Raw genomic sequence first — 72,089 nt, 5'->3', positions numbered from 1 at the left:
CATTTGGGGACAATATATACCTTCAAGTCAGCGGCACTGCTATGGGTACCCGCATGGCCCCACAATATGCCAACATTTTTATGGCATATGTCCCCTAACGCCCCTACTCTACTTGCGCTACATTGATGACATCTTCATCATCTGGACCCATGGAAAAGAAGCCCTTGAGGAATTTCACCATGATTTCAATAATTTCCATCCCACCATCAACCTCAGCCTAGATCAATCCACACAAGCGGTCCATTTCCTGGACACTACTGTGCTAATAAGCGATGGTCACATCAATACCACCCTATACCGGAAACCTACTGACCGCTACACTTACCTACATGCCTCCAGCTTCCATCCAGGACACACCACACGATCCATTGTCTACAGCCAAGCTCTAAGATATAACCGCATTTGCTCCAATCCCTCGGATAGAGACAAGCACCTACAAGATCTCTATCAAGCATTCTTAAAACTACAATACCCACCTGCTGAAGTGAAAAAACAGATTGACAGAGCCAGACGAGTACCCAGAAGTCACCTCCTACAAGACAGGCCCAACAAAGAAAATAACAGAACACCACTAGCTGTCACCTTCAGCCCCCAACTAAAACCTCTCCAGCGCATCATCAGAGATCTACAACCTATCCTGAAAGATGATCCTTTACTCTCACAGATCTTGGGAGACAGACCTGTCCTCGCTTACAGACAACCCCCCAACCTAAAGCAAATACTCACCAGCAACCACACATCACTGAACAAAACCACTAACCCAGGAACCTATCCTTGTAACAAACCCCGATGCCAACTCTGTCCACATATCTATTCAAGTGACATCATCATAGGACCTAATCACATCAGCCATACCATCAGGGGCTCGTTCACCTGCACATCTACCAATGTGATATATGCCATCATGTGCCAGCAATGCCCCTCTGCCATGTACATTGGCCAAACCGGACAGTCTCTACGCAAAAGAATTAATGGACACAAATCTGACATCAGGAATCAAAATACTCAAAAACCAGTGGGAGAACACTTTAACCTGTCTGGTCATTCAGTGACAGACCTGCGGGTGGCTATATTACAACAGAAAAACTTCAAAAACAGACTCCAAAGAGAGACTGCAGAGCTAGAATTGATATGCAAACTAGACACAATCAACTCCGGTTTGAATAAGGACTGGGAATGGCTGAGCCATTACAAATATTGACTCTATCTCCCCTTGTAAGTACTCTCACACCTATTATCAAACTGTCTGTACTGGCCTAGCTTGATTATCACTTCAAAAGTTTTTTTTCTCTTAATTAATTGGCCTCTCAGAGTTGGTAAGACAACTCCCACCTGTTTATGCTCTCTGTATGTGTGTATATATATCTCCTCAATATATGTTCCATTCTATATGCATCCGAAGAAGTGGGCTGTAGTCCACGAAAGCTTATGCTCTAATAAATTTGTTAGTCTCTAAGGTGCCACAAGTACTCCTGTTCTTCTTTTTGCGGATACAGACTAACACGGCTGTTTCTCTGAAACCACACACATTAAGTCGGCAGTCTTGTGCATTGTTTTTGCAGCCTCTAAACTAGTGTTTAAAAAGTTATTTCCCCTAAAATACAAGTGGTAAGTGATCAGCAATGTTTAATAGTCCTTAAACTTGGAGATCATTGTTCATAGAACATAGAATAACTAACATTTCTCCAACAAAATTGCTTTCATTTATATAATTGCAATAAGACCAGATCTGTGCCAAATACTAGGGGGTATTTGCTGAGTTTTTAAAATGCTTTAATTTAGTTTATAACTTGTCAAGTTCTGTTGATATCATTGCTTAATGTACTCTATTCAAAATTAAATAGAAGAAAATGATTTGTTGGGCTTTTTAGGAAAAAAACATATTTGTTAACCATTCAAATAGTGACTATTCAGACCACTTATTTTCCTTATCAGCCTCAAGCAAGATGAGCATTCCCTAATAAGATGTTTTTCCCTTTTTGTATTTACAAACTGTTCACAAGGATGAAACATATGGGGCCAGTCTCTCTCTCTCTCTCTCTCTAAACAAACATACCGGTACTGTATGTAGCACTTCTAGCAGGCTTTAGTGAAACTGCCTAAAATCTGATGCCTCTCCCATTGCAAAGAAGCCACAGTATGACCTAATACTGATAGGTATGGTTTACTTGCCTCAAACAATTAAAAAACTAAACCCAATCTTTTTGAGGATCAAGAGTTCACCTTGTCTCTGCTTTTTTTCCTCATCAGTTCTGGTCAGATCTTTACTTCCAGGGTTCATTTGAAGCTGGAAGTGTTAGTTCTGCAGCCTTGCTTTTTCCCAGCCCAACTCCAACATCAGCACATTAGACCACTTCTTCATCCTTCTGCATCCATTACCTCAGCTTAGTTTTGCTTTTATCACTGTTCACTTAATAACGTGTATAGGAATAACATAGTATGTCTTTAAATAATTTGTGAGCCCTCCAAAGACCTGCACAGTGTTCTGTGTTGTGGAAGCCACCAAAACCCACCAGAGCACATGAATGTAAGTAGCTAGGCACAGCATGTTTGTGTATATTTACTACACTGATTACTGGGAACTCAGGTGTACCTGGGTGATTTACTTATATAGTTTTTATTGTATAAGGAACGATATAACACTTAATATGTAACACAGGGCTTTCCACTACATACTGCAATTTACATTTATGAGGTTTCTTTTGCCTTTCTTCTTTTTTGTGGGTTTGCTTCCTGCTCAAACTTATTTTTCAGTAATATTTTTTTCAGCCATTCTTCCTCCCCCATTGTATTACTTCCCCTTTCTCTGATCTCCTGGGTTATTTCAGTCACTCCTCCCCTTCAATCTCTTCTTCCCCGTCAATCCTACCCTCCTCCTTTTTTTACTCAACCCCCTCTCCCCAGCCCTATCACTGTTACTGTCTTCTCTACCCCCTAAACGCACACAATGTTGCTAATTCTCACTTTTTAAAAAAATCATGCATCTTACCATATCTAGTGTTTATCATAAAGTCTCAGCTTCTGGAATCATGTGAACACATCCGATTCTCAGCTTTCATTTTTAAAAAGTTTTCAGACCTCATGATTGTAAAATAATTGAAAATGTGAACCTTAACGGCTCACAAACTAGAAGGAAAATAACTTTTATTTTTTTGAAGCTAAATCTCTTTTGGGGGGGTACAGGAAGGGTTGACTCATGGGGTGAGAGATTCTCTTCTCTGATCCAGCCCCTTTACACCAGGTAAAAAAAGCTGAAGAAGTGGAAAAGGTATCTAAAAGTCCCAGATCTAGCCAGAGATTTAATCCTCCCTGCCCAATGCAGGAAATGACGGAGACATTGCAGGCTTTCCAACAAGTTTCCCTTTAAAAGTCCTACCATACTAGGTGTGCTATGTTGGAGGTGTGGCAGGATGGGGCTGCAGAATGCAGTGCTGCAGATATTCTGGGCAGTGCTGTGATCCACAGGGAAGTCCAGAGAGGCTGCTTTAACTTAGGTCTGGTCTACACTACAGACTTATGTCGGTATAACTGCATTGCTCAGCGATATGAAAAATTCTACCTCCCTGAGCAATGTAGTTATACCAACCTCTCAAGGATTAACTATGCTGATGGGACAGCTCTCTCCCCTCAGCATAGAGAGTCTTCATTAAAGTGCTACAGCAGCGCCGTTGAGCTGTTGCAGCATTTTAAGTGTAGACATGCCCTTAGATAGCCCACTTGGTTGTCTAAATAACACTGGAGGTGACAAAACCGCACCATTTAGAGGTGCAGCACAGAATCTCATCCATTATTATTGAACACTTGGGATTGGCATTGACAATATTAAACATAGCCCTCTCCAGTCCATACATTTACCTTCCCAAGACTCTGTACAGCTAGAACACCAGAACACCTACTGGGAATGATGTTGCAGCTGGAGTGAGGTAGGGGGAATGGTAATTCACTGGGCAGTAGCTGCAGAAGGAGAAGGATGGGAAACAGAATAAGAAGCACTGCAGTGAGCTGGGGGGAGGAGGTGCATCTGCATGACAACAAGCACAATGTAGCACCATGTGCTGTCTGACAGAAGTTGGTGGTAGTGGGGTAGGGGTGATGTGAACAGGAGCTGCAAAGCTATTTCAAGAAAAGGCCTGTGTGGAAAATAAAGGGCAGTATACCAATGAGCCCTCTATTGCTTTCTCAGCTGTTCCCTGTCCATTGCTTTAATAGTTAAGAATACTTTGGGGAGGAAAGAGCACAAAATGTAAGGCCTGTTAGATTGATCAAGTTCTGTAGGTGGAGAACTGAGACCAGGGCATTGTATTGAGAATGGGAAGGCAATCTGAGAGGCAATGTTCGGGAGAACTGATACATGTACATTCACGCTAACTTTACACTAAAACAAATGTAAAAACCAATTTTCAAACACAAGGATGGCCTTCAGCATACAACACTTGCATTTAGTCTCAATATTTTGCAGAACTCTATACAGCTTTGATTTTTACCCTCGGGAGGTATGTGCTGCAAAATTTTGCTTTGTGCAATTTATTGTGCCAATTTCCAATATTTTCACATCATTGATATGCATCTCACAAATGGTTTAAAGATCAGCAGCCCAGCTGCGAATAGCAAAACATACGGACGTGTGATATTTATAGAGAAAACTGTCAAATTTCAGTAATCCAAAGTAGTCTTTTGAAATAGAGTTAAATATGAAAACTTAGGTGCAAACACACCCCATGCTTTACAAACCTTACATGATGGAGTTTTTCTTCTTAGTATAAATCCCTGGCTCTAGTTCCAAAATATGGATGATATTGAAGAGCTCTATCACAAGGCCTCACATTGTCTGATATTTCTAATGTCAACATGTCATCTGCTGTTGCCAAAGGAGCCAATGGAGAACCGTATTTTTAGCCATTTTAAATTGCACACATGTTGTTAGGAGTAGCAAACTGCCCAGTCTATTTGCAGATTGGCAGGGACCCAGCACCTGCCACTTTCCAAATTATAATTGATTCTTTTGGCAAACCTCTAGCTGTGCTGTCCATAAAATAAGGACACATACCCTGCTTCTTTTATTCATCTTAAACAATATTTCACAACTAAAGCTACTGGATGAATGACAAAATAAGCTTCAAATTGTACTCTGCAAGTTGCTCCATGATGAACAGTCAAAACGAAATGAAAGGATACCGTAGAGTGCAATCCAAATGTATGCATGGCTACATGATAGGGAGTGAGGGCATAGAGGGTTTTTCTCAGGCCCCTGATACTCGTGCTTACCAATTATCAAACTGATCCCTTACACAAAGTCAGAGTATCTCAAGGCTACTCTAATTTAAACAAATGGATACATCCTTAAAGGGGAAGCTTTGGAATGAAAGATAAATACATATCCAAGCCCCATTTTACGGCCCTAAAATGCAGCATTTTCACCCAGCAGACAGATGCTAAAGGGATGCATTCTAAGGGTATTTTCATCTTCTGCTTTAACCAATGAGAAGAGGGAAGAGAGGAGAGTAGACATGGCTGCTAGGGAGGAATCTCCGGCATCAAAACTGGTGGCAGATAGGATGACCAGATGAGAGATATCGGGATGTGGGGGTGGAGGGGAGGGAGGAAGGAAGGGGGAATGTTGGCGGAGGGAAAAAAAACAGGAGCCAGCGGCAGAGGAAAAAACAAAAACAAAAGCAAAAAAAGCAAGAGCCGCTGGAGCATAGGAAAAATTGGTGGGGGCTGAGCACCCACCGGCAGCTCCATGCCCTGCCCCCTGCACCAGCTCGCCTTCGCTCTGCTTCCATCTCCCCTGGGCTGGGTGCCACGTCCTGCTTCTCCCCCCTCCCTCCAGCGTTTGCACCACCATACAGCTGATTAGCACAATCCTGGGAGGGAGGGAGGGGTGAGTAGGAGGAATGTGGTGTGCTTGGGGAAGAGGCGGGGCCAGGGTGGGGATTTGGGGAGGGATCCAATGGGCCAGTGAGGGGGCGGGGCTGGGGGCGGGGCAAGGGCGGGAATCTGGAGAGGGATCCAATGGGAGAGGGAAGGGGCTGAGTCGGGATGGAGTTGGAGCAGGGGGGCACAAGCCCCCTCCGCCTGTGCGCCGGAGGGCAAAATATCGGGACAATTCATGTCCCGACCAATGTTCTGTCAGGACGCGGGACAAACAAGTAAATATCGGGACAGTCCCGATAAAATCGGGATGTCTGGTCATCCTAGCCCTGCTGGCAGATGCTCCCAAATGATTCAAAAGAAGCCAGGCTGGTCTTGCTTTACAGCTGCTCCCCATTGGAAGTGAGGATATTGCCTTTCATAGCTACCATCTGCTTTCAATGCCTCCTATAGAAAATGAAGGGAGGTCATGTAATTACTCAGGATGGCAAGGGGAGGAGGAAGGCAGGATTATTTTTGCAGGTAGATCCTCTAATCTCAAAGTGAACTTTTGAGTGAAAGAGAATATATCACTTGGTATCAGTTTGCATATGCCTTACTCCCATTGCTGAGCACTTACTCACATGAGTAAGGACCTTAATGGGATTACTTAATAACTCAACAGCAATATTACCAACACTAAGAATTTCAAAATGAAGAATCAGGCCCAAAATAAACAGAAGATTCTCTTACAATTCATGAAATCATGAGATTTTAAAAATAATAAAAAAATTGTTCTGTTTTCTTGAGACTTTAGGGTTCATGTTTTCCAGAATCCCGGGGGCTAGAAATTGACTTTGTTCAAAATAAGGACTGAGAATCTCACAATCATATAATTCCAGGAGCTAGGTTTTTTTAAAAAAATAATCAATATCATGAGACTCGTGATTAAATTGGAAGAATGTCTCTAGTGGATTATCACAGGGTTGCATCCTGGATTCTGTACTTTTCACTATTTTCATTAATGACTTGAGTAACAGAGTACACTTATAGAATTTGTCAATGACACCAAGCTGGGAGGATCTTCAAGTATTCTGGAGGACAGGATTAGAATTCAAACTTACCTTGACAGTTTAGAGAACTGGTCTGAAATCAACAAGATTAAATTAAATAATGACAAATGAAAACTACTACGCTTAAAAAAAAATCAGTTGTACAGCTACAAAATGGAGAATAACTGGTTGGACAGTAGTACTGCTGAAAAAGATCTGGGGAGGGCGTGGCTACAGTGGATCACAAATTGATTAAAAGTCAACAATGTGATGCAGTTGCAAAACAGCCTAATATAATTCTTGGGTATAATAACAGGAATGTCATCTGAGACACAGGAGGTAATTGCCGGCTCTACGTGGGACTGGTGAGGTCTCAGATGGAGTTGGGTGTCCAGTTCTGGGCACCACACTTTAGGAAACATTTTAACAAAATGGAGAGAGCCAAAGTACAGCAACAAAAATGATAAAGTTTTGAAAACCTGACCTATGAAGAAAGGTTAAAAAAAAATGGGCAAGTTTAGCCGTGAGAAAAGAAGGCCGAGCAGGGACCTGGTAATCTTCAAATATGTTAAGGGCCATTATAGAGAGGACTGCGATCAATTTTTCCCCATGTACACAGAATTGTACATGGTAGGACAAGAAGTAATGGGTTTAATCTTCAGAAATGGAGATTTATGTTATATATTAGGAAAAGCGTTCTAACTATAAGGATAGTTGAGCTCTGGAATAGGCTTCCAGGAGAGGTTGTGGAATCCCCATCATTGGAGGTTTTTAAGTACATGTTTCACAAATACCTGTCAGGAATTGTCTAGGTATATTTGGTGCTGCCTCAATGCAGGGTGATGGACTAGATGACCTGTCAAGGTCCCTTCCACCCCTGCATTTCTATCATTTTATAAATTCTGAGAGTTGGCAACACTGTATACCCATCAGTAAAGGTTTCATAATCTGCCCTTTTAACAGCTTTCACATTTCATTAGGTACTTTGGTGTATATAACAATTATGTAAAACAAAACTTCACTGAAACTTGAAGGAATTAATTCAAATGTTCTGTGAGGTTCAAACTGAGCCAAGGATTTTTTAAAGATACCTTTCTAATTTCTTGGTAATAAATTTCTCAAATTTGCATCCATTTATTACAAGGGAAACAACAAAGTATTTTGGGTATTTTGTTCTCCCTTCACACAATTATCTCCTCTGAAGATGTAACTCTCTAAATTATTCAGAACATTTAACTCTTCCTCACCCCAACAAAAAAGAACAGAAATAGTTATTATATAGTATAAGATATTAAATTGTATTAATAGATATGGCAATGCTTCTAATACACCTATATGTGTAACTGTGCATTTTAGGGAAACACATTACATTATGTTGCCTCTTTGTCTTGCTATGTGTCCTTTAATAAATACCATCTTTTAATAAAACCTTTGTATAAATAGATATTGCTCTTTCTTTGCAACAAAAATACGGCTTACGGGATTTATAAGACCCCTAGTGGTACTTTCTTTGATTTACGCCACATGCACAAGCAGCATTAGAAAACACTTCGTGAAATCTAATATGGTATTAGAAAAGAACGAGAACGTACATTGGACCAGATCTTCAGCTGATGTATATCCATGTAAAGCCTTGTGACTTATCAGCTGAGGATCTGGCCCACTGACTCATCAAAAGCTTGTGATATAATTACTGTGGTACTTTTAAAAAAGCTACAATGCTATTTAGAATATATTAATAATGCTGTCCAGAGCTAAATGGATTTGGCAGCCAAAGTAATGCATAACAGAACTCTTAAAAAGAAAACATACTACATGATTCAAAAGGAAACTCTTAGATATAGCAACAGAGAATTAGGACAAATATTTTCACTTATAAACCATAAAGCAGACTGCTTCTAGCCCACTAAATTTCAACAAAAAGCACACTGTGAACTTACTATCAAACCTAGAATATGTATATGTTGTTTTGCGAATGCCGAATCAACATCTTATATGGCGCACATTGGCACTGGTGCCACTTGAGAATTTGGTCCATCATTCCAACAGCTCTTTTCTGACAGTGATTATATGAAAAAAGTTATTCTACAAATATGAAACACCTGATATGTAAGCAATCTACCCAGATCCTGTGATTGAATGGTAAAAAACATTGCTGCTAAGGCCATGGGGAAAAAACAAGTGCACAAATGACGTCGGGGCTTATCCATTCAAGCCTCTGATATGTTGGATTTCACTTCTTTTTTTCTCCTGTTAAACAACACTGAATCTTAATTTCTTCTATGGATCATTCTGCATCAATATTTGTGCAATTAATTCTACCGAGACAAGACAACAGTCCAAATCCATAAATATTTACTTCCCACCACAATGGGAATAAATAGAAAGTTGATGTTACCATGAGAAAATTTTAATATGTTTTCATGTTTTTTTACCAGCACAGCTTTGCTGGTCATCCCAAGGTTGTAAGAGCAGTTTAATGTAATTGAGGGTATCATCCAAAGGATCATAAGAGGCTTTCTATTGACTTCAATGGACTTTGGATCAGACCCTGAGTGAAAACAAGCCTATATCTCCGCCTCAGCTGGTAACCTTAACAGTTGGTCATTGAAGGAATAACAAAGATCTTAGGGACCGATTTTTAAAAGATATTTATGTGCTTAACTACCATTGATTTATATGGGAGTTAAGCAAAATAAGCATAAAAATCTTGCCCTTGATCCCTTGGATCCCTTAAGATCTAATGAAAGCTAATAGGTCTCAGGTCCTAAAATCTGTAAATTGCATTCACTGTGCATGTTAGAAATTGGAATCAATTGTTATTTAATCACATAATGGGGGCGTGTCAGTGCTGGTAAGGTATCCTCTGTAAAAAATGCAAGCAGTAACTGTCACTCTGCTTTTTAAGATGAATGACTTTGGTTCTCAGTGAAATGGATACAAAAACATGAAGCCATAAAATGCAATGAAAGTTCATCAGTTGTACAATAGTGTTTTAGTCAGGTTGTTTCACCTCTAGGGGGCAGGAATTCACTGACTTGCATTCAAGCACTAGAGGTAGATAAAAAAGGGGTAGATATCTTTGGGTGACCCATACTAACCAACAATCACATTAAGATGGTACAAACAATTACTCTATTAAAAATACATGGAATAACTAAATACATAAACATAAAAGCCACATAATAAAAGATAACATTGATCTTTGCTCAGTTAGCTATATACATATCAATCAAATATTGAACTCTTCCTGGCATCATCATTAATTATTGTTACAATTATTTAAAAAAATTACGAACAGGAGGTGGATGTAATTTTCTATGCAGTCCAGCTTTCACAGCACAAAGGTAGCTGACATTTCAAAAGAAAAACACACACACAAAAAAAACATGATAATAAAATAAAACAACCTGCATCCATTTCACAACAGGAAACTTTGGTGATTCCAAGATCACTCAAGCTGTGCAAGAAACTCAATGCCTCAGAATAAAGCTTTGGCCTTCTTAGACAGTACTGCAGAATGGTAATAGTCAAGCCAAGAGTACTGAGGCCATCTTGTCAAGCTGAGAAGAGATTCGGGGCAATTTACTCAACAGTGCTTCTTACTGCTGCTCCAATGCATGACCCCTAACTCCTACAGCTGACCACAGCAACATACCCATAAATCTGGAGACCGCAGAATGCAGACCATGTCTCATAGGGGCTACACAACAACACTGATCTTATTAACCAGGTCACCTGCCTAATGCTCAAGGGAGTAATTGGTTAGAAGCTTGCCAAACTGCTTTTCTACTGAAGCAAGACAATATTCTCCTCTTTCTCACTCCATCAGTGGAAAACTGAATGTACTGAGCCACTTCAAAATGATCCTTTTTGTTCTTAAAAATGAACAGTTCATGATTATTTAAAACATGTCTGGGTCATATACCTAGAGTTTGTCAACAGCTGTTGGCTTCGTCTCCAGTTCCTCCCCAGAATCTGACCCCAGGCCCAAAAGGTTTAATCATGATAAATATCCACTTCTGGTTAATCAAATTGGTATTTCTTCCACATAAATATGTTCTATAACCTCTTAGGGCCCAGATTTTTGAAATAGTCCCTAGAATGTTGCATGCACTTAAAACTGCATTTTACATATAAATAGAAACTTGCAGGCACAAAACAACTAATTCCCATTGGGTCATTTTCTCCATTTGCATTCATAATTTTGCAGGTCACTTTTGAAAATGCAGGCTTGAAGGGCTTTATGGATTTCTGTTTAGTATAAATCAGTGGTGTTTCTTTCCTGTCTATATCGTAAGAAGTTATTTCTTTACAGTATGAAATGCCTGTATTTGTTTCATCGTGTATTTTAGAAAACAAAAAATGTATTTTAAAATTGACAAGTTACTTAAACAAAGAACCTGATTTATTAATAGTTTTGCTTAACCAGTTTTTGAAGTGTAATAGATAACCACTGAGTTACAGGCTTAGGTTCCCTATAGTGCTGAGGGGAAGGATTTGTGCCCCCCTCACCCCTCCACCCCCACCCCCTAGGCAACTACACAGCTGCTCCATAACCACTACTTCTGCCCTGAAGAGATAGCGGCTACCACATTCCCTCTGTACTGCTCCTCTCTGAGTCACGGTTAATTCTGTGGATTTGCACAGGGGCAAATCTACTGCCATACTCCCATTCTTCCATGAGCTTAGCTCTTTCACCTCCCTTGAGTAGTGTGTGTGGCTCTCCTCACCTGCAGAAGAGGTCATGAACAGCAGAGACAGGATTTTCCCATATATACCTGGAGTGTATACACACGCTGGCTATCACCCCATCTAGCCCCAGTAATCTTCCTTTCTTCAGGGAAATCTGTGGAGATGTGAGAGACAGAATTTCACCTACCCCAATCTGCAGGCAAGCCATAGGATTGACACAGAGCCTTTACTACAACACGTAGGCAGCTCATGCCTCACTGCAATCCTTATACAGAGCTTTGCTTTGCTTGATGCTTCTCCCAGTCTGCCCACAATATTCCTCAACATTGTCCTATTGGGCTGAATATTCATCTATTTCTAGTGGGTGTGTGACACTCCTTGAATCAGTGTGTTTCATTCAATGATTAATATGACATATGATTTCTACTTTATTTCCACATTTCAAATTTACATCACACCAATGTACAACAAGCTTAGGGAGACTGGCTAATAAAGCTTCAACTTCAATTTTCTTGACTCTCTGCTGATGGATTCTGTCTAAAAAGACTGTGATGGCTAACATGATCAAGATGTTCAATCTGAAGATACCAGTATTTCATATTGCTTGGAAAGCACAGAATGGAGAAGGGATCAAATTAATCTACGTGTTTCTCAGTTATTCACCAGGTCAGGTTTGGGACATTCACCTCCTTATACCAGACTCCTGCGTTTGTTAGCTGACTGATATCTGAGGGGACAAATACCTGTGTGATTCAACAGGATCAATCCCATTAAGTGGGATAAACATAATCTGATGATCAAACTGTCCTGGTGAATGTTCATCCAGTCTCAGTTTTAGAAATAGTAGCGTGTCCTGTTGCTCAGATATTGGGACTAGCTGATGGGGACCCTGGAGAAGTGTCTGCTCAAACATAATTGAGCATTGAATAATGGTGGCTCCTGCTATCAAGGCTGTTATAGGCAATGTAAAAATGTGAATCCAGTTATGTGTATAAAAAGCAAAACAAAGTACATCATAGAGAGAAATACACCAGCAGGGAAACATATGGACAGAAGTATGTCTGAACACTGTCCACGAAGTATATACCCATTCACAGTGCTGGTAATGTTTCCTTTGGACATGAAGATATGTGTCACATTTTTCCACTAATGCACTTATTGTAGTTAAAAGGGCAGAATCTTGTCCTAAATACACTTTAGGAGGCTTTTAGAGAGAAGTAGCAAACCATGCCAATAATGACATCTGCTTAGCAGAAAGGTCCAAGGCTAAAGTTTGAGTGTTTACTGGATGGAAAAATAATAATTCTGAAAACATTTACAGCTTTTAAATGTTTGGCATTTTGTTTTCTTTTTTTCTTTTGAATGCTGAAATCCTTTTATTTTGTAGTTTTAAAGAGCTTCTAATGGTCTGTGCTCCATTATGACTCACAAAGGAAAAGTGCATGTTGAATTATGTGGCCCACCAATTCTCTGGAGAAGTGTATATGTATTACATTTTTTTCATTGATTGATTGAAAACTAGTGTTTTTGAATTTCTCCTTAAAAACAGATGTTAGTCTGCAACCTGCTCAAGATTTGCCACAAAAGTATACACTACATTAAATAGCATGTAGTAAGTAGTTTTATAAATTAGCATCAATACAACTGTTCAGTCTGATTATATTGTCACTGAAAATTATAATATAGAAGGTTTAAAGAAAACCATACAGTGGTTGAGTCAGGCTAAAAGGAAACAATTTCATCTTTCCATCAAATGCGGATCTGAATTTCTCCATTGTTCCCATATTCTGAACTTAGCCGCTGAAACTTCAGCTGTTTGTACAGAAATGTTCAATTCAATATACTAAGCAAAAATATCTACTGCCAGGGCCGGCTCCAGCTTTTTTGCCGCCCTAAGCGGCAAAGTGTGGGGAGGTGGGGGGAAAGATAAAGCCGATCGGCGGCACTTCGGTGGCAGCTCAATTGTGCCACTTCATTCTTCGGCGGCACTTTGGTGGCAGCTCAAAGAGGAAGAGAGGGACTGAGGGACCCGCCGCCAAAGACCCAGATGTGCTGCCCCTTTCCATTGGTCGCCCCAAGCACTTGCTTCCTTCGCTGGTGCCTGGAGCCCTGTCTATTGCACATGTGTTAAATTCAGTGGCACTTCTTCCCCCCAACCCCGATAAATGGGAATGCATAACCTGTATACCTGAGAGTACAATCAAGCCTGTAGCCTACTGTAAATGTTCAAATTTAGCAAGTCAAATTTTAATCGTCCTCAACACTGAAAAAATTGAGTATATATGTATCCTAGCTGTAAGGTAAAACAATTAAAATTAGCTACTTTATATTTTTTTCCTCTTCAAACACACTAATATAGATTTTGTTTTTTGTTTTTGGTAAACTGTTTAGCCAGAAGAAAATACAAATATATTAACAAGACACATTAGTAACAGCCCTGTAGCTTTTTCAAAAGAATGAAAAAAAAACATATTGTCAGGCTATTATGTTCTCCCCTGTGGTCAGTTTATAATAAATTTTGTAGCCTCTGCAGTTTTCAGCATCTTAATGATCTCACTCTGTACTAGCAAATGGAGGCACTTTCTACCCATTGCTCTTAGCAACAAGAACCCATTCATGTAGTATTTATCTTGCAAAATATACAGTGGCTTGACTGAAGGTGAAAGCTCAGGTCTAAAAAGACCTGAAAACACTTTCCACACATTGTTGGAATGTTCTGATACATTGTTAGAAAAGAGAGCCCCTAAGTATTCCTCTTGAGCACTAAGAGTTTATAAAAGTAGAATTTGATGGAATCCACTAAATTATGCTATTGTTCAGTTTAGAGAACACCACTTTTATACATGGAACAGGTCATTAGGAAGGGATAAGAGACGAAGTTGTTTGGATCCCACAGTAGGGGAGAGATCACATTTTCAATGGTTTTGAGAAGAGGATGACATTTTAAAAGCTTCATTTGACTCATTTATTTTTCTTTGCTACATTCAACAAAAAACTAGAGATTAGGATGAATGACTGTCTCAGGGAATTGGTAATGGATTATGCAGCCCTTAACCTCAAGGGACCTGGTTTAAATACAGCTTATGTTACTAGAGCTAGTAGACCAATAAACAAACCAAATAAAAAATGATTTGCAAATAATTTGAGGAAAAAAACTAAAATAAAATTGTGGGACTCACTATTATTCCTTATGTGACTTGTTATTTGCAAGTACACGGACGAGTATACATGAAAGTCTTTATGAATCCTGAAAGTGAAACAAATTTTAGCAAGGATTAATAGGAAAATGCATGTCATAGTTACATTATCTCTTACTAATTATGTTCATTATGGTAGTGCCTAAGAGCCAACCAACAATGAAGTCCCATTGTGGTAGGCAGTGTACAAACACAGAGTAGTCAACAATCCTTGTACCAAACAGTTTACAGTCTATTTTCTACTTCGAAAGTTTCAGACATCTATTTGGAGGAACAAAAATAGTAAGTGACTGAGTAGGTGAGCAATTCCACTACAACAACAACAGAGTGTCTAGCCTAAAGAAACGGTTCAAAACACAACCCAGTTTCAGCCTATGAGGTATAATCTATTCAGGAAATACTTGTGAATAACAAGTTTCAGAGTAGCAGCCGTGTTAGTCTGTATCCGCAAAAAGAACAGGAGTACTTGTGGCACCTTAGAGACTAACAAATTTATTAGAGCATAAGCTTTCGTGGACTACAGCCCACTTCTTCGGATGCATATCATATGCATATGGGCTGTAGTCCACGAAAGCTTATGCTCTAATAAATGTGTTAGTCTCTAAGGTGCCACAAGTACTCCTGTTCTTTTTGTGAATAACAAATACGCTATTGAATTGACGAACCATGGACAAGTTTATATCCAGATTTGAACTTCACAACTATATGTAGTCTATTCTGCATGCAATTTCATTCTATTTTATTGGGGGAAAATAATTACTGAAATGAAGAAAATTTCAGCCTTGATCAGATGTGTCAAGATTTGAAAAAAGTAAAAAAAAAAAAAAAGGCCCCTAACTCATTTTTTTCTCCAGCTCTAGGAACCAGATCACTATTTTTAAGACAATAAGTGGGTGGAACCCTGGAAATAATGACCAAGTGCATGGTTCTTTAATAGTCTATTGACAAGGATATTGAGAATAAAAAGGTATGGTGGTCAGTCTAGTTCAGATTTAAAAACTTAGCTCTTTTCCAATAGGATAGTTTTATTAGAGATGGTTCATGCTGCTCAGAGGCCTTGGCTCTGGTCTGTTGTCTGTCCTTATCTTTTTACTTGTCCTTAAGCACTCAAAATGCAAAGACTTTCCTTTGGTTTGGTTTGGTTTGGTTTGGCAGAGTTGAGTAGCCATGTTTTTGTTGTTGTTTTGTTTTGTTTTTTTAATCTTTGTGGCTGGGCTAGGATGCTGTTCATGGAGCAGCTGCCTGTATTTCCATCAATTAAGCAAGATAACTACATTCTTCCCTCTAGATGAAGCACAGAAGTTCTCTGTTTCATTGAAGATATCGCAGGATGAAGAACTGTGACTTGCTAAGGACAAGGTATGTTACTTTTTTAAAGTGAACTTTTGTGAAAAGTGAAATACTGACAGCCCAGGATATCTCTGATATATCAACAGAGCAGGTACAGCATACAAAAACGGAAGTGCAAACCTGGCGTACGTCTACCCTGATTTGCAAGTGTAGTAGAGTTCTGTTCAATCTTTGGCCTTTCTTCTGATACTGCCAAGAAGGCCATCTTCCTATGGTGATGATTTGGCATCACTGCTGAGTATTAAAGACTGGCCTGAAGGCCCCTAACTCATTTCACATAGGACACAAAACAGCCACCAGACAGTTACATCACTACAATCTGCCTAGATCTAAGAACTAGATTAAGTCAAAAGGCTCACAGGTTTTACCGCTTCTGAGCCTCCACTCTATTATTTTCTTATGACCTGGTGTAATTTTCATGATTAGCATTGGATGACTGACATATGATTGTCTTGTGTAAATAAAATAGCGATCTTTTCTTGTTCCATATTGCTGGGGTGCTATTTTAATTAAATAAGGAAATGGAACCATGGGTGAACCTGTCAGTATTATGAGCAATTCAATCATTACAAGACAGAGATTTTCTTAATGAATGAGATCATGTTATTTTTTTATAATAGAACAATTCTGTAATTTAAGATGAGGATGATACAGAAGAGGGAAAAATAGCGATGGAAAAGAAAAAAAAAGATTTTATTTTCTCTTTTGAAATATAGATGGGAAACTTGAGTGTTTACAAGTAATCTAATATTCTCAAATTCTGCTGATTCTGGTTTTTTATTACTGGTGTATTTACTGTATTATTAATTGCATTCCAATTTTAAAATATGAAGCAGTGGATTAGCCTAAGGTAGCCAAATAGGAAATTGTAGACACCACTTTTTATTCCTGTAATTCTTCTAAAAGATAAGTAGGGTCCATTATTTATGTTTCACAGTCAGACTTCCAAATAATTTAGGCAAGCAACAGCTCATGCAATCTGTGTGCAACTGATGAGTGATTCATACAAGCAGTGACCATAATTGTGTACATCAGATATCTGCACAAAGCCTTGTAACTGTGCACAGGAGCAAAGGTGACCCCAATATCAGAGTCAAGAAACTGAATGGTTTTCCATGGCTTGTGCATCATTACCAGTAAGCAATTCCACTGGCCAAATTCAAACCTGAATTACATCAGCAGAACCCTATCATCTTCAAGTAGGGTTGCACAGATGCAAACAAGTTTGCTCATACAATTGGAACATAAGAGTCATAGAGATTAAGGCCAGAAGGGACCGTCAGATCAACTAGTCCGACTTTCTGTATATCACAGGTCACCAGCACCACCCAGCACCCTCACACGAAACCTAACACCCAATATTATATCAAAGTATTACAGCCCACAGGATATTATACTATTATGTGCTACAGGCATAGAAAGGAGGGACAAAAGTGCACCAGTGTCCAAGCCCCCTACAATAGCAGGAAAATTATAAAACATAGTTTACAATTCTTATGATTATATAAAAATGGCATATATTCCAGTTCACTTTTCCATAGCTGTGTTGAATCTGTCACTAATTGTTGAAATATCGCTTTGTCATTGAAGTCAGTAGGTATGATTAGATATACATAGTGAGCAGATATTCTAAGTAGGAAATACCATTCTTAAACAGTCCCTTTTTAGGGTACAAACACACTGTATTCCCTCCTCTTTGGTGATAGTACAACTTAAACAACAAACACAGATCTTAAACTTCTAACTAAGCTTTCTCCCAACACTTGGCTGTTGCTAGGGCTTTCCTTGTAGGACACATTTGCCTCCAGTACCAATTTCCTTGGACCCAAAGACACTTCAGTCCCTCTAATATCTAGGTTGAAGGTAACAATATCCAACTGCTATTATGAGCCAGCAGTAATTATTCTGAATCTTTATAAAAAGGCCTACCACCTGATTCTATAAAGGAGCCATCCTATAATTCCACACCTTTCCAGAGGTGTGTTCAAAATTCAAGTGATTGATGTCTTCTCAGCTGATAGTGCATCTATATCATTTAGTGTGTTTAACTCTACAACGTATATATGTCACTAGGTGATATACAGTATACAGTATGGTTTTGTGTGTGATGCATATGTTTCCTCAGTATATTGGTTTGAATTGTCTCTCTTGTGGCCCCCTTATATTTCAGGGCTTGTCTTATGAGTGATGAGGGAATTGCTATGCTAAGATTATAGTCGGAGGGTGGCTACTATTCAAATGCAACTGTGTATAAAAATGATCAATTTGGTTGCAAAAATAATTTGAGGGTGGACACAATGCAATGAAAGATGTAATTATAAGTGGCACAGCAGATGTAATTGTCTTGTCTGAGTCTAAAAGCATTTTGTTTTGCTGCAGTTGTCTTGATTATTGTATTGGTACTGTTGTTCACATTTCAGAGCATGATAGGCTGGTGAGGGAATAATTCATGAACTTCACAAAATTCATGGTTTCTCTAGCTTAGGCAGTGCTTTTGAATTTTACATCCAACTGCTTTCAAGGATTATTCTGTATTACATTTTCTACATAGCAAAATAAACCAACACCTTTGCACTGAAATGCTTATCTGTTTTCACTTGATCATGCTGTAAAATAACCATAGTAGCTTGAATACAACTGTGGGAATGAATTTGTAAGATTCCCACACACTATTTGTAATAAATATTTGCATAATATTTAGTCAAATCCCTACTGAACAAGACCTTAGATTTGTTTCAGGATGGAATCTTGAATCTATAAAAGCCTGTTCATAGTATTCATTTATAGTTTTAGACATATTTTCAAGACAGATTCCATTCCTTAAGATTGTTCCAGAAGTGAAAGGTCACTGAAATGGATTTCTAGGAAGAATTAACTTGTGAAGAGTTTTTAATCTCAGTTTTGACTTGTGTGCACCATTTATTGAGGATCCTTAAAATAGGCTATGAGCAATGGAAAGAATCTGCGAGTATCTGATTTTATTGCTAGTGGCTATTGGAGTACAAAACTGACAGGATTTACTTTAACATAACTCTGCTACTGGGATCAAAGGATGACTCATTATGTATTGAGGATTGTAGATTTTAATTCAATCTGACTAGAAAAGCATGTACCATATTTTTAAAAATAAAATGCATCATATCTCAAATTATTAATGAAAAAAATAAATCCAGCATAACAAAGTTGATAGAAGACTATTAATTTCTGGATTTGGAAACCTGTTTTTACTAGAAAGCTATAAACATCTGGTTATATATCTAGGTATGCTTGTGGCCTCTCATCAATTACCATAGTATCTGAGTACCTCTAGGTCTAAACAGGATCAAATATCAAGGATCCCTTTCCTAGAAGAAAAGGAATTTTTCCTCATTGAAGAGGAGGGAAAGCACCTACAATCTTTCCGGACCTGTATAAAGTGTAAAATGTTGCCCTTGGCATATTTTACACTCTTACTCTCGGATTCTAGGATTGTATTTTGGACTACATGGACTCCTTTCTTTCATATGCTTACTACTCTGGAGTGCAATTTCACTGGACTTGAACTATTCAACTGTTGCTCTCTAGGTCTTCTCTGATTTTGCCCTTATCTTGTATTTATTTATATTGCTATTCTTACTGCTACTTCTAACTGCAGGTACAGTAAGTACTTGATGTTGCAATAGTCTGAGCAAAGAGCTAAATAAAGAAAAGGTAAATATAGTTTGTGTTTGTTTTAATTTTTAATATTTTAATGCATAGGCAGCTGTTTGATATAGGCAGAGATACACCAAAACGGTATATGAAGATCCAAACAGAAAAGTGAAACAGAGCCTCCAAAGCATAAATCTACAATGGATCCCATCTTCTACCTGCTTCAGCTAGACTGTGAGACTGATGGAAGCATTCCTAGCAGCACAATGTGTTCTCTGGGAACATCCAAAGAATTCCTTTGGTTGTAATAATATATGCCACTGAGATGGAAGAATTATCTTTAATGTTAAAGAAATCAGTAGGTAATGGTCATGGTTCTCCCCTCAGACTGGTTTTCACTCGAGTAACCCCACTAATGACAATGGGATTACTCCTGATTGTCACCAGTGTAAGCAAGGGAAGATTCAGGTCCAAATGCTTTAAGGAGAGCCAGCTGGAAAATTAACAAAACTGAAGTGTCATTGTTACAAATGAGATGTGCCTAGCTAAAGAGCACTTCTGTATTTGGTTCTTCTAAGAAGTGTTTTTAGAAAATCAGATATAGGGCCAGATTCACTGGAAATATGGGGTCCGGTGGAGAAAATAGCATGTGCTCATAAAATTAAAATCTTTCATAATGAATACACAATTAACGATGCACAAGCAACCATAAATCTGGCATTTCACAACTTTTCAATTAATTGTTACCTTAATTGTAACAATTGTAACCCGAAATGTTCTTCTAATGTAGTTTTTGTACATAATTTATATATAATAATCTGCCAGGACTGAGCAAGGCAAGAAATACTACCAATGTGAATCAAAGAGGCAGGGATTGTTTTATTTACCATGCTCAGATACCAGAGTGATGGCCACATTATAACTACATACAATAGAAAGAGAGAGAGACAATCTCAACCTAAAACTGCAGAAATACTGATGAGAGAAGGTTCTTCCTGAATGGCAGAACTCACGAGAAAAACAAAACAAAACAATCCCAGCTATTAAAGTCAGAATTGGTAAGGTTTCACAACAGTTATATAACAAAGCTTGAATGTATTTTTACTATTTATTTAAAGAACTATGAATCTGTAATGCTCTTAGATACAGTATATCTTTTGTATTGAAATACGTGGGGAAAGGCGGTCCCTGATTCTCCATTGCCCTAGTCCTTTTGTAGTCATTTACACTGTGTAGAGTATGAAACACTAGTATTCTGATTTATTAGCACATCACACCCATTTATCACTGGTGTTAAAATGACAACTGACAATAAGATAATGAATGTTTTCCTGTATAGCCTTCCAGCAGCTTTCATTTCTGTTTAATGATATAGGCTAAATACTGAAACAATATCTCATCGGTTTCAACTGTAGGCCATTTGGATATATTTTGGCCTGAGGCTTAGCTAGACATTAAAAATACTGCCAATGGATAAGAGTTAAAATAATCTTTCACACTCTTTGAAGTCATCACTATAATTAGCAACTATATTGTTTAATGTTCTATAGCTCCTTCTTAGATGATGTATCTAAAACTATGTCCCCCTGGATGATGGAACTTTCTTTCGCTTTGAACAGCTTGTTGAACAATCAAAAAAAGTGACTACGTCGGTATTCTGGAGTTCTCCTTTACCTTAATAAGTGCCACACCTGACAAATTCCTCTAGAAGACAATGAGCAGTCACTTTGAAGTCATTTATGATTTAGGGCCTGCTTCAAAATCAATTGAAGTCACTGGAAGGTCTTTCCATTGACTTAAGTGACCTCTGGATCAGGCTCAAAATGCATCTGAAGTGGAGGAATGGTAGGAGAGATATAGATGAGCGACATTTGTAATCATTTGTTTTTTCCCCTAGAATTAATAAGTGGCTCTTTGAATATTAAGTGGCTTAAAGGGCGGTGGGAGGGGGGAGGGGCAGAGAGTAGGAGATTAATATGTTTAGATTTTGGTTTCATCACAAAATAATTCTGCAAAAAAAATTGATTGAAGTTAAAATTTCCATTTTATTCAAGAGTTTTTGCAGAAAAAATGTCAATCAACTCTATTAGAGACATTAGCTTAACTCAATGAAATCTTGTTTAACATGACTTGAATAAACCACATCAGTTATGTGCTCTTATCTGTTCAGGCACTTATCAGGTTGTTTGGTTGGTTGGTTTGGTTTGTTTTTGTTCCACCAGGGAATTTGCACTCTGCTCTCTGTACAAAGAAATGAAATAACAGTTTTGTTTGATGCTATGAACAATATGAGTGCAATTACCATTCCTTGAAAATCTTTGGATGATAAATTCTCTCTTTTATGTTGATCATTAAAAATGTACCTTTGGTCAAACAACAGTTTGTTGTTTAAATTAATTATGGACACTGGTATCCATTTTCCATCTATTATTTGATTGAGCTGCACTCCTTTCATTCATGTGCTAATAGCTCCAAAGGATCTAAACTATATTGAACAACTTTGCTCTGGATGTGAAAGCAATAACAATCAGGAAATAAAAGCTATCAGACTGCCTTGTGAATGTTGCAAAGATTTGCTTAGCAATAAAAAAAACAAATGGTAATTTTTCTAGTGCCTGCCTTTCATCTTCATGCATGACACAGAGGAGGGGAAAAGCCTTTCACTATTTCAAACTCACCAAGTCCACAGACCGTTCTTTTCGCTGTGTCTGTAAGCTCTACCCACCAATAGGGGTGCAGACCTCACTCAGAACCCTCTTCTGCTTAACCAATAGCAGCTCGTCTAACAAGGAAGGGATACCATTGGCCAGCAGAAGCCACACCACCACCCTGAGGATATGACTTGCCCTCACACCTCAGTCCTGCAATCTAGCAAAAACTGGGATAACTGTTTTTTACTAAAATCTCATTAATTAATATTGTACTAGATTTAGGGCCACTTCACATGAAACTCCCAATCTCAAGGTAATGAAAACAGGTTAGAGGCAGCAGAGAAAATGCAGGCATGCTGATAGTTTTCCGGTCTTTAATATCTTAGCTCCAAATTCAAGCCTGATCTAACCTCAGCAAATTACTCTACCAATTTAATTGATACCCAATACGTGGCTTATGTATGGGTAATGAATCTCCCCATTAAAGAACAGTTACTCACCACTTATAGGTTATTAGACTTTGATCTGAATAATGTCATCCTAGAGACTACAAAATATTGTTTGGCCAAAACTCTTTTTAAAACCATCAACTCTTCATGTTTAAAGTAACAAGTCAAATTATCTCAAGAACCAACTTCCAAGCCACATAATTACTTTCAAATCATAATAATGATTTAATGGTTCTTTAAATGAAGATAACTTTGCAAGGGAATATTTAAATATTTAAAAAGTTATTTTGAATGATGAGCTATGCTTTACTTATATGCAAAATAGCTCAAAAATTTATTTGAAGTCAGAGCAGAGTATCTGGAAGGAAAACAAGGAGGGGGGAGAAAGTAATCTGTGTCAACTAACAAAACCTGATTTATATTCCAGGTCTGAGAACACTGATCAGAAAGAAACCAAAATGAGATTGCTTGACCTATGTACCAGATACAGCATATGCTTAAAAAAACCACCTTGATTACAATGCAGCCCTTATTATCTTCCTTTGCTTGGATATGTTCAAAGGGAAGATGTATGAGATAAATGCGTAGAGGCTGAATTTTCCATGAACAGTTTGACAAATTAAACAATCGTGGAGATGTGAGATTTCCCAGATCTTGGGTGAGAATTCTTCATAAGTGATATATTGTTTTCATTAAAGTTTCAAAAGCAATTTGGTGTATAAAGCTCTGAAAAAATATCTTTAAAGAATACAAAAGAAAATGGGTTATACAGTAAACACCAATTGAAATAATGAATCAATTGTAAGTTTCCAGAATAGTTCATTGGGGTTCAGAGACACTTAATTGAAGGATGATATTATTTCATCTGTAATTAGAGCAATTTTAAGGGGGAAGGGCATATTGATTTTTAAATATTAGATTTGAGGTGGTTCAGTTTCCATTCTATTGTGGATCTTGCTTCATCTATGGACAAATGCCCAGATGACAATATCATGTTGTCCAAAATCTTACTATTACTATATGGCCAAGATTTTCAAATGTGATTGGTGATTTTAGTTGCTTCAACAAATTTGACACTTCTTAAAGAACCCTCATTTTTGGAGGGCAAGTGGCTAGTACATTCTGAAAATCAGGTCCCTTTGTGATGTTTCAAGTTGGATATGCAAAAACTGAGATATCTAAAATCATTTGTCACTTTTGTAAAATCTTGGCCAATAATACCTCCTTGTTTCATGTAAAACTTGAGGACCATATGAGTGAGAGAGAAAAAACATGAAAAGCTTTGGTAAGAGTGGGCAAAAAAAATCTTGCTAATCCACTTCTTTTCAAAACTGCTTTTCAAGCAGTACTTCTTACATGGGGTAACTTTCTCCTCAAATCCCATTGCAGCAAAATCACTTATATCCTTCTGGTCTTGTATTTATTTTCTCTTACTACACATGATATGTGCCTCAATCTGAACTTCTCTCTATTGTCTTAATTTACAGTGTGTGATTCTGTATGGTACCACTCAACACTAGGATTTTGCAACAAGTGTCATCAGGATGCAATCACTGAACATATGCCCTTTAAGTACTGTAAACCTGAAAGTAAATAGAGGAATTATACATCAGATAATAACTCCATATTGCTTTTCTAGATGTAGGTTGTCCCTTTTCACATTAAGCTGATATCACAGTCAGGTGAAGACCAAAAGAGACACTGCACCACAAGTCCAAATCTCCTCCCTTTCAGTAGGTTGTTCCCTTAGAGAAATAAACAATGATTTCACCTGATATCAGATGATGGGTGGTTGCACAGAGTACTTCATCCTCCCCTCAGAGGTAGCCTAGATAGCAGCATCACAACTGGCTAACCAGCTACTTGAGGCTTTAGAGGTAGTAGCAAATAGAAATATCCAGAGGTGCATGGATAACACCAAGTAAACTGTGGTTTACTGCAAGCTTTTAAATCTAAAACCTTTGAACTATGATTCCAAAGTGACTTTGCATGGGCAAGAGGAAAACCCTAATGGGTATTGCTGTGCATGACTAAATCTCTGCTCCACATATTCATCTGTTATTACTTTGTTTAATCCAAGATATAACATTGAAATAGAGTAGTAGTAAATTCTGCTATGTAGATTATTGAGCTAGTGTATAAGTAATCTGCAATCTCATCTGCTTTCAAAGATCAGTACATTTCTACATCTCATTTTTGTCACTTAAAATGCCCAGAGAATTGGTATGAATCAAGGATTTTCAGGCATAGATTTTATTCTTTATTTCAGTCAACAAAATGATTAAGCTGGTCTAATACTGCTCCAGCTGGTGGTTAAACAGAGACATTTTGGGCAAACTACTTGTTTAAATCTTTGATGGTCCTGTATGTGTGATATAAGACTGGCTATATTTTGACATTTACTGTAATAATAATGAAATACTTTCCTAATAGCCATGTGAGCGAATTAACTTTGTAGAACTGTTTCTGTTTTATCTGAAATACATAAGTTGCTCTCTACAGCTTCATCTTTGGTCACTCCTTCTGGGTCACTTAAGACAAGTAGTGTACCCCAGTGTTTAGAAGTACTGAAATCACTCAGCATTCATTTGGCCTAGCTCAGATTGTAAGCTCTTTGGCATAGGGACCATCTTTTTGTTCTCATTTGTAAATTGCCTAGCACAGTGGGATCCTGGCTCATGATTGAGGTTCCCAAGTGCTATGATGATAATAAGTGTTCATCGATTATATACCCAAATAAAAATATGTATAAGAAAAACCTTTGGAAGTATGGAAATGCACAGTTTAGGCCTCAAAACAGCTTAACTCTATCCCACAGCGATTGCAGCCTTCTACATATCCTTCTTCATTTGTTCCATACCTGCTTTGTAAGTTGTCTTTGACACAGTTCAGGACACTTGCATATATATTCCCTCTCTGTACTCCAGCAAGGGCACTCACTCTAGGCTCCAGGCGCCTCAGCTATTGCCTTTCTGGGATGCAGATCTGCATCTCTCTCCCTCCTACCCAGGATATTTCCAGACTGCACAGCTCCCTACCTACACTGTGAGCTCCCCAGCAAAATTAGGCTGCCTAAACACTGGCCAGCTTTAACTTTTCTCCTTAGAGATGGTAAACAGTATAATTGTCACAGGGAAGCTACCACAAAGCTCTTTCAAAGCAAGCCCATTTACTCTAAAAGTAAAAGCACTATAGAGAAAACATATTAAAAACAATATACACACATGCTAATACACTTACCAAAGAGCACACCCAGTCTCTGACAAGGACCCTAGCTGGTGATTAGTCTTTGAAACACCACACAAGGATTTCCCTGTGGTCAAAAGTTCATCACAGCTTCAGCTGAGAACCAGAGCATTCAGTTTTTTAGGGCCTCACTACGCTATAGTTATTCCAGTCCTTCTAAGCATTGGGGCCCTCTTCAAACCAGAGGCTTTATCTATTTGCAGGCTCAGAAAGAATGCCACAACTCAATTTAAACTGAAGCTATTTATCCAAAAATCCTTCGTATATTGGTCCCGGGGGAATTCAATTTGAACCAGTATATTTGAGCCTCTCTCCAAGTGTTGGTAGCTTTGTACAGGTGTTACATCCTGAGTGAATTTGCCTAGCCATCCCGCATTGTTAGTTCCTGGAGGGCTGTGGGTCCTCCTCCCCCATGGAATTACATACAATTACTGGCCTACAAGATACATAAACTTAATATAATAAGGTTTGTCCAGGATATTGAAGGAAATTGCCACCTATCTCATAATTTTGTCTCCCCCATTTCCACAAAGGTTTCAATAAATCTTCAGTCTATGGCTCTAGATGTATTAGATTGACTGATGTCATACAGATTTTAGATAACAAATTATACAAGCAGAGCTCAACAAAGTGCTCTGCTTGTATAATTATTGTCGTACATGCATCTCCAATACTCTATGTTTGATTCTTCATCACCAAACTAAGCTTTTTTCATGAAAGTGCACAATTTCAAGATCGGATCCTAAGAGGTTTCTATTTATAGATAAGCTATCTCAGTGCCTAATGACACTTGCATAATTGGTGGGACAGAGAATCTTAAAGAGTATGGAATGATTGCCTTCTAGGGAGTCATAAAGAAGGTCAAGACCAAAAAAAATGCTGCATGATTCATAATAAAACACTTGTTTTTGAGGTCAGTAATGAGAGGAAACTAATTATGGACTGAAAAAGCAAACTCAGAGTTTGATTTTTCCACAGGCCATCATTTTGGGGCTAAAATAAAAGCAATTTTAGTGCATAACCTATTGTCAGGAATGAGAATTTATAGCTGTGCCTGCCCATTCTCCATGCAGTCTATGAGCACAGTTGAGCCACAGCAGGACCTTCTGATTGACCATTCTGCCAGACTGGCCAAGGAAGTCAGCGAGTGTTCTCTGAAGCCCAGCAGCAACAACTGATAGCTAGCTGCTCAATGCACATGTCCACAGCCACAATCTCTTCTTTCCCAGCCTTGCTGCTGTCCTGCCCAGTCTGTTCCAACGTTGCTCCGTTCCTGACACGCACTCTACTCTGACTACTAGACTTGACTGCCCACATCCTTGTTCGTGATGCCTTTGCATGTCTATATTGTAAAATGGTTGAGTTTCTTTTAAGTTGCCCTTAACTCTGAAATGCTTGAATTCCTAACGCTGGATTTTCGATAGCTACGGTGTTCTTGTAAGCCTTTTTTAAACCCTCAAGTTAGGAACACAAAACTGAATAAATGTTAATGCAGAGTCAGTATGCATTAACTTTTAAGTAGATTTTCCCTGGGATTGGTAGTGTAACAATGGGTGCAAAATACCTGCTTACACTGACCTGCCCCTGTCTGCATAGAGCACATTCTGACACAGCAAAGGGCCATCAGTGAGGTCTAGGGACACTACCACAGAGGCAGCATGGAAAAGGGAAGGTGCCAGTACAAGACAGACCTTCCACCTGATAATCCTGTCCAAATTAAATTGTTTTTAATTGTTAAATTAAATTTAAATTGTAAAATTATGACTCTTGCCATCAGAGTCATATCATTGCTTTGATATAACAAAAAAATCCAGTATGCTTCTTGAAAACCACAAGCATGGTGCTTTGAAGTAAGGTGACTCCTCCTATACATTGGATTCCACCCTATGCCAATGAGGTCACACTCACTAATAGCATGTTTCACCCTCCTAAAATCCAAATGTGAGACAATGTGTGACAAAGACTCAAAAGGAAGGAAACAAAAAGGTTGTTCATGTAGGAAATTTGAAATAGTGTAAAGATTCCTTCCCCTCTTCCAATAATTCTTTCTATAACCTCAGTTTCATGATTTTTTCTCTCTTATGCAAGTAACTTTCAATAGTAATAATTAAGTAACACAATACATTTGTGTTAAATGTAGGTAGCTTTAGAATTAAAATAAAGAGAATTTGAGAGGTATTCTCTCTCTCCTCCTATTTGGCAAGAGGCTGTTTGAAATACAGAGTATATCTGAAGGGAACATATATACTATTTACAGTACTTGCTCTATGCAATGAATGGCTGCTTATCAGCACTGGAAAAGACAGAGCTAATAATAATGCTAGAAAAAAGGCTGGAGGAAAAAAAAGGAATGTAATTGTGAAGAAAAGTATAATGCCCCAATGTGGTGAGAATTTTCTGTTCTCTTTACATTTGAGCTAAGCCTTGTAGTATAATGGTATATTTCTGTGCATGTTGTGTAATATCCGAGAGTTATCACTGAAGTGAAGTGATTTCCATGGAGAATTTAGAGTGGGTTTTCTTCTCCAGTCAATTGTGATTGTGATGTTCCACATTGTTACAGCATTCTTATTTCATTAACACCTAATTTACAGGCATAAACCATGTAAATAGTTGGAACAGATGCAGAAAAATAATTATAATTGAGGCTTAAATTTTCAATTCATAACATATTTCAATAATCATACAACCATCTATCTGAAGAGCAAGGCAGCGTCTTGTTCCTTTTAGGTCACACCTTCCACCCTGACTTTACACACAAGCTCAAGTGAGTGAACCATTCTCTTTGATCTGGGCATTTAATTCCTGGAAATTATCCACCTATGGAAAAGTATTCCCCAAAGTCATGAGACAACAGTGAGGGACATTATTTTCAACAGGAGAAAGCAATCAAAATGTAACAGAATAGGAATTTGACAAGGCCCCAAATCAGAAAGTTACTTAAACACGTGCCTAACTTTAAGCCCATTCGCATCAATAGAACTGCTTATATATCTTAATTGGGGACTAAATCAATCAGGGGAATACCTACAATCTACTACTGTTGCTCCCTGTAGAGCAGGCATGCTGTGGCCAAAATCTGGCAATAGAGGAGATTTGCTACCTCCTCCAAGCAGATTCTTTCCTCTAGTTACCAGGAACAACTCCTTGAACCACACCTGGATATTCCTGCTTCGGTGATGGGGCAATTTAGGTCTTAAGGCTGCAGTCATTTGTGATGCCTTTTTTCTCTAGCAAAGTGATTTCCCCCCTTCCCCCAGAATTTCAGATATCATTATTTTAACATAACAAACATTTATTTTACTCCTCCCACATTTCCCACACTGCCTGTGCTGTTGGCATGAGGTACCAATATTGTGACAATTTACTTTGGCATTAGACCAAGTACCAGGTTTTGGCCAGGGCATGGGACACTCGATTTGTTAGGAGTTGTTATGGTTTTCTTCACTCCAGGACACACAAATTACAGGCGTATATGACACATAGTAAGTATCATGCCATCATAGAGGAAATTTCATAGCTATGTGAATGCTGTAAAACCAGGCATCAATTCCTGCACCAAGCTCTGCATGGGTTGACTCCTGCGTACCACTGAAGCTAAGGGCTGGGGTCTTCCATGCAGAATTCAGTGCCAGAACAGGACTCAAATCTGTAATCTTTGCTCAGATTTTTAAATGAATTCATGTTGGCAATACTCCGGCCCCCTTTTGTGTTTGGGCCACAATTACAGTTGCTTGACTTAAACTGACCCGCACAAAGGTTTGCAGGAAACCAATTTTTAAAAATAATTTCTAACTGCATCAAAATGTAGCATGTGCTCATCTGATCCACTACCATGTGATGTATCAAAACAATCCCAACTAAGCAATCCAGCTTGGTTTCTGAATATTTGCTGCAAGCTGTCCATTATTAATCCATGAAGTTAAAACCATGTTTTTTAAAAAAATAAATAAATTATAGTTTCAAACCAAAAATTAAGAAAATCATAATCTACTCATGGATATTTCACAGGCTTGAAGACTAATTTGCAATGAATAATTTAGCCAATTATTTTCCTAATTCTAATAAATATGAGATTTTTTACTATTTTCTAAATCACAGTGTAGGGCACATAGTAATTATTTTATATCTGTTAAATATAGTGGCACTTAGAAGAAACTAACTAGTCTGTCATTATTATTTGTACTGCAGTAGCACCAGAGTGTATAACTATCACAACTTTCATCTTTACTAGGAAAAATCTGTTTTCTTATCATATTAGAACTGGTACTATTTGTAAACCTACCTATCTTCTAGTAGCAGGGAAAATAATTCTCTATTTCCCACAAGCAAGTGATCATGAACACTAGAGAAAATAAATATAATCTACTGCTTGGTACCAGTGCTAGTGTCATGTGTAGAAACTAGATGAAGGTATTTTGTGTGTGCCCAGTTAACCAACACCACTTTCCTTGCCCCCAACCCTTGGGTCTTCCAAAATCATTTCTCCCCCATAGCCTTTCCCTCTCCTTTCAGATTAGGCCTTTTGTCCCCTTCCTCCTCCTTTGTCTTTTCTCCCACCATTAAGATCCAAAACCTGCCTTTAGGTTGGCAGTGAACTTCCCATCTCCTAAACACCCAAACACCCTTTTCATTATCATGAAATTAATTGCATGATTTAAACCTTGCAAACATACATTCATACAACAGTAGTAATATCACAGAATTGCCAGACACTTTTACAGAGGAATATCAGTAGCCAAGTTAGTCTGAATCTGTAAAAAGCCACAGAGGGTCCTGTGGCACCTTTAAAACTAACTTTAAGACTTCTGTTAGTCTTAAAGGTGCCACAGGACCTTCTGTGGCTTTTTACAGAGGAATGGAGACAAGGGTCCTGCCCCATGGAGAACACTGCCTAAAGAGCCAATATCTATTTCAGTAGGAACTGAAGTCTCAGGATCTCATAGGACCGGGTCTTAAATTAGATGGATGAAACAAGAGATAGCAATACACCATGAATGAGGATGAAGACAGGAAACCAATAAATGAAGGGAAAGGATCAAACATACTTGGGAGAATTTTAATATTTTCTGAACACTTTTATAGTAGTTCCATTCTGTATTTCTTTGTGTCCTCTTTCTCCTTTACTTTTTAGACGTTGTGATTTCTCAGTCTAGTGTTTATTTCCATGCAGTGAAATTCACTGAAATGTTCTCAACTGTGCACCTTAAGTTGCCACCTCTCCATCCCATGCCTACAATTACCTGTGCCTGGCAAACAAAATGTAACACAACTGGGTAACAACAATAAACTGTCAGTATGTGTGTAGAGATGACACTTAATGACACTACCAAGTGTCTCAAAACTGTTAGCAGTTAGTCCTAAGATCCTTCTGGGGAACAAGAAAAACTTTTGTTAAGCAAAAAATAAATAAATTATTGCAAAACAGATGTTTCTCTTCCAGAGGTTCACATGATTTTAGAATTATTGAAGATAATCGGATACATTTTGGGACACATTAAGCATCTGAACCCTGAGCCTTTTCAAAATTGTTTGACTAGAAGTGAAAACTTCTCATTACTCTACTTCTTTGAGAAGTAGCAAAGCTCTTTTATACAAACACTCTTTGAGAAATGACTGCATGACTCATTGCCCAGCTGGCAAAAAAACAACAACATAATAATCGAGTTGTAATCTAAATGTTTTTTCTCAGCAACATCCTGTTCTAATGAAGCAGCTTCATTGAGAAATGCCACTGCATCATTGAAGGACCAACTCTGCAGAGAATGGAGAAACAAAAATAAAGCCCCTACCTTAGCAAAGTTACCTCACACTCCCACCACAAGCCTTTTAATCACACCGTAAGCATAAGCAAATAATTGTGCAATTATTAAAATGCTTCTTACAATACAGAGCTCAAAATGAGAATGAACTAAGCTCCTGCACTCTTTTCCCCAGCAGGAGCAGAACTTCTTTTGAAATAAGCACACATGCACATAACACACACAAAGCAAACAAATAGACAAAGCACATTTGTAATTATTTCCCTACAATGAGAATATTGTGCTGCAATGGATTAAAGAATGAATTAAAAGGTTAAAATAAATTGGGGCGAGGAAAGGAAAGTAGTTAAATTCATCTCAGTGGGAGATGAGGGAGTTCTGCACCTCTTGGCAGGTACTCAGTATCATGCTGGATTGGTTCCTAAATCTGGAAAATATTAGAGTTTCATGATTCAGGGCTAACAATCAGACTCTTTAATACTATTTCTCTTCTATCTTACACTGTGGAGAAATGGGCATCTGCATTAACATTATCACTTGTTCCATTTTATTGGCTCCCATTACATCAGTCTAGGAGCACTTCTTTAAAGGTTTGATCTTTCCATTAAATATGAAGGCTGCATCTGCATCCAGCCTATCAGATACAGCCTCAGAAGACCCTGCAATGCCCAGGCAGTGGCCAGTGTGATAAGTAATAGCAATTAATAGACCAAAGGAACAGTTGTCACAATGCTGACTTTTCCTCCTAGTCCTCAAAAGGAAAGCTCTGTTTTTGAAAGACTGGGCTTGATTCTTTTCTCACTTATACTGGTGTAAGCCAGAAGTAACTTCTGAAGTCAATAGGGCCACACTGGTGTAAAACTTATGAGAGAAGACAAACAGGACCACAATGCTTGAAGAAGTTCAGATTGGATGCATGGACAATTTCCCTCTCTCATAGTTTTGTTCTACCTCAGTTCACTGTAGTATATGAGCACCCCCCAGGTTAATAGACTGGCATAGGCCATAATAAACTTCTGGGATTCTGCAGCTCCTCTATACCTCTAGCTCTTCAATGTACTATAATTCTCTGAAATAGTATTTTTTCACCTCAAAGTATGGAATAATCTGAATTTTCACATGGTTGCTGAAATGTCCCCTTTCACTTGAAAGCAAGTACATTTATCCTTTGAAAATAGACCAGTTTTCTACTGTACATAATGGTCCAATTTTTCAGCAAAAAAAAAAATATATATATATATATATATATATATATATATATANAACAGGACCACAATGCTTGAAGAAGTTCAGATTGGATGCATGGACAATTTCCCTCTCTCATAGTTTTGTTCTACCTCAGTTCACTGTAGTATATGAGCACCCCCCAGGTTAATAGACTGGCATAGGCCATAATAAACTTCTGGGATTCTGCAGCTCCTCTATACCTCTAGCTCTTCAATGTACTATAATTCTCTGAAATAGTATTTTTTCACCTCAAAGTATGGAATAATCTGAATTTTCACATGGTTGCTGAAATGTCCCCTTTCACTTGAAAGCAAGTACATTTATCCTTTGAAAATAGACCAGTTTTCTACTGTACATAATGGTCCAATTTTTCAGCAAAAATATATATATATATATATGAAGTTTGGCATTTTAGTCCTCAAACATAGACATTTTTTCCTTCTGAATAAAATGTGAAGAAACAAATTTTAGGCATTTCATTTACTATGAATATTCCACATGACTCTATCACTAGAAAGAACAGACAATTCTATCAACCAAAGGAACACTTCGAGTCCTACAGTGAGACTCATTCATGACTACTCATACTGCAACAATATCACATTAGAGACTGACTGTTCAGCTACAGAGATCAGTTCCTTTCATTGGCAGAACCCAGGCTGTGGGCCTCCCACTGGCATATAATCTGTTTAAGCACTGGGGGAGGATTGGGGCTTGCAGCATTGCCATGGGTTACCCAGGGGTTCCAAAGCTGACCAACACAGACCCAGAAATGGACAGTTCTGAGTGATGAGGCCAGGGCACTTTTCTCCAAGTTTCCCTAGTGAGGAGTATATCTCTCCCAAGTTACAATTGTCTTGCTTGTACAGGTGTGTGCATATTACCTTCCCTCTGTAGAGGTCAGGGTCAATGATCAGTCTTTCGTGTTTTCTGCCTTTTTCAACAGAACAAATGATGGAAATTGTTAAACACAATGCTTCACATAATAAAGAATGTTGCATTACGGGAAATCATTGCAAATGGCTTTATGATTGGGTGGCTGGAAGAAATATTCATCACCATTTTTTATTTCAATCCATTAATCCAGGAAAAGCACAATGCCTGGTTGTGGGAAGGTTAGTCCCAGTCCACTGTGAAATGTTCCTCAAAGGAACATTTGGAATGGCTTGGAAACATACAGGATCAATTCTGTTTCTGTTCCTCTAGTGAAGTATTTTTATTTATACTGCTGCACTGTTTTCAGTGGAACTACTTCTTTAGGTAAGGATGATTCACCTGAAAACTTTGTTGAAGAGTTGGGCCCTATAATTATACAAACACTTGATTTTCCTTTCCTTCACTTGACTCTATTTCCAAATAATACATTGATTTGCAAGACTAGATAGTTTGCACTTTCTAGGAAAGATATCAGAGTCACCAAGGTTACAGTCTGAAAATAACATGAAGACAGTGTGCCAAGCATGTACAGTATCATTATTTTAGCTGTTATAAGATAATGTTCATAAGGTTTAAATAATGTAAAAAGTTATAACATCACATATGTATCTAACTCATATTTTATTTACTAGTTAGGCAAAATCTGTTTTGCTTACATGAAAATCTACCTATTCATGAGACATTCAACCTCTTTCCAATGCTTGGATGCCTTGCTTTTCATCATACAGCTGACCTAATAAAATATGCTATAATAGCAGAATATAGATGCATCAAGAGAAAGTCACGAGCAACAAAAAAAGAGTCATAGGAAGTACCACAAAGCCGTAAAGGTGCATGTGAGGGTTAATGGGAACAATGTAACAATGGACGAAGAAGCCACTTCTGTTCCCACTCCCTTGTTTTCAAAAAGAAACCAGAACACTGTCAAGGAATAGGGGAGGATATGTGATGTGGGGGGGGGAAACTTTGTGTGAGGGGCACTGTAATGATGACAAGCAGCTCATGAACCCAAATTTCACTTACTACAAACTAGAAAGATTGACTTTGGAGCACTGGACACAGCCTAGCTATTTCAGTAGGGACATGATGCACTTACTAGGGTCAACAATAGTGCAGAATTTTGCACTATGGGAGGAGTTGTGTTGAAGATAGTCATGCCAGCATAGAGAAGTAATGCTGAGGGAGGATATATTTTGGCTGGGGGGAGAAGACTCATTTTCTCAACTGTTAAGTCTAAAATTTTAAAATATAAAGAACATGAATGGTACTATTATCACCTTCATATACCCAAAAAAGTTTGTGATGGACCTTAGACTGAGAATTTAACCGGACCCTCTTTGAGGCATATGCTATTGTTATGAAACAATTCTGTTTTGAAAAAAGTTCTAGGTTAAACTTTTGTTATGGGTTGAGTTAAAACCTTGTACACCTCTACCCCGATATAATGCAACCTGATATAACATGAATTCGGATATAACGTGGTAAAGCGGTGCTCCGGGGGGGCGGGGCTGCGCACTCCAGCAGATCAAAGCAAGTTCGATATAATGCGGTTTCACCTATAACGTGGTAAGATTTTTTTGGCTCCCGATGACTGCGTTATATCGGGGAAGAGGTGTATGTGGAAACTTAAGTGTGAACAGGCCTCCATTTAAGATAGTTGTAAGAGACAGTTAAGTATCCACACCTAAAACAAGGCATAATAGAGTCTACCCAGAAACTACTAACATGGGGGCGTTGTTCTAATGTGGTAGGTGGATGTGGAAAACTAGCAACATGGGGGAAGACAAGAAACAGAGAGACTCAGAGGCAGGAAGAAATCCACACCGCAGCCTGTATGCCCAATGACCCTGGAGAAGCCTAGAAAAAGGTTCTGGATGTGGTGCTAGCTAAGGAGGCTTCGGAATGTAAGCCCAAGAATAGATACTCTGTTGTGGTGGTGTTTGTTTTGTTTTTTCATCCTGTGTTCACAGAAGCAGGGCTTTGTAGATTCCTCATAAATAAACAAACAATATTGCATCCAAACAAACTACATCATCAATTTCTATGCCCAACTGGAACATTCCCAGGGCCCTGAACCTTGACTAGCTACTTGGGTCAAAATAGGAAAATGTTATTTTGAACTAACTTACATGTTTGCTTTTGTCTATTTGATCTCCTTCTCATCCTTTGGACTTTGTTTGTTTATTTTCCTCTTGATATAAAACCTAAACTTGTAGCCTTAAAGACTTTACATTTTTCTCTTGTAGTCACAGACTTGTATTACTTGACTGGGTGCCTTTGCTGGATTCACTAAGAGACTATACTTAAGCTCAGTGCTCCTGGACATTTTATGAACTACAATAAATTTTATCTTATAACTCCCTAGTATTGTTGTTAGAGGGAATAGATGCACGTGAACCTGAGGAGCTAACTGGACTCAATAGTTCTGTCAACACTTATGAGAGCTGGTACTTAGACAGATGGCCAAGAGGAGGAGGAGTGGATAATGAAGAACACTGACAAACAAACAGAGACTGAACTAATTTGTTTTTCTTTTCTTTTTCTTTTCCTTAGTTGTACTGTGGTGAATAGTTTGAATGAAGGCAACTACTGCTATTTTCTGTCTTCCTTCCTGAGCAATAAATAGAATCAAAATAAGAAAAATTGGAGAATATGAAAAGGCATGGTGCCATCCAAATTGTTATTGAAAAATATACATCCTTATAGCACAAAAGAATTCCTGCTGAGCTGGAGTGAAGGTGCATTGACTAAACATTTCTCTCACAGGGTTTTTCCTGTTTTATTTGCTTGAGTTTGGCAATTGCACTTGTTTGAAGTTGTTCAGAGATACAGATCTGGCAGTAGTCCTGGCAGAAATTAGTAAGTAATCATGGCAGAAATTAGTGGGCAATGTAGATAAGGTGATCAAAGTTGCATGATAAAATGCAATTTATCACAACAGTCAGTAATCTGCCATATGGCTATCACCACATGTCGTGTATGTATAGATATCTACCGATAGATCACTCACTTCCTTTTTATATATGATTTACAACATATTTGAAAGTGTTCTTATTTTTACTTTTGTAGTGCAGACAACAAAAGACAGTCAATAGTTCCAGGATGTGTTTTCTCTGATTGTATTAGAAAAAGTAAATTAAAATTCAACAATGTTTGTTTTAGACATTATTTACCTAGAGTGGAATCTACAATACTCATCTTTTAATTTATTTCTTATACGTATAACTATCTTCCACTGATATTGTAGAACTGCTGGTAGTATCCTGCTGGATCACTAGGAGGGAGATCATTTGAGCACTGAGTTTGATTGGTTTATGTATGTATGTTTGTACCATGTCCATTTTTATATCTTAATTTAGTGTACAAAACACACTGTTGACAGATTTAGTTGTTCCAAGCTTCCATCTGAAGTCCCTTGCTGTTCAATATTTGAACACAGAATAAGTGAAATTGCATGCATTACTGTTATGTGTGTGACACTCAGATCTACTTGTCTTTCTTCAAAGTGACTTTAGTGATAGAATATTATGCAATTCTGAAAGTAAATGTGTGGTTATAAAAGATTTTTTTTAAAGAAAGAAATATCAACCAAATGGAACTGTGTTCTATCCCAATTAAAATCCTTTGGGGGATTAAGAATTTTGTTTTCTGTACACCGCATTTACAAAACTCACTATCTCTTGAAGTCTGGAATTAGAAATCTCTGACTTTCTTTTACATCAAGATCAGAGCTCTTTTCTGTTTTTTTTCCTTTTCAATGTATCATTGTGTTAATGTAATTTTATGTTAATTCATTGTAAAAAATCATGAAATGGTTTGTCAGTAGCACAAAAAAATAAAATGTGCGTGATTTAAAATATATAATGTATTATTTAGCTGAGAGCAAACAAGTTACACACTCTGATTAAAAAGAATATTTTTTGAATTGTTATCTGGGATCAAGGTAGCTGAAAAATTCTCAAGGTGGGAATTCTTTCTTTCTTTCTTTCTTTCTTAAGAAAGGTAAATATGCTTTTATTATTCATGTGCCAGTATGGAACTGATCATCACATTCCATAATAGTGAACTACATTGCTTTGCTCCTTAATACTACTTATTTCTTTAGTGCTTTCTACTGAATAATCTGCTGTGGTGACAAATGCTATTTCCCCAGCCTCAGCAACACGGTGACATTGTGTATGGCTTTGTATGCCATGTCATGTAAGCCCAGAGTGAAAAGAAGCTAGTCTGTGAGAAACAGTGGCAAATGGGAGGTGACAGACAACTCATGTTGACCCTCTGCAACTCGATAATGACATTATCTCCCATAGCTCAGAAGAAAATGTGTCACCACTACAGATCTAAGGTTACGAATGCCTCAGAAGATCCCATATAAAGCACAACCAACCAAGACAGCCCCATCAAGGTCAATGCTTTATGACATCTCTCTAATCCCTCCCAGTCAACAATGTATATTTGGTGCCAACAAGCAATTCATTGTCTTTTTTATTTGGTATTCAACATCTATATTAGTCAGAAGCATTTCAGGAATGAAATTCATTACTACATGTTAGTTAGACTGTAAGGAGGCTTGCTCTGAATTTAGTGTGTGATGGGGTATGCATATGAAGCATAAGGTGATAATAGTATCACAGTAATATAGTTACTGTCTACTCATTTCAGGGTAGAATTTAAGGTATTTTAAGTAAATCTATAGAGCCCTGTCTTGTGACTTGCCTATTTGAAAGACAGCCTCTCTCCCTGCCTGATTATACTGCAGCTACAACTAGCATAGCATTTGAGCTGGAGCCGACTAGGTTTAAGAGAAAGGGATAACAGCAGGACTTGTGACTTCACATCCCACCTTGATCTGAAAATAGTCTGAGAAGGCTGACTTTCAAAGTATGCTGTGGACCACAGCCTGTGGTTCATTAGGCAGAGTGGGCCAGGGTATTTTTAATCGCCTACCAGCTATCTTAGCCATCATCATTACTCAGAAATATAAGGAGTAAGCCTAAAATTTGGTGGGGTGGGGAGGGTTAATTGTTATTTAAAATTAATAAAGTTTTATGTCGGTGGACTGCATTATGTATAATATTATGTTAGGGGCATGTACTGTGCTGATACCAGTGCCATTAGGCCTGGGGGAGGAGCAAGAGAGCCAAGAATCCAGAAATAACAAGTAGCTCAAGGTGCTTAAACCCTGCCCATAGTGACACCTTGGACGTGTTCCCATCAGGCCTAGTTTTCAGCCCTACTATAAACACCCATAAAGCTTTATGGAAACACACATCGTTCTGAGGATGCAAGAAAACACTTGCTGGCAGGCACACACTATTGTTCTTTTGAAAGTCTGTCCTGTAAGAAGCCATGTGAACTAACCAACTTTAAAATGCGAGTCCATCACTAAAAATCAACCAACCTCGCTCGAGAAAGTGATTAACTTGAATTATCTATGCACTGTAAACCAGCGTGTCATTTAGAATTCACCCATCTTGTCCATTTTCCCCCTCACCTATCATGTGCTCAGTAATGAGCAATGTGCTGTTTTAATTCGTCTGCAAGCTGTGTTGACTGATTGTAAAAATGGTTTTCCTGATGGTAAATTCAAACTAAACTCAATATAACAGATTTCAATAGGGTGTCTGATAAGTCTTATTCTTGGGCACTAGATGGGTGAAAATAATATTTTTCAGTCACATAATTTCACATGTCCATTTTAATATTTAGTGAGTGAAAGACTGTCAGTAGCTGTTATCACAAGAGACATGATACATCCCTTTGTGTTGGTGAACCAATTGTAAGCTGTGTTGTATCTCGGTTTTCTGCGATAAGATGCCAAATGGGTACCTGCAAATGGAAAAGCAATTTTCTCTTGTGCTTGACATAATCGAGTGTCAAAATACTCTAATTCTTTTGCTTTCCCTTAAACAAAGGGAGGTTAGAAGATGTAGGGTAGGAAAAAATTCTAACTATACAGCTTGAAATTTGGGTGTCACAGCCCATGAAGAGGGAGGAAAACAAATCAAACCATTGCATTGCAATGTTTAAAAAACAGGATTTGGTACCCTATTATTATCTTTTTCATTCTCTACTTGACCTAGGATTAAAATACAACATTTCTAGCTTCATTTTAAAAGATACTTTTACATTTGGGCTTCTGTTTTTCTGGTGGTTTTGGACTTGTATTTTACATAATGTGACACAAATTGCACAGTACTGAAGGAACTGTCTGTCTCATTGAATGAAACCATTTTAATCTCGAGTTTTATTATCTGTTAAAATCTATTTAAATATAGGCATTCAATTTTACATTGCTTGACATTTATGGAGAAGCTATTTTACAGCAGCAGGATTCTGAATAGACAAGATCACAACAAATACTTGTGATTATGTGACATTCAAGATTGAAAAATATGGGGAAAGAATGAGCTAAATATTCTCAGCTATTCACACATATATCAAAATACTTTTATGGGTCAGAAACCGACTAATATCCAATACTTGTTTTGGAAATGCCGTTATGACATGTAGCATCATAAATACGAAAGAGGATAAAACATATCCATTCCAGTTATCTTTAGTTTTAAAACTACTGAAGTGTTTTGGTATTTAAATCATGGAACTGCATCATTTTGAAATTATATTTTTTTTGATCAGAGGATGTTACTGAATACGGAAAAGCATCCATTGATATTTTAGATTTGCATGTTTACTATACAGTATACACATACAACACCAATAGACCTGAAATTGAGGTACATAAGGTTAAACTTCTGTTTCAGTTTTGTTTTAAACAGATGGAACAGTAAAAAGACAACTAGACTCATGCTGCAAGTGTAGTTCCTCGGCACTTGTTTTTATTTTTACTGTGTCACGAGACATCTCTGTTATAACACTTGACCAAATTGCCCACTCTAGTTAGGGTTAAAAGAACTGAAAAAATTAACTTCGCACATTGAATTTTACAGTGCTATCCACTCTATATGCCTGATGTATAACAAAGAAAACAGAGATTTTTATGAACAAGAAAAGAAACAAATCAGTGCAAGATTTTAAATTACACAGAACATTCTGCATGAAACTTCAATCCATCAAATGGCCACTGAAAAATGAGGTAATTACATAAAATAATTTGCATGTTAAGAGCTAATACAATATTACAAAGTAAAGTCCGGTTGCACATTAATTGTGAAAGCAATGCATAATTTCCTGATTAATGTTTCATGCCTAATATTATTCCGTGCTCTCTGAGATGCTAAATAACAATATGGCCAATCAATCTACAAAGCATAGGATAAACTCAGACAAGGACTGAGCTCAGTTTTTATAAATCAAGGATTGAACTCCTATAATTTCAGAGTTATGATACGTTATCACAATGCATTGTAATATTTTAAAAGCAATACTTTAATTGGTCTCAGATCTTTTCAACAAGAGATCCCCACCTACAATCTGTGAATTTCTAATCCTTGCTACATTCTAATATAAAAGCGCACAAAGTCATAGCCTATTTGGAACTCGGCTCACAGAACAATAAGAAGGTAATATACTGTCACCCATATATAAAACTTAGGCTCATGGGCCTCTGGTCAGCAAAGGCTAAGTGTGTCAAAGAAGTGATATGTTCAATCTCTCTAGAGGAGGATTACTATCCATGCTCTTCTGCCAAGACAGGGTAGAAAATTCCTCAAGGAGTACAACTCACCGGCCCTGTCAGCAGGAGACAGGGTGTCACAATATACAAAGAAAGCCAAGCAGAGAAATGAGAGAATGACATAAGGAAGGAGAAGTAATGGGAAAAAAAGATTGCCAAGACTAGAGCAACTAACAATCAGCAACTGAAAATAGGCTTGGTCTACAGTTCGCTCCGTTAAATTTTACAATCTAATCGCCAATGCTTTCTTATAGAAATTTTGTCATAGTTTAAGACTTTTAAAGATTAGATTAAGAATAGGGGGGAAAATCACTTCTCAAATTCAGAATCCACTATTGGTTCAGTGGGAAATACACCATTGGCCTGGTTGGCTGAGTTAGAAGTTAATTTAATGATGCTGAGGATAGAAGCAAATCACCTGACGCATGACAGGGAGACACCGTTTGAGTGACATCTAATGGCAAAAACTTTGGAAAGCAGAACATGATAAGTGAAGGAATAATAGATACAAATTAGAGCCAATTCTCCTTTTGATATGCACTTATACTTCCATTGGCATTAAGGGAATTAGAGTGAACATATGGAAAGAAGAGACTCTAATGTGAGAGAAGAAAGGAATTTGATTTTCACTAGAAGCCTAGGGAAATTGCTGGAAACCATGTGGTCCAATGGTCCAAAGAGGGACTTGAAATTTGGTGTTCTATTCCCAGCTCTGCTACCGGTTTAATGGTGTGACCTTGAACAAGTTATTTCACTTTGAAGTGCTTCAGTCTCCTCATTTGTAAAAGGGATTTGTAACACTACCAGCTGCATATGGGTGGTGCAAGACTTGATTAATCTACAGAAACTGCCTTGAGATTCTTGGAGAAAAGGTGACTCTTAACTTGATCATCCCTAAAGCAGACAATTCTGATGAGAATGAAGATGGCAGTGGAGTAACTAGTAACTACACATTTTCAATCAAAGCCAGACCCAAGGGACAGATGGTAGTGTGTCCACTTTTTAATCCTTTAACACAATAATAAATATTTGTTTGGGATGATGGGGAACTTCTGTGTTTCATGTTAATTTTCCAGCATAAACGGAAGCTTTGTATTTCTCCTCTCCAGGGCTGAAAACTATGACTCCACCCTCTGTGTGATAGAGGTCAGAATAATCTACCTTTTCATTACACACTGAACAATATGATACAAACTTTATTACATATATATATATATATATATATATATGTACAAACCATTTTGAACTTGATTATATATGTTAGAGAACTGCTCACAGAAATCCACTGTTTTTTTATATATATATATATTCTTGTATCATTGTTCCCTCACCTTACAACCTCAGATAAAATGTCTGGCGAATCCTAAGAGAAAGCTCAGAGACAAAGAGAGCTAAAATGCTCATCACAATAGGTGACAGCAACTCTTCAATTTTTCACAACAATTTTCTTCTCGCTCTCTCAAATTCTCAACAATACTGTAAATTCTTTGCTCCTTTTTTTCAGGATTACTCATTGACCTGATTTTTTTTTTTTAACATGTCACTTAAAAGATATTCCCCACACTTTTGCTGCTGCTTCAATGCAGTATCAAAGTAAGAGCCTCTCTAAGCACCATCAATAGAGCAGGCACAGTTTTTCAGTGAGATTATTAAATAACACCGTCACTTATTAAGATCACTACTGCCTTGCTGCAGAAATATTCTATTCACACCTACTTAGCAGGTTCCATAGAAAGTGACTTGCACTTTCGTGGAGAGGTACAAAAAATAAATAGCCCAGGGCAGCAGAAGCAGAGAAAGACAGAGAAGGAGAATTCATAGTTCAGTTTGTCTCTGTCTTTTTTAAGAAAACAAAAATTATTTTTTTTTAAACAAGTGTCTCACTGTGCTATAGCCAGCCTCTCAGGCTCAAGCTGATTCTTGTTTATAATGAATGCTGCTCAGAGAGGCCTGCAGCTAATACTATAAACATCTTTTTATACTCTCACCAATGCAGATACTTACAGAGATTGTATAATACAACTTAAAGGGACTCTCGACCAACTCAAAACTTACTTGCCTTTCTTCCAGTTTTTTATTTTATTATTGGTAGAGGTAACACCTCATGTGGCTAAACTGAAAGATTATAAAGAGAAAGTTGTCTTTATCTCTTCCCATTGGTTCGATCTTTGTATTTGATAGAGCTTTGTGCACAGTGAGTTTCCCTTCCTTCTCTCATGCAATGGCGTAAGAGTTTGAATTTAGATAAGATTTTGTGCCCACAGATGTCAAAGCATTTTACAAAGGTGGGTAAAGGGATGCATGCTCTTCCCTAGTCACTCTGGACATGGGTAACAATATAGTACCCCAACCACATAAACCCCAGGATGGACCCAGGTATGGAACTGGTGTGGGCCTGGCCACCGCTTCCCGCAGCTCCCATTGGCTCCAAATGGTGAACTACAGCCACTGGGAGCTGTGGACAGCTATGCAAATGTAAACAAACAGAGTGGCGGCCCATCAGCGGCTTGCCCTGATGGGCCACGTGCAGGCCGCAGGTTGCCCACCACTGAACTAGGGGGACATAGGTGCCTAATTCCAGTATTTAGCCACAACTGGAATTCACAAAGCCACTGCTCAGCTGCTGCCTAACCCTGTAGGCACCTAAAGTGCTTTGGTGCCTACATTTCCACTAGTGAAATCCTTGCAGCACCTAATTTTCTGCCGCTAGAAACAGACTAAGTAATTGTAACACAAACTGGAACTTGGGTCTCATATGAAAATGCACTAATCACTAGGTTATGGAGTCATTCTTCCTCTCTCCCTGGCCCAATGAATATTTAAGTATTTCAGACAAACTGAAACAACAGCAAAAGGACAGACACACCTAAGACTATCTATATCCTAGATATAGATTAGGGCACTCCACTGTGTGGGGGAGTGATCTGCATTCTGAACCAGCCAGAGTAGGGATTTGAACCTGGGTGTTCTACAGCAGAGGCTCTCAAAGTGTGGAGGCAGGCATGGAATGTATTTGGGGGAGGGGGAAAGGCGTGAGACACTTTAGGGGGGGAAAAAACATACTGCACACATTTTACCCTTAGCAACGAATAACTAGCAAAAGCTGATTCCTCCAGACATATCAGGTCCTCAAATAGTGCTGTGCATTTGACTCTAGATGGTGCTATGCATTTTGACAGATTTCTGTTAAGCTTGCATGGCATTATACAAAGTCATTGCCATCTGTACATTAGTCCATTTGCTACAACACCGTGTGCACATTAAATTTTAAGCATGAACCACAATTGCAATTTTGCTGTTATTACAGTGTATTGTTGGCTCTGTTTGAATCAACGCCTTGCTGTTTTTACTATTTAGTGAGAGTGTCATGTTTTTTTTTTTACTGGGATATGTACTTGTGTGGCGATGGGGGGAGGGGCATACACTACTATAAGCACAAAGAAGGGGCACGATCAAATATGTTTGAGAAATATTATTCCACAGTCTTGGAGGGTGCTCTAACCACTAGGTCATTGGCTGTAAAGGAGGAATCACCACGGGCTCCACCCTTGCCCATCTTTTTTTCTTAAGGAAGGGCTGACCTGGTCTAAGCACCTAACAGCAGGACAAGGTTCATGGCTCTCAACTCTGAGCAGTGGGAGATGATTCCTTCCAGCTTGGAGTCAGGTGCCTACATCCCTTGGAAAGAATGGGGGACTTAGGCCTCACCCTTCTTGGCATTTCTTATTGGCTAGTTTAGGGGCTACCTGCTCGACATGCTGGTTTCTGTGTCTCTCTTTTTTAACTCCCCAGGCATTATATAGGGTGCCTAACTCAGGGTCATTAATTCCACTAGCTGGAAGGGTGCCTAAAAGTTCAGCACAATAACACGCAACATTGTAATGCCTAAATCTCCCTTGTGAATCCAGCCCAAAGTTTACAAGGTATTCTCACATATTTTACTAATTATTTCCCCAATTTTCCAATTAGATGTTTTTTATAATGGCAAATAATGTGGAAATAAGAGTGTTCTGTTTTATCTTTACAGCCATCAGATTTCATGACATTGCTTTGCACTCTTATATTGATTCTTGGAGGAATAGGAAGTTAAATAGTTGAGTACAACTTGGTGAAAATTAAAAAAATAAATAAAGACTGTGTTCTGATCACCTGCCCAAAATCAATTTAAAGAACATTATTCTATTTCCATATCCAGTGCTGCAGTGAATTATGACTCATTGTTTCTGCCACTTGCAGAAAAAGAAAATTAATCCGTTATTTTTCTGCCAGTGCAGTATCTCATAGACAGTATTGCTATAAATGAAGGGCTGTTTTGCTCGATAAAAATAGAAAATGTAACGATACAAGCAGTCTTTTTTTTGTGTCAACAAAAAGCACTAGAATTACAACAGACTTATGACCTTTGATTAAATGTAGTGCTGTAAATGTTGTTTGTGTTTGAATGGGGATTATTTTCGCAGTAGTATGCAGAGACGCTGCACATCTCTTCTACAAACCATGCACTGTTAAAAGTAGTTTCATTAGTGTTATGAAAACCATGATCAAGCTATGACAGAACTAGTATTTGGAGAAGGAGAATAGTGTAAAAGTAATTATTGTCAGATGACAAACAAAAACTCTGTAAGCTCTGGTGTCTATGATCCCATGATTGCATTGCTTACAATATATTTTTGAGGGAGTATTGCGTAATGGCTAAATCATTGAAGGTGGAGTCAAGACACTTAGGTTCTCCCCATGGCTGTTCCACTGATTCTCCTCATGGATGCTACACAATGGGAGCACTGGGGTGTGGGGAGGAGGGCATAAGGAGTACTTACATAGTTGCAGGACTGTAGGGGAGGGTTCAGTGATAGTGCTGCTGCCAATGGATAGCACCACAAAAAGTATCTATTTCAGTGGGAAAGGAGTATGACCATGGCCCAACCCCCTGTGAACCAGTCAATGGACTATACAAGTAGATTGAAGCCACCAATGACTAGAACGGGCACTATACCTGCTCCCAGTATCTATTGGGAGTGGAGATGTAGCACATTCTATCCCTCCTCTTGCTAGCACAGCTCAGCCTTCTTAAACTACAATGAATCCCTCAGTGTGTGTGTGTGTGTGTGTGTGTGCGCGTGCATGTGTCTCAGGTTATTAGTATAAATAAAACTTGCCTGACAAACGTTAGTAAACCATGTTAGATGCTAGTGTGAAAAATGCCTTGTAAAAGGCTAGTAGTCTTTATTAATCTCCAATGCTCTGCATAGGGCACTAGGAACACAGAGGAGAGCTTAGTTCCCAGCCCTTAGAGTGTGCAATCTAATTACAGGGGTAGTGACTGACATACTTAGGACGTCTAACACTTTCCGTTATATACAAGATAAGATAAGATAAGATAAGATAAGATAAGATAAGATAAGAAAAGAAAGGTTCATTCTGGGTAAAGGGGTACTCTCCTAATGTGTCCTCATTTACAGCAATCACTTTGCTCTCTGGCAGAATTCAGGTCTTGACTTTGTGATTCCTACCTGGTCCCCATCAACTGCTTTCCTCTCTGTGGTTTAGATGAGACATTGGATATGGTGGAAAAACAGTCTTTGCACAAAAGTTAATTCTAAGTTATTTCCACTGTAGATGAATAGGGTAAAGCCCTTGTATTGCTGAGGGCCACATCAAAAACTTGCAACATGGTCCGTGGGCTGCCTCTAATTTGCATATACATTTTCTTTCGTTGATGCATACACAGATACTCGAGTGTTGAAAATGTACAGTTCTTTTCATAACTCAGGCAATCACAAATATGCTTTGACTAAACTTATAAGGAAGGAGTATTACTGAGACCGTCTTTGGAATCAAGTTCCAGATGTGTGCAGCAAACTGTAATAAACTCACTCTGTCACTGAGGTCTAGCTTTACTATCAAAGGCATTAGTATTAACAAAGTTCAGTTCAAGCCTTCCTCCTTAGAACTGGCTGCTTCCAGGGTTCGTATCTCAGGACTGCTCAACCCACACCCTACATCTTCTCCCCAGTCCTACTTCCTTTTCACCTGGGAAGGGTTCGGAGCCGTCAGACTCAGGGAGAACCTTCAGCCTTTTGCAGGATCAACACCCCATAACAGGATGAGGTGTTTCACTCAGAACCATCAACTTGTTGCACCAACCCACAAAGAGGCTAGATTACTGCTTTCCCAGAAATTAATGAAAGACAAATGCAATAATTTTCAGAAAATAGAAATGTTTTCAAGCCAGCTCTACTTGGGAAAAGGTGTAAAGCAACGTCATAATCATGGTCAGTTTATTTCTGTGACCAGCCCTTCCAGCAAACCACGCCTACGTGGTTTGGAAACCATGTGTCAATTCACCCCATGGCATTAAACAAACAAAGTTGGAATTTCTAATTCTCACGTCTGAAACATGCCATTGGTTGCAGAGTCTGAAGTTACTTTAGAAGCAGGAATTATTATAAAAATTACATTGTCTATTATGGTTTTGAATTTGTTGGCAGTTTTTTCCCCCTGAACTCAGACTTGCTTGATCAGCTTGACTTTCAAACCTACTCAAGTTGAAAGAGGTAGAGAACATTGATTAAGGTGGCAAATACACCTGTTTGCAAAATGTCTTTCAAAAAGATTTTTGCCCACAAAAATTATTTCAATTTTTTGATCTGCTCTAGTAAAATAGATTGACAATGAGAACTATATCTGCCTTTTTAATTTTGTGATTGCCTTTGCAGGAATATTCTGATTTTTGTTCCCAAATGAGTTACGTTTTATGGTAGACTTCCAGTAAGATATAAACTGACTTTTGGGCTATTTATGTTATCAGTCATGGGTTTCCTGGTTTTGATAGAATGAAGGGAAGTGTAAGACAGATCATACATTTCAAAACAGCACTTTAAAACTCATATATAGTCCATGGTCCCAACATAAGTAATAATGTGACTGGCATTTTTTTACCTTTGTTCATATACTGCATTATTGTTCGAAGAATGGTTTCACAACGTATGATGATCTAAAAGTTTGAGGGGAAATAAACCAAACCCTTTGTAACTGGGATAGTTAGAAAACTTAATTTTTATGAATATGCCTCTGGAAACCACAATGAATACATGTTAGCAATCACCTTTTAGAATATATCCCTTTTTTCAACCCATTCAAGGTAACTTTCTAATAAATGCACTGTTAAGTAATATTGGTTGCCTTGAAACTGGGCCTTCCATGTGCCAGATGAGTGCCCTAATCACCAGGCTATGTTTCCACAAAACATTTTGGCTTTGTTAAAATGGCATTTTCAAAGTTAAAAGTGTTTGTATGCAAATGTGTACATACAGAAATAATCCTATTTAGCAGAATCGCTTCTTTAAACAAATACATGAGTCAGAACATAAGGTATGGAAATTGTAACAAGAATTCATCATCTGGAACCTTTTTCACCTGAAAGGCTAGAAATTATCACCATTTCAGCAGGCTACAGGCTTATTGTGTTGTTTAAGGCCGATTGAACTCACTTTAGAAATCAGTCTGTGGCCAGAGCAATTGTGTTTTAATTAGTACTGTTTCTTGTTTACATTAAGTTGAAAAAAAAATATTGGTCCATCTGGCTGGCTGGCTGTCCTGTAGAGTGTCCTCTCTTATTGTATTTGTCTTACACCATACTATATTTGTGAAAAATATTTTGGTTTTATCAAAATGACATTTTTCAACAGAAACAAAGTTTTGCTGAAAATTCCCCCCCCCCCCCCCAACAATTGGGTTAAATCCAACAAGTATTAAGCACTTGGAAATGTGCTGTTATGGGGGCAAATTATTTTATGATAATCAATGGAGGCTTTATGATGATATAATTACAATATTATGGAAAGTAAGGAAACCAATGTAGGCTCCTTCAGATAGTCTCTGTCTACTCTGTAAAATAATCAGAATCATGTTTACTCTATAGACACCATTACATACAGTTTTCCCTACCTCATGTTCAGACATCCATTGGATGACAACTTGTTACAATACCAAAAAGGAATTTATCCTCGTGATAAGCCTAAAGATCTTATAATCAGGGCTGTGTAATTCTCCTTTCACAGAGAAACTCACCCTAGGAAAAAGCTTCCCTAATTTCCAGTTCCGATTCTCATCTGAGGTTCAAGATTTGTTTGAAAACATTTTGATTAACCTGTCCTGAATTCAGAAAACCACGGGATTTAAGCATGTTTGATTTGAGGCATAATCCAGGCAAAAGGATCAGGAACTTCAACTGAGTTTCTCTGTAGGTGTGGGAGTTCAAGTAAAATTCAAGAGGCGTGAACCCAGGTTAAAACAAATATTACTAGTAAACTGAAACTTCTGGAATAATATTATGGTTGGGACTTAATCTTCAGGAACAAGGACTTTCTCAGGTAATATTCCATACCATCCATATGTTAGGCCCATGGAGGAAATGTATCTGTAAGGTTGGACGGGTATCACAAAAACAGGTTTCTACTTTGTGAGTTTGTCACTGAGGGACCTTTAGCAAGTCACTTAAGCTCTCTCTGCTTCATTTTTCATACCAAGAAAAGCTAAGGTTTTCTAAGTACCCTGAGAGAGATAGAAATTATTTTTTAGATAGTTGGCAGTGAAAAAATGAACTAAGACCCATGAGCTGTTTGTTAGTAAATAAAATTGACAACAAATTATACACTGAAACATAATGTACAAGGACTTTGATCTACTGAACTTCATTTCTGTGTGTGCCAACTATTAACTGCTTGTAAGATCCCAGTATAACATAAGTGCTCCTATATATATATATATATCTGTGTGTGTATATACACACGCACAAACCTTCACTTCTTGACTGCAGTACGTTTACTTATTCTTTGTTTTGCCACTTGAAGAAAAATCTAATTTGCAAAAGGCACAATATATAAATATTTCATAAAGGATGGTAAAACAGCCACATGAAAAAATAAAGACACTAAGCCAACATTGTAAACACGCCTTGGTTGTACAGTGAAGAGAGGATGAAAATGTGGTTGTGAATGACATAATAGCAGTCCTATATCCTTATTATGATTTTATCCCAAGGCTCACGATATCAATTGTTTATCTTTGGTTTCTCATGAGACATGATAGGTGAGTGGCTAAGGCACTTGACTACAATCCCAGATGTTGTGGGTTCAAGTCTCATTTAATCTCATACCGAAAACCTGCCTCCAGTTCACCCAGCTGAAAAATGGCATCTGAGCCATAGAATTAAGAAGTCTAAGGTGGGTCAGACATGATGCCAGCCACATCAGTCTGTGTGTACAGTTGACTATGGAAACTGACATACTTTAGAGTGCATCAGCCTGATGAACCCTCTATGACTCAGAACAGACTTTGACAAGCCTAATCCAGCACCTATTGAAATCACTGGCTAAAGTCCCATTGATTTATCTGTACACCTACAAAACCCAAGAGGAGCTACAAGATGGCACAGAGAACTGATGTATGGAGTTAAGAACATTTATAAATGTGTAATACAATTCTAGATTTGATTGTTAGAGATCATGAGTCTTGCTATTTCTTTTTTTCCTCCCCACTTTAATATTCACTATCTCATGTCTAATCATGAGTGGATCAGATTTCCAGGTTATTGTGGTTATCTGAATTAAACATTGAATATCTACCTTTTAAACCAATGACAACAAAATGATTTTTCCCAGGATAGGATTTCCTGAAATTCACATTATAATTTATACCATATGAAATGACATTTTGCTGTCTGTGGTGCCAATTTTCAAAAAATAACAGCACCCATAATCAACTGCAGTCAAAACTTTTGGATGCAGACAGTTATAGGTTCAGAATGGATTTAGCCCTTCAGGGTGAGATTTTCAAAGGCACTCCAATGACTTAGGAGCAGAAGTCTACTCTGCTATATGTAGGATTTTATAATATGCTCATCATCATATGGGAAAAGCCACTGGAGTGCTTTTGAAAACTCTTATCCTCAATTACTTTAAACTTACAAAGTGGTCAGATGTCTAAACATAACTATATGTACCTCAATTACCTTCACAAAACTATGGGCACAATATTAGAAAACTTGCTGGGGTGTCTTTGAAAATATGGCCATTGATGATAGCAATTATGTACAGATCAGTCAAATATAGATCAAGAGACTTTTTTTTTCAATTTACCTTAATTCCAGAGAATTAATATCTTGGATTGCTTAAATGAGTCAGGTTCTTTCTCTATAGGTATGTGGAGTATTGAATGTTCCAGGAACTATTTAGTTTGGAATTACATTTCTAACTTAAATACTTCAAGATATAGAGGAAACAGCAGGTGCATTTTTAGCTATTATTTTTATTGATTTACTTGCTGTTTGATTGCCACCAAAAGTTTTAAAATCAGACTTTTCTTCATGTCTTGCTCTTATAAGAGCCATAATTCACAACGTAGCTGTTTATTTAAAAGTCATAATGCAGAACTACAATAAATCACTGAAAAGTAATTCTTGTACATTAAGTAGAGCACAACTGATTGAGGCAATCATAATTTACCAGCTTGCACGATATTGTACATATTTCTGATCTGATGATTGCTGCATGTGGATACAGGTTATATCAAGTGACAAAAAAATAAAACTAGAACTTACCTCTACATTCGAAAAAAATCTATGAAGATAATTCAAGTTGTCTTATATTCTCTGAGCGCCAATGAGACCTGAAAAATAGGTAATGGAAAAAAAGTTATGGATATGAATTGCTATTAAAGTTTTATGTCCCTGTAATTAGATTGCAAAGAGGGATCATTTCACGTCTCAAAAACAAAATTATTTATAAACTTTCCCCATAGCTGCACTTTTGATATTGTCAGGGTAGATTCACATAGCAGAAACTTATTTCTTGGTAAAAAAATAAAATTTTGTTTTGCAAATTGGCATAGTTAGCTACAATGTAGACCTCTGTATCACAAGCATTTCTTCTTATTATCCCCCCTTTGACCGTGTAATGTTCATATATCCATCTATATAAGATAGTGTAGCAGATAGCTTTATCTCCAAAATTACCTTCCTCTAGTATATTGACCATGATCCTTCACCATGTACATTACCAGGTAGTACAAAATCATGTCATATCCATGCCATTTCGTCAATTGCAAAAGTCTACTTTAAAAGGAGAAACCATCCAGTCTACCTTTTAGATAAGGTGTTGGGGCTCATTATAGTATGACAAAGGACAAAAGAAAATGTGAGTGCTATGAATTGGCACCCTTAACACTTGAAAAACAGTATTTTTTCTTACACTTTTTTTTTTTTTTTTTGGATACAAGCAACCCAAAATGATTTTTGTTAGTTTGTTATGTCACAGTATTCTTGGTCTAGTCATATACAATATTTGATTGGCATTGTTGTAAATGATCTCCATTTTGCTAAGCTGAAGCTGTTTTAATATAATTACAAAACAAAACCAACTAATCTCCAAAGGTTGCAATCATATCTCAGTGTAATTTAAAGACATACATGAGAAGCAAAGGGTCTGATTCTGATGCTCATACTGGTAAATCAGGAGGAGCTCCACGGAAGTCAATAGAATTGCACAGCATAAAATTGTTGTGAGATCAGATTCAGGCCCAGTGTGTCTGTTAGAGGCCGCTCACACCATTCAGTTAGTTGTGTCCATTATCATAATCCATAGGAGATGGGTGCAGCACCAAAATTTTGATTTGTGTCTGGCCGATGCACACAAGAACAGCATTTCTCCCCACCACCCACTCCTCCTCTTGTCCCGCTTCACAAGAGATGTGCTTTGTTTCTGCTTCCCGAGCTCGATTATATCAGCCATGATTTCTGTAACCAAAACTATAACAATTTAGGAATTTTCTCAACTCAAGGTCTTAGTCACCATGAATTTACACACATTTGGCTCTCTGTACACCCTGGGAAATTGAAATAGTTTAAAAATGATTTTTTGCTATTAAAGGATATTTTGCCCTAAATAATGTGATCCCCCCCTTTTCCCTAAAAATGTGTGACTTTTGCATTGGTTTTTGTGACAAAGCCACAAACTTTGGTCTTGTCCACACTAGAAAGGTGTAAGCGTTTTCCGGTACTACTATAGTTAAAGCAGTGCAAACCCCGAGGGTGGACACAATTCTATCAGTATAAAGTTGCTTTATACTGGTATATCTATTTCCATATGGGAAATGCTATAGCTATACTGACATAAGGCACCTTTATGTTGGCTTGGGCCATTCACTGAATTCATCTTTGCATTAAGTACTGAAAAACAAATTCATAATAATTAACATATTACTCAATTATTATGTTGTGTAAAAGGTAATAGAAAGATCCTAGCCCCAGACCTTTTTAACATAAAGATGATCTTAAGAAGAAGGTCAGTGCAACAGAAAAATGTTCTCCTCTTCATATCAATCACACTTTGCAAGTTCTACTAACCAATGCATAATATTTTAAGGGTAAGGGATTTGGGGAAATTTGCACCAGTGTAACTATATTGATGTAGCTGCATCAGTGCAAACCCCTATAAAAAACACAGTACCCCAGTGCAAAAAAAGGGATTGCACTTCTCAACGGGCCATGTATTGCCCCAATTAAGCAGTCCTCATTCATGTTTACACTAAGGCCATGTTAAACTACTCCGGCCATGTAAATGGACTTTAACGTGAGTATAAACTATATTTATTTTCACTTTTCACAAAGGGATGTAAAATGGCCTTTGTGTAAATGAAAATCAGGGCCAGTGTGTCTACATTAACAATGATGTAACTGTATCAGTGAAATGTCAATTTCCCTAGTCTAGACAAGTCTTTAAACTGTTACAACTAAAGATTTTAAGTGTGAAAACATCTTTCACTTATGTAACTTTCCTCTTATAATAGAAAAAGAGATGCATTATGTCTGATACTCCTCATCCAATAAAGCATTTTATTTTAACCCAAACATGGTCTAAAATGTTTATGAAAATTAGGATTAGTGCATGAAACATTTCAACAAAGTTTTTCTCTCAGGCTAAATATACAGTATAATGAGGAAAAATTCCCATTTTTTTCATGCGTAAGTAGTAAGTGCTGTATTTATCATTTGCTAAATCACAGTCATTTTTCTGCATTTCACCAGTGGTTGCATCAATTGTCATTTAACTGCTCTAAATAATGTGTTCTCTTCCCTGTTGTATTAAACTATTTCTATCAAGGCTAATGATTTTCTGATTTCCACATGCCAGTGAGTTTGGCAGTAATGAATGATGCCTCTCTTTTGCATGTTGCAAGTAGTTTAAATTATATTTTACATACCCATTTAAAGGATCATTAGTTAAGTTAATATCCTTGCTATTCATGAGCATCAAGCATTTTGGTAAAGGAAAATCTCACTATATATTCTCTAGTAGCTCTGATTACATCTTAAAAATAGATTTGGATCACGAAAGAAATACCCACTGCCTACTAGTGGCTATAGATACCCTAAATGCCCATAAATCCCATCACTCTTGATGCCTCGCCTTCACCTCCTTCCAGGCCCCTCTGCCCGGTCATGTCATTCTTATAAGAACTCCCACTGGGACATGGTAACTAGTAGATACCACAATGCAATCAGTCAGCATTTAAATCTTGGCTACTTTTATGGGGGCAGAGTTTTTAAAAGAATGCTATAAACATGTAGTCACCACAGTATTGGCCTCCGGGTGGTCAGAGAAAGCTCTGCCAGCCATTCCAGTGCTGAGGCAGATCAGTCACTTTATTATTAGTTCTGATTAGGATTTCCATAAGCGATGGCACTACCTATAGCCAATGATCAATCAAAAACGCACAAACATATTTCCTGCCTTTGGAAACCAGCAGTATCACCCAAGGCCCCAAGATTTGTGGCACCTCAGACCTAAACTATGTGGCAGCACAGCTGCATTAAATTATGCATCAATCTGGGAACCAAAGGGCAATGATTAGGAAGTCATTTGACAAACTACACATTGCAAAGATTATTTCTTTGCAGAATGGCAGAGGAATATCAGCTTAGCAAGTCTCAGGAGTTCTACTAGGAGAAACATACATCTACATAACCCCTGATACTATTGGGGAGGGAAGGGGGCGAGATAAATGCCCTCTGGGATTTCTAACAGTACAGAAGTACAGCTCCTCATAGCAGGTCCCTTCCCTTGTGCAGATCCCTTCCTCCTTCCTCCTAACACAGACAGGAATGAAAGGCTGAGGGAAACCTGGAGGACAGCCATTTTCCCAGTCTCCACCTACTCCACCCAAGACAGGGATTCCCCCTTTTTTGCTTCTGGGACTTACAACCATCACATGTTCTTTTCTGCTGCTTCTCACAGCAGAGTGCTCTAAAACCCACTGAATTCCTTCTAATGAGGAAAACACAAAGAACCCCAATATAAAGAAGGAGAGCAAAGCAATATATGGAGAAGCTGAAAGGCTGGGAGAAAACAGGAGAATATCCATTGTTTTGCATTTGTATTAACCAGACATATTGATACAGTTATCTGTGTGATGTGAATATGTGGAATTCTCTTCAAAAACAAAGCAGAAATTAAAAGCACTTACAAAACTGTGAAAGGGAGAAGCAGCAATTAGCGCCAAAATGGCTTATGGCTACAGTTTTTTGGCTCGGGTAAATTTAAAAGGGCAGCCCCAGAAAGGTATGCTGGTAAAATAGTTCCTATAAAAACACACCATAGAGTTACTAAGGATTAAGTCAGTGAAAGATACTGTTGGTGAAGGTTTTTTCCTCTGGGTTGTTACTGTTATGTCATTTATAGCTATGAATCTGGACTATAAACAGGGTTCTGCTTATAACAGGGGTCAGCAATGTTTGGCACGCGGCTCGCCAGGGTAAGCACCCTAGCGGGCTGGGCCAGTCTATTTACCTGCTGACGCGGCAGGTTCGGCCGATCGCGGCCCCCACTGGCCGTGGTTCGCAGTCCCGGGCCAATGGGAGCAGTGGGAAGCGGCGCGGGCGAGGAGTGTGCTGGCCGCGGCTTCCTGCCGCCCCCATTGGCCCAGGACGGCGAACCGCGGCCAGTGGAGGCCGTGATTGGCCGAACCTGCCGCATCAGCAGGTAAATAAACTGGCCCGACCCGCTAGGGTGCTTACCCTGGCGAGCCGCATGCCAAACGTTGCCAACCCCTGGCTTATAACCTGAAGTTCCATTAATACTTCAAAGGAAAGGCAAATGCATCAGTACTAATAACAACTGAGTTTTGGAAACAGAGACATATTTTCACTACAATCAGCAGATGATAAAACTGCGCAACTGCACAACAAGTTATTATAAGCTGTGTTTAATATTAATAAAGAAACTTTCAAGTCTGTTTCTACAATTTCTCCCAATAGTCTGGTAATGGTTTAAGATTAAATGCAACATCCATGCTTGAGCTGTTATGGTCTACTATGTTAATGAGCTGTCCCTCAGTAGCTGCTTTTTAAATACATAACTACCAAGGACTTTTTTCACTCTCTTCAAAGCTATCAGACTCATTACTGAGCTCTAATATAAATGTTCATTTATTTTGTAAGGAAGCAGGAAGTATAGATTGGTTCACCCTTCACACAGCACAAGCGTATCCCCAAGTAGCATTTTCTTATTGATGTGTAAAATGAGCAAACATATGCTCCTAGGGCATATTGTTTGTACTAGTATTGTATTTGCTAGAAAACCTCCTGGGAGATTCATTTTCATATTGGAAGAAAAGCCTCTATATTGGCTAAATAGGTGCTCTGGTATGAGCAAAGACATGTGTGAAAGACATTTTACTCTGTAGTTTTCTAAACTGCTGATCATTAACCACATCTTCAAGCAAAAGTAGATCCCGCAGAATCATGGGATTAACTGACCGAGTGAATATGAGACAAGACACTACAACGTGAGGGAAGGCTTAGTTAATTCTCACCCTCTAAATGACAAATATTATTATTATTACCTCAGACATGGAAAATGCTGACATTGGGACAAATTTGACGTTGAATCTATCCCACAGCACAAGCCTTAGGAAGAGCTCGTATGAGTGTCATTACCTTTCTCCAACCAGAAATATTTAAAACTAGGTTTTAAAAAGATGAAGAAGGAATATGTGAGAGCTAAAGCTACTAAAAGCAGGACATTGTCCTAATACTAGAGAAACTGAAGATAAAAAGGCTATCGTCATTACCTTATATAGTAGCTACAGAGTGTTAAGGTCAGTACCCACAGGCAAGATGGCTCCAACCAGCTTATCTACAACACGACAGTACAAACAATAGCTAGGGCATTGGATTTAACAACACCAATTAAATCAGTGGAACCAGGATCAAGCCCATACTTGACATGGGTGGCATCTTATTCGTTCCATGCTTGTTTAGTTGAGGGGAGTGACAAGGCTTCCAGTAAAGCAGCATGCAGCTTTCTCAATAAAGACTCAAAATCAGGTGCAATTTGGTTAACAACCAAATACTTGAGATGTCTTTGCAGATAGCTTGGATAAATTTTGCCAAACTTTTGGTGAAATTGGTCCAAGTTTTGAGAGAAACAAAAGCAACATTTAGGACTAAATATAAAACAAATAAGGCCCAGTTATGATTTGAAGAGGAGAGTCTTCTTATGGTTTCACTTCAAACTAGGAATAACTCAATGCTCTGAAGCGGATATTTACCTTAGCTTTTTGCCTGAACCTGAAACCACCATGTTCTCCATGGTTCTGCCATTATTATAGACAGAGCAGGTGGTGCTGTGTTTATTTAAGGTTGACCAACACTTTCCAGTGTAAGAACCTGTTTTCAGTTATTTATAAATTTGCTTGAAGCATTTAGTATTGAACTATTTGAATTAAAATTTTCCATTACAGTGTCTAGGTCAGGCTGATTTTATTTTATTTTATTTTAATTATTATTATGTATACAGCTCAAACGGTGTGCTAGATCTGAAGATAGGTTTATGTAGCCCATCCTCTCCTAACCAGTGAGGAAAGTTTCCTAAAATATATTTCTAGTGATTAATCCAGTTTAATATTAAATGACTAAAGTATTTGAGTCTTCTCCACTTTCCTTATCAGACTATTTCACAGACAGGAGATTTCACAAGAGAGAATTTTCCTGATGTTCTGTCTAGACCTGGTCAAAATAAAAAAAAAGTTTTGATTTTTTCCCCCTATTTTTGAATTTTGTCACTTCCAAAATTTGGAAAATGTCAACCTCCTCTATAGCTGCCCAAAAAATGTGATGGCAGGTGGGGATTTGTCACTTTTTCTTTTATTGAGCTTTGACAAGATGTCACTGAAACTTGAAAATTCAATAAATTTCAATCAGCTCTAACAGACTCAATTTATCCTTTTTAAATGTTAACCTTTGACTCCTGGGAGCTCCTTATGCAATTTCTCTACATTTTTAGTGTTAACACTCTTCATATAATTAATTTTAATTAATAAATGCATATCTTATCATTTGGTAGTGTGATGATTACATTTGTAAACCTCTACAATCATCCAGTGAATTCAGTACTCAAGAAGAACAGACAGGAAATGGCTAGTACTCAAAAAACACATCAATTTTTAAGAAATGGCACACAATCTCTGTTAAAGAGCCATTCAAACTGGAACATAACTGTTAGCTACACCAGACGCCTTACATATTTACCAACGTGTAAAGGCAGTAATCTTAGCATATATTGACTTGAAAGTTTGACTGCCTGTCATTTCACTAACAGTTGATTTATTTTACCAAATGTTGCCTTGGCTATTTTACTTGTGTAATTTTGATAGTTAATATCCCTGAGTTACTTCTAGACAACATACCAGTACAACTTCATGTATGTTGTGTGACCAACTAAATACTTAACTGATTTGCTACCTGTAATTAGCTCTTTGAAACACAAATATTATTTACAAAGTCAATAAGTTAACAGATAAAAGAAAAGAAAATACAATGTCTGAGCAATATGTTTAATCACAGAAGGACTGGATTGGTCATAGGCTATAGAGCCTTTTAATTCTGAATTGCTGGTCTAAGTCTGCCTAGATTAGTTGAGTGAAATACATCAACATCCAAAGGCTGTTCAATATTGTCTGTGAAATGAGGTGGGTGAGTTTCAGTCCAATTCCAAATGTTCACATCCCAAATCACCACAACTGGCACTCCCAGTAGGGAGGTCACAGAATAAACTGCCATACAGACCCCTAAATCCCTCATCTCCAAGGGACTGCACTGCTACAGACTAGGGACTGAATGGCTAGGCAGCAGTTCTGCAGAAAAGGACCTAGGGGTTACAGTGGACGAGAAGCTGGATATGAGTCGACAGTGTGCCCTTGTTGCCAAGAAGGCTAATGGCATTTTGGGCTGTATAAGTAGGGGCATTGCCAGCAGATCGAGGGACATGATAATTCCCCTCTATTCAACATTGGTGAGGTCTCATCTGGAGTACTGGGTCCAGTTTTGGGCCCCAAACTACAAGAAGGATGTGGAAAAATTGGAAAGAGTCCAGTGGAGGGCAACAAAAATGATTAGGGGACTGGAGCACATGACTTATGAGGAGAGGCTGAGGGAACTGGGATTGTTTAGTCTGCAGAAGAGAAGAATGAGGGGGGATTTGATAGCTGCTTTCAACTACCTGAAAGGGGGTTCCAAAGAGGATGGAGCTCGGCTGTTCTCAGAGGTGGCAGATGATGGAACAAGGAGTAATGGTCTGAAGTTGCAGTGGGAAGGTTTAGGTTGGATATTAAGAAAAAACTTTTTCACTAGGAGGGTGGTGAAGCACTGGAATGGGTTACCTAGTGAGGTGATGGAATCTCCTTCCTTAGAGGTTTTTAAGGTCAGGCTTGACAAAGCCCTGGCTGGGATGATTTAATTGGGGATTGGTCCTGCTTTGAGCAGGGGGTTTGACTAGATGACCTCCTAAGATCCCTTCCAACCCTGATATTCTATGATTCTATGATTCTATGACTGTTCCAGGTCAGAGGTGGGGCAAACTGGGAGGGCAGCATGGGGAATTGTGCAATGTTGTTTGAACTACACCTACTCCACGGATAAATAAATGACTCTAGTCCCTAGATCTGTCTGTCCGGCTTTCTTCATCAACATTAAAGTTACACACTAATTCAGATCAACAAAGGATAATGTGACCCATAGCAACATCACGGTTCAAACCAGCTCAGTCCATCACTAATGAGCAAGTTTTGGACCATGTAATTTAACCTTGTGTTGGATCAGTTGTTATATAGAACAAGTACTGCTCGGTAACTTACATTATAGGCACAAAAGAAATGAAATGATTGTATATGTTTCTTATCACATCAACATCAGATATAATTCAGAAATGCTTGTGTGAGGAAGTATTGAAACTTCCAGTTTAGGCTCATGTTATGCTCTTGTCCCATTGCAGCATAGGCTCCAGAACAGCAATACAAACACCATGCAAAAACTGTAATAACATGTTTAACAGGGGTAGCCATGTTAGTCTGTATCAGCAAAAACAAGGGGTCCTTGTGGCACCGTACAGACTAACACATTTATTTGGGGATAAGCTTTCATGGGCTATAACCCACTTCATCAGATGCATGGAGTGAAAAAAGTAGGCAGGTATAAATATACAGCACATGAAAAGATGGGAGTAGCCTTACCAAGTGGGGGGTCAGTGCTAACAAGACCAATTCAATTAGGGTGGATGTGGCCCATTCCCAACAGTTGACAAGAATAGGTAAATATCAACAGAGAGAAAATTATTTTTTGATACTCACACCTTCTTGTCAACTGTTGGGAATGGGCCACATCCACCCTAATTGAATTGGCTTCATTAGCACTGACCCCCCCCACACACTTGGTAAGGCAACTCCCATCTTTTCATGTACTGTATATTTATACCTGCCTCCTTTTTTTCACTCCATGCATCTGATGAAGTGGGTTATAGCCCAAATTAATGTGTTTGTCTCTAAGGTGTAATAATATGACACAGATAACCATCTATATTGCAGTGTTTTGCCACAGGTAACGGGTGTTTTATTCCTCACAATTTTCAAATGTTCAATAAAAGTAACGAATGAATTTCTGATTCTCCAACATACACCGTGTGCTTCTTCCTAAATAAATTGGTAATGAATCCAGATTACTCATAGCCTTGCTCCTCTCTAACAGGCTTTGATGTATTTCTGAGTAAGGAATGCAAATTAAAGCCCAGAAATCTCTATCCAGTTTTTCATATTAAGAAGATATCATACACCTCATGCTACAAAGAAGTGAAATGAACATGAATGTCTTTGGTTTTAAAATCTTAATCTGCTGAACTAAATATTTGAAATTAAGAAAAATAGTTAGCTGAAGCAGAGAAAAGGACCGGAACTCCAAGAAGTGGTGAAGAATCATGGGCACCTCCAACCCCAAGTAAACAAGAAAAGGGATCAAGATGTGAAGTGAAGTGAAGTTAGCTCAAGTAGCAGTAGCAGGTTTATCTTCTTTGGACTAGCCACTGAAAGAGGTCAGGACTCATTCACACAGCCTATTACAACTACAGTATTGTATTTTCATTATATAGCATTTATTAACATGGCATCTGTGTCCTTATAATAAATTAACATTAAATGCTATATACTGTTTAAAGTGATCAGAAAATACTAAATTGTGCTTGTCACAGTTTCATGGCAAATGCATCTGTATTGTCCTTCATAGTCCCTCAAGAGTACCCACTACTCTTTGCTTCTGGCTTCCAGCCATCACCTCTCTTAAGCAAAGACCCTCATCTCACTCCCTCCTGAGCAGGGGATCTTTAAGGCTGCAGAGTTACTTGACTACACTATGATATCCCCAGCAAGACAGACTGCCTAAAAGGCCAGCTTCTGAACTTTGCGTTCTCTCTAGAAGCTATGACCAGCGTATTGCCCGCAGTTCTAAGTTACCACACAGCTCTTTCTAGGCAAGCAAATGTATTCTTAAGGTGAAAGTATTACAGAGAAAACATACTAAAAACAATAAAAGAACCTACTCGCATGCTAAAAAACTTACCAGAGTTCACCCCCAACTTCAACCTCTGTCTCTGGTAAGAGTCAGTCCTTCAAAACCCACAGTTGTATTTTCCACGTGGTTACAAGTTCACAACTGTCTTAATTCAGAACCAGAACAGAGACTGGGCAGATCAGCCTGTTTCTTTATGCATTTGGACCTTTGATCTCCAGTCTCCAGGAACAAATGATCAGCAGACGATGACCCCCTCCTCAGGGTATAGTTTCCAAAGCTGGGGTTTTGCATAACCAGAGGTGCGGAATTTGCATTAAGCCTCCCACAGGTGTTTCTCAGGAAATCCACTTTACACTTATATTCCCAAAAGTCCATTCAGCCCCACTCCCACTGAAGCCCCGAGCCCCAGCATGTGCCCCTCACGGGACTGAAGCCCTAAGACACCCCACCACCCCACCTCAGGGCAGAAGCCCCAAACTCCTCCAAATAGTCTGGTGAGCCACACTTTAACTGTAAAACAGCTGCAAGCAGCTCACAAGCTACTGTTTGACCACCCCGATATAGTCCTTTGAGCTCCTAGGCCTTACATTTCTTTCTTCTCCCCTACTTCTCCCCTAGAAAGGTTACATACAATCCTGGTCCTCAATGATACATAAACTTTGCATTTAATTCAGTGAACCCCAAGGATACGTAAACTTAATTCAATAAGGTCCCCCAAGGATACTGCAGGAAATTGCCATAGCTGTCACAAATCCCCACTAAAATGAAATCTATAGAGTTATTGTTGATTCTCAAGTTAATAAAACTAAACTTTTAGAACAGTTTCCTCTACTGCACTCAGTATCCTGTTTCTTTATAGGTCTTGCCTATATTTGACCTATTTTCCTAAAATTTTCCACCACTGATGATAGTTGTATTGGTAGTGCTCATGTAGCTAAAGTGCTGCCATTTCAACTCCATGTGACATAGCCTGGCTCTCAGCAGGGGTAGATGAATCAGTGGTTAAAACACTGGTGACCTGTTTACACTGGTGTTTCTACCTTTGATGCTGCACCAGTGGGACAACCTAAGCAAATAAGGCTAATGTAGATATGTCCTTATTGTTGTGGTGCATACACACTGTACTTCAAATCGCAGTATCCACAGAATATGACTCAAAACTTACTACTTTCCTGGAGTTAAACATAAATATCAACATGATATATATCTCAGCCTAAGATGTCTCCTAAGTTTGGCCAATACTAAGGTTTTCCCAGATGGACCTTTCTGTTCCTGCTAGTAGTTCTTCTCTGCCTCACAGAAGGCCTTCAACCCCTCTGACCATACTGAATTGCAGTTAATAGTATTCAATTGAGCTAATGCTGAAGAGTCAGCATAAATAACTCAATGTCTATGCAGGGTACTGGACTGTGACACCTTATTGTATTAGATAAGCAAGATGGCTCCTTCGGTGTATGACTTAATTGTTCCCCTCTGATTTCAAACTATCTGGATCAGGTGGATTCTGCAGTTTCCATTGGCTATGGAGTGGAATCCACTAAAACTACCCTCACCATTTCTGCTTACAGCTTCGGTAAACTTGGCCAAATTCACTCCATTGTAATTCCTCTGAAGACTCCATTTCTCTCACTTCGTTTAATTGAAACATTACATAAGAACATTACACTTTTTAATAGTCCATGTGATAATCAAGGCCAACTCAGGTACCTGGCAAAAAATCAATGGTGAGTTGGTTTGGTCAGACTTCATTGGTGCTGGCTATTTTGAATGCAAGTAAGTACAAAATTGTACTATTAAAACAAAATGTTTCAAATAATATATTAATTTCCCAAGATTTGCTTAGCTAGCATCTGGTACTCATATCTAAACATGGGAGAAGAGAGGGGAGAGCTCTACCCCCCGCGAAACCAGCGCCTCAGAGAAAAGATCTAAACCAGGATATAGAAGCTGTAAATACAGAGTTATAACAACCAGCAGGAATCTATGAAATTGTAATTAGGAATATAAAGTTTGGGTTATAAAACCAAGAGGGACAAAGAACTTTTCAGATCAAAATGAAAGAATGCTTTAAAATCAGATATTAAAAGACCAGATAGAGTAAATCCCTATACAAACTTAAAAAAGAAACAATTTGCTACAAATAGTTACATTGTATTCCAATTTATGCATGGTAGGTTTTTTGCTACTACTGTATATTCTGTTGTATTGAATTATAAACCCCCTACCCAAAGAGGCAGTTTTTGATTTGATTTCCATTGCCTTCGGCAAGCATGATTGAGGATCCACAAGGATGTATAAGATGTTGATTGATTCATTTGATCCTGGGAGATAATAGAAAGTGTTTAAATTGATTGTAAGAAAAAGAAACCTAAGGCTGAATTGGGACTTTAGGCAAACTGTAGACAAGATTTTTAATGTTACATTTATTATAATTTATAATATAAGAAACAGGGTGGGTTTTTTTTATCCTAACTTTCCACATAGCCCTATCACAGGCTAAGACACTATCTAATGGATTATGTGTTGTAATTACTGAGAAGAGCAAAAGGTTTTTGAAAACTTTTTAGAAACACAAAGTTTAAAACTGTTAGATGGATTTAACTAAGTAAAGAAGGAATATTAGAAGCTTAATATCCTTGCTGGGTCCAGTTTGTTTTCACTGCAATACAATCCTTTATATTCAAACCAAGCCCTTTATAACAAGCAATTGCTGGCTATGTGCCTCAAGTTCAGAATTATGTGACTACAGCATGTACAAAAACTCCAGCAGTGACTTCCTGCTGCTTGTTGCACAAGCCAGCAAAAACAATCTTTGTCTTTTACCACTTGAGCACATAGGCCAGGGATCAGTTCTTCTTGATCTGCTACACTGGCACAAAGGGGCCAGAGGGCTGCTATAATTCCCGCTCATTGCTCAACCACATTGCTTGTGGCACAGGATGTTTCAAGGCAAATCAGGAAGAGAAGAGTGAGTAGCTGAGGCATTCTGCAACCCAGCAATTCTGTGTTACTGTCATGGCTCAGGGAGCCATTGCAGAAGGGATACAAGCTACAGCAGCAGTGCCAGGATCCAAACCAGCTCCTTGCACTCTGGGTCCTTGGATTATCTACTGAGAATATCAATAAAGCCACCAACTGGTGCCAGTTGATGGAGGTGTAGTAGTACTGGTCCATGGGTAGTTAAATGGAGACCACTGACAGTCATCACTTGGTAATAGCTGATCTGTGCTAGTTTCAAGCTCTTGGCCTACAGACAAGAGGCTCTATATCTCATTGCCTGAGCCAGCCAATCCAGTATAATTCATTGAGCTGCCTAGTTTCAATATCACATTTTATGAATTGGATCATTAGGGCAAAAGTGTGCTGCACACTAGTGGGTATAATTCATGCTTCAGGATATCATTTCAGGTGATTTCTAGTTGAACATCTGGGTCTGAATCTTTAATCTTTGGTGCATGTTTCATCACTTTGCCTCTTCAGCAGTTTCTTCCCTATCTGCTGTTTTTTAATTTACCTCCTTTCTCACTGTTGTTCTGTAGTTAGGTTGGCATTCTTGTTTTTGCCTCTCAGATAATTTGACCATTTTTAATACAGGGTGATTATGTTTTCACCTAATTATTTCTCCTGTCATATTTATGGGTAAGCTTTTTCATTTCACTGTCTCCTTAGCAATATCACCTAGACACTTCTATGGAGAGAAACTGGTATGAAGGGAAGTCTGATCACCCATTTCCTGGAATTTATTGAGGGGGTCAGCAAACATGTGGACAAAGATGATCCAGTGATAGAGTGTACTTGGATCTTCAGAAAGCCTTTGACAAGGTCCCTCACCAAAGGCTCTTAAGTGGGCATGGGATAAGAGGGAAGGTCCTCTCATGGATCAGTAATTTGTTAAAAGATAGGAAACAAAGGGAAGGAATAAATGGTCAGTTTTCATAGCGGAGAGGGTCCCCCAAGTATACGTAGTGGGACTAGTGCTGTTCAATATATTCTTAAATGTTCTGGGAAAAGGGGTAAATGGTGAGGTTGCAAAGTTTGCAGACAACACAAAATTACTCAAGATAGTTAAGTCCAAAGCAGACTGCAAAGAGTTACAAAGAAATCTCATAAAAGTGGGTGTTTGGGCAACAAAATGGCAGATGAAATTCAAGGTAGATAAATGCAAAGTAATGCACATTGGAAAACATAATTCCAACTATACATAATAAATGATGGGGTCTAAGGACTTGTCTTCACTACCAGGGAGATCAACGCTACTGCAATCGATGCAATGGTCATCAATTTAGCAGGTCTATGAAGATACACTAAATCAATGGCAGAGCTCTCTCCGGTCAACTCTGGTGTCCAGCTCCAGAGAAGAGTAACGTAAGTTGACGGGAGAGCATTTCCTATTTATGCAGCGCAATGAAGACACCATGGTACGTCGACCTAAGCTACGTGGACTCCAGTTACATTATTCACTTAGATGGAGTAGAGTAACTTAGGTTGACTTACCTCAGTAGTGTAGACAAGGTCTCAGTTACCACTCAATAAAGAGAACTTGGAGTCATCATGGAAAATTCTCTGAAAGCTCAAAGTACAACAACAGTCAAAAAAGCTAGCAATGTTAGGAACCATTAGGAAAGGGATAGATAATAAAATAGAAAATATCTCAATGACACTATGTAACTCCATGGTACACTCACCCCTTGAATACTGCATGCAGTTCTGGTCAGTCCATTTCAAAAAAGATATATTAGAATTGGAAAAGGTACCGAAAATGTCAACAAAAATCATTAGGGATATGGAACAGCTTCCATATAAGGAGAGATGAAACAGAGTGGGACTGTTCATCTTGGAAAAGACATGACTAACAGGGGATATGAGAGAATGGTGTGGAGAAAGTCAATAAAGAAATGTTATTTAGACCTTCACATATCACACTGACTAGGGGTCACCTAATGAAATTAATAGGCAGCAAGTTTAAAACAAACATAAGGAAGTACTTCTTCACACAATGCAGAGTCAACCTGTGGAACTTGTTGCCAGGGCATGCTGTAAAGGCTGAAAGTATAGCTGCATTCAAAAAAGAATTAGATAAGTTCATGGAGGATAGGTCCACCATTGGCTATTAGCCAAGGTGGGCAGGGATGCAACCCCATGTTCTGGATGTCCCTAAACCTCTGACAGCCAGAAGCTGGGACTAGACATCAAGGGATGGATCACTCAGTAAATTGCCCTGTTCTGTTCATTCCCTTTGAAGTATCTGGCACTGGCCACTGCTGTAAGGCAAGATACTGGACCAGATGGACTATCGGTCTGATCCAGTATGGCCATCCTTATGTTTTTATGTTTCTATTAGCTTTATTTTAATTTGTTCCGTTGCTTTTGTACTTTCCAAATATTTATGTTTCACACTTCTGTAACTTGGTAAAGGTTAGTGATATACCCTAGCCAAAGCATAAAAATCATATACATTATATTAGTTTAAATTCTTAGTTGATATTTTAATTTCTTAAAAAACAAACAAACTATTTTGCAATTTCCTTCCAGAAGCATTGTAAGTAATACTTTCAGCTGTATGTCACAAATAATCAGGGTTTGAACTACTAATGGTTCATATATTGTATCTTTTTGCTGCAGTTCAATACCATTCATAATCAAAGACCAAATGCTTCCCATCCTACTTCTGCAAGAGGACAAAAAGGAAACTCATGGACCCACAGCTGGGTGGAGGAGGAGCCCTACAAAGGAATAGCTCCTTTGGTTCTCCTACTGAAGCTATACTGGATGTCCAGAGCTGAAAAGACAAGGAGGTTATAGTGCTCATATGTAGGAGCCAGGGAGCAATGCACATGCACAGTGCCTCAAGCAAATAACCCTGGTTCTTTAAGAACTGAAACTCTTCTTGGCCAACCCCCCGCCCAATCCATAAGGAGAGAAAATTCAAGCCTCCTGATCATTTTGAAACCTGCATGGGGGAAAAAAACACATAGGCAAAGATTTGACCGTAGGTCTTTACTTCCACAAATCAATGATCTGTAAAATATAACAAGATATCCCGCCCTCCCAATAGCAAAGGAAATATTAAACTTGAATTCTTACAAGAAACTTCAGTGTTTGATTTTTTGTTTACACTACAGTAAAGATACTGAAATACTGACAGGGCTGAAATACTATCCTCTCCCTGCTAACATCTCAGTCCCACACTGAGTACACTGAATTGTGACCAGTTCCCTATCCCTGAAGAAGACACTTGTGGCACTAGGGTAAAGCATCAGGCTAGCTAGTCTAGAAGGTGAACAGTTTGTTTCTCCATCTACATTAGAATCAGTTTTATTTTTAAGCTTAAATCAAATTACCGGTATTTACAATATATATTAGAGTTAACAAGACCCAAAGCTCTTTTCTAGTAGGAAATGGCAGCTAGCTCCAGGTGGTAAAGGGTAACCCTCCTCTTCTTCCCGCATACTTCCCAGTTGAAAGGAGCATGCTGGTTCTTGGATTCGCCTTATTGATCTATTTGGCAAAATGGGGAGTGATGCGCTGTCTTGGGTTTAAGAGTTGGGTATGTACACAAGAAGGCAAATGGCTGGCAGAGCATTATATCACTGGCTGATAACACTGCAGAGCAAGAAAAATAGGCACACCAGGACTGTGGAGTTGCCATTGACAAGTATTATATGCAGTAGCCTAACATGGTAACAGGTACAATCTAATAATACCTGGCACACACATAGCATCTACCATGCAATGATCTCCAGCACTTTGTAAATATCAGTAAACCCTCAAAGTACTATATAAGGAAGATAAGGAATGAATATGGGGTGGGAAAAGTTGGCTAGCTAAGGCTATTTAGCAACACTATGGAATAGTTTAGGTCAGGAAATAAAGATCTGTACCCAACAAACTACAGGATAATGTGAGGTAGGCTGAAGGTACTTACTAAAAAGTTGAATCTGGATAGGTGCTGTGAGAATCTTTATAATCACCATGATTAGTTTCTCTATTTCTTGTCTCTTCTAAAACACATGGGCCCTGATTGTCCACTTACACTGATGTAAATAAGCAGCAAATACACTGAAGCCAATAGAGTTACCTAAAAGCTGTGAGTGAGGGGAGAACTAGGATCACCATGGGTGGCAACTCAGTGCTACGCTGTCAGGTCATGTAAGCAGTACAGACTCATTGGAAAGAATGGAGACCAACTGAGTAACTATCACTTCCCACAGCACCCGATGTTCGTTGGTGGTTTCACATCCAAGTCCTGATCCACTAATCCCATCAGGCTGCTAATCTTGTGCAGCGTGATGGGATCATAGCTCAAGGTGGTATGGCTGCTGGCAATTTTTGTCAAGCCACAGAGTCACAAATACTCTACTATTCTAGCACTCAGGATATGAGAGTCTGAAGAAAATGTTGTCAGAATTGCTTTTATCTACAGCATAACACACATGTTATGGAGGTGCTGGTCATGACTTCATAGGTAAGGTTATGCTGAGTACTTAAATATTCATATGGTAGTATACTTACACACAAAATAGATAGAAGTGAGAATAATAAGTTCACAAGTGAAGGCCATAACTATTGAAATGAATATTTTGCATCGGTCTTTAATGAGGCTAATGAAGGGCTTAGAAATAGTGGCAGCGTGACAGAGGAGAATAAAGGAGTGGAGACTGACATTACCATATCCGAGGTAGAAGCCAAACTTGAACAGCTTAACGGGACTAAATCGGGCGGACCGGATGATCTTCATCCAAGAATATTGAAGGAACTGGCACGAGAAATTGCAAGCCCGTTAGCGATAATTTTTAATGAATCTATAAACTCGGGGGTGGTACCGTTGGACTGGAGAATAGCTAATGTGGTTCCTATTTTCAAGAAAGGGAAAAAAAGTGACCCGGGTAACTACAGGCCTGTTAGTTTAACATCTGTAGTATGCAAGGTCTTGGAAAAAAATTTGAAGGAGAAAGTAGTTAAGGACCTTGAGGTCAATGGCAATTGCGACAAATTACAACATGGTTTTACGAAAGGCAGATCGTGCCAAACCAATCTGATCTCCTTCTTTGAGAAAGTAACAGACTTTTTAGATAAGGGAAATGCGGTGGACCTAATATACCTTGATTTCAGTAAAGCGTTTGATAAGGAACAGCACAAGGAATTATTGGTTAAATTGGAAAAGATGGGGATCGATATGAAAATCCAGCGGTGGATAAAGAACTGGTTAAAGGGGAGACTGCAGCGGGTCGTACTGAAAGGTGAACTGTCAGGTTGGAGGGAGGTCACCAGTGGAGTTCCTCAAGGTTCAGTTTTGGGTTTGATTTTATTTAATCTATTTATTAATGACCTCGGAACCAAATATAGGAGTGGGCTGATAAAGTTTGCGGATGACACAAAGTTGGGAGGTATTGCCAATTCGGAGAAGGATCGGGATATCCTGCAGGGAGACTTGGATGACCTTGTAAATTGGAGTAATAGAAATAGGATGAAATTTAATAGTGAAAAGTGTAAGGTGATGCATTTAGGGATGACTAACAAGAATTTTAGTTATAAGCTGGGGACGCATCGGTTGGAAGTAACAGAGGAGGAGAAGGACCTCGGAGTCCTGGTTGACCGCAGGATGACTATGAGTCGGCAATGTGACGTGGCCGTGAAAAAAGCTAATGCGGTCTTGGGATGCATTAGGCGAGGTATAGCTAGTAGGGATAAGGAGGTGCTGCTTCCGTTATACAAGGCACTGCTGAGACCTCATTTGGAGTACTGTGTGCAGTTCTGTTCTCCCATGTTTAAAAAGGATGAACTCAAACTGGAACGGGTACAGAGAAGGGCCACTAGGATGATCTGAGGAATGGAAAACCAGTCATATGAAAGGAGACTCGAGGAGCTCGGTTTGTTTACCCTAACCAAAAGAAGGCTGAGGGGGGATATGATTTCTCTCTTTAAATATATCAGAGGGATAAATACCAGGGAGGGAGAGGAATTATTTCAGCTCAGTACTAATGTGGACATGAGAACGAATGGATATAAACTGGCCGTGGGGAAGTTTAGGCTTGAAATTAGACAAAGGTTTCTAACCATCAGAGGGGTGAAATTTTGGAACAGCCTTCCGAGGGAAACAGTGGGGGCAAAAGACCTCTCTGGCTTTAAGATTAAGCTAGATAAGTTTATGGAGGGAATGGTTTGATGGGGTAACATAATTTTAGTCAATTAGTCAACAACGTGCCATCGCTGGTAAATAGTATCAATGGTCAATGAGGGTCTGGCTGGAGAATCTTGCCTGCATGCTCAGGGTTCTACTGATCGCCATATTTGGGGTTGGGAAGGAATTTTCCTCCAGGGTAGATTGGCAGAGGCCCTGGAGGTTTTTCGCCTTCCTCCGCAGCATGGGACGGGGGTCGCTAGCTGGAGGATTCTCTGCGACTTGAAGTCTTTAAATCACAGGATTTGGGGACTTCAACAGCTGAGTTAAGGGAAAGGGGGTGGGTCAGCTTTTGTGGCCTGCATCATGCGGGAGGTCAGACTAGATGATCATA

The sequence above is a fragment of the Trachemys scripta genome, chromosome 8 (assembly GCF_013100865.1).
Source record: "Trachemys scripta elegans isolate TJP31775 chromosome 8, CAS_Tse_1.0, whole genome shotgun sequence".
NCBI classification, from domain to species: Eukaryota; Metazoa; Chordata; order Testudines; family Emydidae; genus Trachemys; species Trachemys scripta.
The sequence above is the reverse complement of the archived record's forward strand: the minus strand, read 5'-3'. Positions refer to the sequence as shown.